Source organism: Cupressus sempervirens, chromosome 3 (genome assembly GCF_028749045.1).
Source record: "Cupressus sempervirens isolate cs-2001-9-10 chromosome 3, ASM2874904v1, whole genome shotgun sequence".
NCBI classification, from domain to species: Eukaryota; Viridiplantae; Streptophyta; class Pinopsida; order Cupressales; family Cupressaceae; genus Cupressus; species Cupressus sempervirens.
In genome coordinates this window covers 596,573,698-596,645,786 of record NC_143120.1, presented here as the reverse complement: position 1 = coordinate 596,645,786, position 72,089 = coordinate 596,573,698, and the positions used below count along the sequence as shown (strand labels likewise).

Below are 72,089 nucleotides of genomic sequence, written 5' to 3'. Positions count from 1 at the left end.
GTGCACACCTTCAAGTTGGACGTGCTAACCTTCATTTTCGTGTGTGTAGGGGAGGCTTGTTGGAGATCGGAAGCAGAGGAGCGCCCAAGGGGGAACTGTGGTACTGCACACTTAGAGCTGGGTAATGAGAAAAGAATGAAGAGGGGACAAGGCCTAGGGTCATATATAGACCCCAAGGAAAGCTCACCTAGGAGGGTGCGCACATGCGTGCCTCTAGAGTGTGTGCACTTGCGCACCCATTGAAGGTGTGCAAGTGCACACCTCCAAGAATGCGTAGATGCACACTTCCAGAGTTGCACATTTGCACACTTCAAAAAGGGTGTACATATGCACACCTACTTGGGAGTGCTAAAGTGTCCTCAAGAAACATTCTTTTGACCTAAACACTAGGTTAGGAGCCTGGTAGGCAAAAATTTACTAGGGGGTCCTCATTTCTAATGGAAATGGGGTGTGTGTTGTGAGACCACAACACTGTCTATGATCAAGAACCTCCTACTTCTAGTGATTTAAAAGAAGAAATGGAACTTGTTGCTACTACTACTCTAGAATATGAAGGCTTTGTCCCTTCTACCTTCATTCTTTGGCATGAAACGAAACAACATAATAGCCATAGTGTTGAGGCCTCTACATCTAGATAGTTGGACTTTGATGAAGCTAGGTAATGAGAAAATAATGAAGAGGGGACAAGGCCCAAGGCCTTATATAGACCCAAGGGAAAGCTCACCCAGGAGGGTGTGCACATGTGCACCTCTGGGGTGTGTGCACTTGCGCACCCATGGAAGGTGTACAAGTGTGCACCTCCAAGAATACGCAAATATACACTTCCAAAGTTGCGCATTTGCACACTTCCAAAAGGGTGTGCATATGCACACCTACTTGGGAGTGCTAAAATGTCCTCCAAAAACATTCTTTTGACTCAGACTCTGGACTAGGAGCCTAGTAGGCAAAAATTTACTAGGGGATACCCATTTCTAATGGAAATGGGGCATGCGTTGTGAGACCACAACACTATCTATGATCAAGAACCTCCTACTTCTAGTGATTCAAAACAAGAAATAGAACTTGTTGCTACTACTACTTTAGACTATGAAGGATTTGTCCCTTCTACCTTCATTCTTTGGTGTGAAAACAAACAACATAATGACCATAGTGTTGAGGCCTCCACATCTAGACAGTTGGACTTTGATGAATCAAATGTATAAGATCCTAATAAAGACACAATCATGAGGAATATTGCTCGTCTTATGGAATGTGATCAAAGTACTAATTCTGATGAGTATGAGTAGGATTCTCTCTCAATTGCATCTCATGAATTGCAAGCAGATTTCATACATACATATGCTAACCATAATGATGTAGTTAATGGGTCACTCATAGGGTTTGACGAATTGAACTCAAAACTTGCCTTAGTGGACCACATTCCCTTACTATGGATCAACTTGCTTTGAGTGTCTTTGAAGATTTTCTTATAGATTCTAACTTTCTCTTCACTAGAGATGACTCCCTTTGCATCAACAACTTGGAATCTTCCACCTCATTACCACTTATGTGCCAAAATCTCATTGATTGATATTTACAGAATTAGTGACCTAAGCTACCTTCCTCTCAAAATGATTATGAGATTGCTTGCTACCTTAATGCCATTGAGCCTATAGTCTCTTCCACTAGTGAATTGGCTACCAACATGATGGAAATAGATATGAAGTACCTTAGTCACAAAATGAAAAGAAAATTGAAAAATAACAAGTGTTCTAATGGAGAAAATTATTTTGTGGCGGTGTTAAAGCCAAAATAGTAAAAATAAAGCTGTATCCAAGGGTGAAAACCTCTTTGAGGCACCTAACAATTAGGTACTTGGTAGTCTAACCAATTTTTTTTAGGAAAGATCATCAACACTAATTGGTCCTATGTAACCTATAAATCTTGGAATGGAAGAGGATCCCAAAATCACACACTTAGCTTAGTCCCTCAATTCTGTAGAGAAAAAAAGATCGACTTACACATATGTGTTTGGCCCTGACACTGACCTCATCATGAATCACTTATCTATAGCTCTTCTGGTCAATCCCGCCAAAAAAAACTAAGGAAGATGCATATGCATGTTACCCTCTTGGTGAAGGTTGAACTAGCAAAGCTATGAAGTGTCGAATCATAAGAGCTATAGACTCAAGAATGGATTTCTAATATTATACCTATTGCAAAGCATGATAAATCTATTTATGTCCATGAACTTTTGAGACATAAACAAAGCTTTCCCTAAGGATGAACTTCCACTCCCTAACATTGATATGATAGTGGACATTAGTGTAGGCTATGAGATGTATTCTTTAATGGATAGGTTCTCGGGTTATAACCAAATCAAGATAGCTCCAGAAGATCAAGGCTAGAAAATCGCTTTTACATGTGCATGAGGTACTTTCTACTGCAATGACATGTCATTTGGGCTTTAAAATGTTGGTTCTACATATCAAAGGCCATGTCAACTATTTTCCATGACATGATACATAAGAATATAGAGGACTATGCAGATGACACTTTGGCTAAATCTAAGAAAAGGAATACTTGCTTAGATGACTTGAGTTTGATTTTGGACCGTATGGGGAAAAAATAGCTTAGGTTAAATCCTAAGAAATTTGCCTTTGGTTTCACTTCTGAAAAAGTATTGGACTACATCATATCTACTAAGGGAATTGAGGTTGATCCTAAAAATGTTTAATCCATCATGTAAATGCCACCTCCTTGCAATATTATCCAACTAAGGAGTCTTCAAGAACACCTTAAGTCAATAAGGAGGTTTATTTCTCAGCTAGTTAATAGATCACAATCATTTAACAAGAACTTGCATAAGGCGTCTATATGTGTATGGAATGAGGAGTATGAGAAGAATCTTAAATAGATCAAAAAATACTTGGCTAAGCCTTCTTTTCTTGTGCCTCATATCCTGGGAAAACCTTTAATTTTGGACATCTCAACTACAGCTACTTCTCTAGGGGCATTATTAGCACAACATATGAAAATGGAAAGAAGCAAGCTATTTACTATATCAGCAAAACTTTAGTTACTTATTGTTGGAATTCTCATATCGTTGTAAATGTAGTTGCATTGCCTTCTTGCTATATGCTTTTCAAATGCATCAATCTCCTCTTATATGTATTGCAAATGACACATGGAGAGACATGTCTTCTCATAAGACATGTCTATCCATTATAGTTATACAATAACAAATATATATAATATCTCATATATTAACTATATAATTAATATACATATGTATGTATGTGTGGGTGTGCACGTGTAGGTTTAACCGATTGAAGCTACCAAATATTAACACTCCTTAGCTAGGGAGGATAAACATATGACCATATATTATCTCAATGTAATATATAGATATTGGAAGTAATGGCCTCCTAAATGTCAACTCATTTGACTTTCACCATGTACTCTTTGAGCAATGCCCTCCTGAATGTCAAGTAGCAGGATATTCACCACGTACCATGAGTAATGGTCTCAAGAATGTCAACTCATTTGATATTCACCAAATACTCTGTGTCATGGCCTCCTAAACATCAATGTGCATAACATTCACCATGTACTCAAAATATTCATAAGCTATGTGTACAAGCATTCTCATAATGCTTACTATATGAACATCCACATGCAAAATATAATCTATCATGATCTGCATAGACATCATAAGATATCCATCATAACAGATTAAATTATTGAAAGATTGTCACCTTTCAATAACTTCTGCAAATACAAGTGATGATCATTTGGAAGTCGTCACTTCGTCATGATGTAGACAGGGGCCAGGCCATTAAAACCACATAGTCACAAGGTATATTCATACATTGTAGTCCTCTTGACTATTAGAATTTATTGATTATTGGGGAATCCATCTTCGACATGGTCTACTCCCTCTTAATCAGTACATCTAAGATCACTTGAAATTTGATGAAACCATCTCCTCTATTTGTTCCCTCTCTTTCAAAGTTGCATTGAAAAGTCAAACTCCTTTTGAATCTCAATCTCCCTCTAAATTTGAAATCAATCTTCATTTTCCTACAATAACATTCTCAGAGGAAAAGATCAAGGCACATAATTCTTATAATTATAAAAAATATAGCTTTAATAATTATTCTCAATAAAAATAATATTATATTTTAACTATAAAAACATTTAAAATTTTCATTTTAAATAACCATCTATAAATGATCTAAATAATTAAATCATGTTAACTTCTAATCCTCTCTTATTAGAGCCTTATCTTTATTAATTATCCAATTGATCCCTATATATATATATATATATATATATATATATATATATATATATATATATATATATATATATATATCCTAATCATGTCCATAAATAATTTAAAAAGATTTATACAAGAATTTACCATTTATACTCATTGATTTGGCTCCTAAAATTTCAGCTTTTCCTATCATTAGGGTTCCTCCTTTGATGTTATAATTTTGAAGGCCATGGTTATTTAGTCCAAACCCCTTTCTTATGCAAGTCTTCACTTTTAGGTCTTCCTTATACTCCACGTATGCATTGCTCAGATTGCTTATTGAGCCATTTATTCTTCTACCTGTTGTTATCAACAAACGCACCTGATACATATCTGTGTTTTATTTATCATTGATTATCTATATTTCTTAATCCTTGTCTGCTGAATCTACCAATGCTTATGCTTCATCGGGCTTTGTCTACAATATAACAGGGTCCTTAAAGGGGAGGATATGGTTTTGTTAAGGGCTCTCATTCTACTGACATTTCTCTCCACTTCAGGTTTCCATCAACTGCATTATTATCGTTGTATAGTGTATCATTGTTAAAGTCCAATTGTCTTGTCAAACATATGCAGTGTATCCTATATCAGGCTTCATCTATTAACAATTATAATCGTGGTGATGATAAACTTGCCATTGTCATTGTCTCTTTGCTAAATACGACAAGCCACACTGTTCAGGTGTGACGTTGTCTTTGACTTCTTTAATTATCGAGCCTTTGCCACTGCTTGATTCATCATACATGTCGTTGCATAAAGGTATTTGCTATCACAAATGGCATGTATATATTTTATTCTCCAAAACCATAGTTTTTTCGAGGACTCCTCTATTCCATCTCTATCACTTTTCAAAGACCATTTTTGGAGTCACATATATATAATTCAACAAAAAAGTCTTCATCCTAAGTGTAGAATGTATCAATTGAAAACTTCATATATAAATTTTGTATTGCATATTCTAGACATCCCTGACGCTGCCATTTGTATTTTCTATCATTTTATAAGATTGATTATTTCTTAGACTGCATTGATTGTCAATGCCCTCATTTGTGGGGACTCTCGAAGGCATTCTTGAACACAACCCTTGCTTCTTTTGTTTCTTGTGAATGACATGGAACTCCTGTATGCTGACAAGAAAATCATATCTTCTACATATTTGACTATTCGCTGATGTCATATGTGATCATTATTGTATTTAATAACTTGTTTATTTATCTTGCTCTAATACCATGTTGGAATTCTCGGATCGCTGCAAATGTAGTTGCATTACCTTCTTGGTATATGCTTTTCAAATGCATCAATCTCCTTTTATATATATTGCAAATGACAAATGGAGAGACATGTCTATCCATTATAATTATACAATAAGATGTGTGTGTGTGTGTGTGTGTGTGTGTGTGTGTGTGTATTTACAGGTTTAACCAATTGAAGCTACCAAACATTAACACTTATGAGGTGAACTACAACAATATCGAGAAGGCTTGCCTCACTATAGTACATGCATCTCAAAAACTATTACATTACATGTTGGCTCATACTACATGGTTGGCAAGATTGATCCTCTTAAATACCTCTTAAGTAAAGCAGCTCTCATTAGTCGACTTGCTAAATGGATGATGATTCTTTTAGAATTTGGCATTGAGCATATTCAACATAAAGCTATAAAAGGGCAAGCTATTGCTGATCAACTTGTTGATTTCCCTCTTCAAGAAAATGCTCCTATGCAAATTAAGGAATATCTTCTTTGATAGATCTCACACTCTGAACAATGTTGGTGTTGGCATCTTGTTTGTTACACCTCATGGTTATACTATTCCTAAATCCTACAAATTGTTGTTTCCTTGTACAGACAACATAGTTGAATATGAGGCTCTTACAAATAGGATTAAGTTATCCATTGAATGAAGGATTACAAAGCTACACATCTTTGGAGACTCTCAACTTGTTATTAATCAAATCAACAATGACTACTAGACTAAGGATGACAAGTTGATCCCTTACAAGAAATTGATTGATGCTTTAAGGAACTATTTCACTTTTGTTACTTTCCAACAAATTCCTCGAGTTGAGACTAAAGGTTTTTGATGTTATAGCTAGCTTGGCATCCATGTTCCAACTCCAAGAACATGATTCTCGGTTTGAATTCTTGGTGGAAGAGCTATGTCAACATGCTTATGTTTCCCCTGATAACTGAGTAATTTTTACTATTGTTGATCGTGACTCTTCTCATTACACCACTATCTACTCCTACTTGTGTGACCAAATCATACCTGATAACCCTAACCCATAATGAAAAGTGTCAACTCATTTGCAATGCCTCCCACTATACTCTCGCCTCGGGTGGATTGTTTAGAAAGAATCTAGTTGGAACATTTCTTAGGTTCTATGAGAAGAATGAGTCTGAACAAGCATAGCTAAAGTTCATGACAAAATTTGTAGCTCTCACTCTAATGGTCTTGCGCCATCTCAAAAATTGCTTAGGATTTGTTGTTATTGGCCTACTACGCGAGTTGATGTCATGTGTCATGTTATGTCCTGCAAGAGATGCCAACTCCATGGAAATCTGAGTCATGCTCCTGAACGTAAGTTGTTACCATTTATCACACATTGTCCTTTTCAGCACTGGGCCTTTGATTTAGTTGGCAAGATCCATCCTAGCTTTTCTAGCAAGCACAAATTCATCATCACAACTACTAAGTACTTTACTAAATGGCTTGAAGTTGTCCCTCTTTCTGTTGATATTGGAAAGCATGTGTGCCTCTTCATACTAAATCATATAATATGTCCCTATGGTGTTCCTACCTCTATAGTTTTAGATTAAGGTAAAAACAGGTTTTGAAGGGGCCCCAAAACCCTTTACATAAAAAAAAAAAGATAAACCATGAAGCACTAGCAGGTTTTACTAGGACCTGAAACTAGTTAAAAAACCAAAACCAAGTTTTACAAGGACCTAAAACCAAAAGATAAGAGCAAAAAAAGCAACCAAATTTTACAAGGACCTAGAACCTAGAGACTAAACCAACTGGCAAGCAAAAGCCAGCAACCAACACACCAGTACCACAACCAGCACACCTACTCAATAGCCAGCACCTCACCAAAAAAGCTAGTGAGAACAAAGGAACTTATGATTTTCCTTTTAATTTAGTGCCTTCCTTGTGCGACCAAAGGTTCATATCTAAAGGGGGAGCAGAAGGCTTAGTTTTCTTTCTTTTTACCGCAATCCAACCGTCCTCCACCTTCGCAGCCTCAGCAACCCAAACACCAGAAGAAATGGAACGATGGAACCTAGGGGAAGTAGAAGCCACAACAATCTCCCTAGGAGACCCAAAAGACGACTGGCCCCCACAAAGAGCATCTGATACATGGGTAAGAGCCAGAGTAGGAATAGGGACCAAACCTAAAGTCCTAACAACTTCCTCTACTACGGGCACTGAATGATCGCCAGAAGCATCATCAGGGGGAGAATCACCCACAAGTTCTAAGGGCGCAACCGAAGATTTATGCACTGTATAATGCTCAAAAGAGGCCCTTGACCACCAAGAAAGTGGTCGCCTTGATTTGGACTTCTTAGCACCACAATGATCAGCAATATGACATGTCATGTGACTTTTTTGCAACGAAAAGGGATACCTTCAGAATCCAACATTTGAGTCCAGGAACCCCTCGCAGAATCCAAGCAAATCTCCTCAAGAAGGCCCTTAGAAACATCCAACTCCACAAGAATTTGTGCACAAGTCGAATGGAAAATATCTGAAGTGTCAAAATCCACATATAAAAAATCACCAATAGCATTCCCAATAGTTTCAAAAATAGAATCTTGACATAGATGCATCAAGGGATTCGAAAGCCAAACCCAAATAGGGAACCTATTACTGATAATGAAGGGCAATTCAAAAACACGGATCTAAGACAACTATGCAAGAAATTCAATATCAAGAAACATTAGTCCTCAATATATTATCCCCAAAGATATGGTCAAGTTGAAGCTTCTAATAAGAACTAGCGTACACACACCTACTAGAGCTACACCTTTTTCTCTAGTCCACGGGTCTAAGGATGTTATACCACCAAAAGTCAAGATTCCATCCTTGTGAGGCTCCTTGAAAGGATTGATTACTAATGAAGACTATAGAGACATGAGAATTCAAGAAATTGAAATCCTAGTTAAGCTTCACAAGGTTGATTTTGATCACATGAGAGAATATAAGAAAAAGATGCCTACCAACTACAAGAAGAAGGTTCACCCTAGGAAGTTCGAGGTTGGTGATCTTGTCCTTAGAATCCGAAGAATCAATAGAATAAAGAATAGAAAGGCAAGTTTCAACCTAACTAGCTAGATTCTTACATTATTATTGTTACTTTTGGATCTGGTGTTTATCAGCCCTCTGCACCTGAGGGAGAACAATTCCTAGAGCCTATTAACATTTTGCATGTAAAGAAGTTCTATGCCTAGTTTTCTCATTGCTCAGAGCTTGTGCATACTTTATGATCTTGAAGAATTCCAAAAATAATGATATATGGTCCTGGGTAAATCCTAAAAAAATTGTAATATATCCTAAAAAAAATGTTCATCTCACGGAAAACCTAGCAATATGTGCTTTGATGTATCACCAAAAAAAATATATATATCAAAAAATACAAATAAAAATTATAAAAATTCCTAGGGAAAAAAAAACTCTTGCCAAGTGGTGAAAACTTGGAATCTAATGCTACTTGAGACCCTTACACTTATGTCTACCAATGTGTCGCTTTGCACTCTAAACTTTATCCATTTTACACCTCTTTTCCTTGCCTATTTTGGAACTAATCTTGTCTAGTTCTAGGGGGCACAAACTGTATAGCTTATTGGGTCTCTAGGTCGCATTGGTGTTTCTTTGACAACTCTCTAAATAATGTTTTTCAAAATTTAACAATGAGTGTTTCACAACACTTATAAGATAATTCATCTTCAGACTAGGATATTGCAATATTTCTCACACGCAAACTTAAGTCATAAGAAGATGATCATATAACATTCACACATGCACTTAATTTGACAACTAACTAAGACTTGTTGACTTATTTTCTTTGTGTTGTCTATGCTAATTTCTTTGTTGAGTGTTCCTCTCCTAATAGTCTCTAGAGGATGTCATCGAACTAGAGAATTGGGGGCATGGGGCTTGCTTTCCTTTGATTTATATTTGTAGGTGTACTTTTTTAGAGTTTAGGTCATTTGAGCATCTCGCTTAGACCCATTGACAATTTGGATCTTCAGTTACATCCTTATTTGTTTTTCGCAAGATTGTTCTTATGCCCATCTCGATATTTTGTGTCTCAATATGAGCATAATCTTGCTACACTAAACTTAGGGTATATAATTGCACTATCATCTTGACCTTATGTCTTTGATGCATAGGTTGGGTTCTCACACTCCTATCTGATATAGATCATATTTATATCCTCATAGTGATACTAGTGATGGTGATATTAGTGATGATTATATGATCTTCTGATGTCCCTAATAAGGCTTGATGGCAAAAACTAGGACCTACTTATATAACTACTACAATTGCACCTTTGCATACTATCTTGCATTCTAGAGTTCATTCTAGATTAGTTTTGCATTTGACTATTGAAAGAGTCTTCTTTATCTTTCATGGACGTATCAATTAGTTGTGTTCATCTTCTTGATTCTTCTCCATCATGTCTTTATCTTCCTTTTGATCTTGTCATCTCATCACTTCTATTATTTTCCTGTCATCTCAAGGGTTTAATCTTCAAATTGTCCAAGTGCTAAATTTTTAAATCATCAATCTATATCACATATCATAGAGCTAGACATACATGAGAGAGATATCAATACATCCAAAAGCATAAAACATATCAATATGAGCATTAAAAGTAAATGATCATGTGTGAACATGAGTATGTCATATCAACATCACATGGATACATAAACAACAAGGGTTGAAACATAAACCTACATCTATCCATCACATGATCATGAAAAGAGACAAGCACATAGTGCTAAAACTTGAATCTGATATCTCATATAAATGGCGAAATACCAAGTGTCTATACAACATGAGCACAATATCTTGATTAATGTCTCAAATGATACATCAATATGTCAAAACTATAGAGCCCTAGTTTCACCCTATGTCCCTCAGGTGTGGGTGGGGGAGGTTTAGGTTCGATGGAGGTGTCAAGGTCCTCACCAATGGTTGTGTCGCTCCCTCTAATATGTCTTCTATCTTTGAGTACTGAGGAACATATCGCTCTAGGGGCATTGCTGCTATGTATGCACCAAAGTAGTAAGTCGCTATGGCCCCATGGCTCTCTACATCTTGTCACTCTCTCACTAGGTCATGTCGCACCACTCTCCCTTGCCTGATCCTCGGCTTTCGCATCCACTAGTTGTTGGTCCCTAACTGCAATTGTAGTCCTCGCTTACTAGACCTCTACCTCTAGTTCTCAAATCCTTTGATTCCGCTCATCCTACCATCCTGTTGGCATAGGCTCCTCCTCCCTTTGACCTCTTTCCGCTCAGGGCTGCTTGATTAGTCTCGCCTCCTCTAACCTTGTCCTACTTTGAGCTCGCATGGAAGCTTAGTTGCTTGATGGAGACTACCTCCTAGACCCACTAGGCCTATCTTGTCCCATGCCTCCTCTCCCTCCATCTCCTCTATCACCCTCATCATCTCCCTCATCTTTCCATCTACCTATATTGCGCCTAGGTAGTAAACTCAGGAAGGGATGTGCTCTCATCTGCCTCATATAATGTGTTGAGGCCCCGCATCAGTCACCCATGGAATTAGATCCTAGTCTATCAGTTGTAAATGCCATCTCTCGTGTAAACATGTTACATATCTCAGCATAGGAAACCAACCCTTACCCTCCTCGTTCATGTACCTAGCATAGGTGGTCGTCTTCATAGTCACCTGCTATCCCCTCCCAAAATATCACCATACTCTACTAATGACAAATCTCTCCATCTCTGGATGCCTCCCTAATAGAGATATGTTGCAAAACACATAATCCAACTCACCCCTCACCTCCCCCCAATCCTTGCAATTGACTTAGGGCCACCACTCATATGTTGCCAAGTTATTCAATAGTTGTTGGTAGTAGGGTGTGTTTCCACTACATCGTTGTGCTATGAATCCTGAATATCTATAAATATTGGTCTCTCCTCGCTCTCGGCTACACCCTAGGTCACACCATAGCGATGTGATCCAAGGCCCATACCTATGCTAGAATGGTGTCACAAATCCAACTCTTCACCTTCCTATAGACAATATTGTGTAGCTCATGATACATGTATGTCAGTAGGTCGAGACCCCAAGTCATTCGTTGTGGTCTACCCATCAAGTCCATCACTAATCTCCCCCATCAACACGAGAAACCCCTCTGACTTCGATTAGTTATCAAGCCTTGTCCTATCAGAGAGCACGCTATACAAGCCATCAGATAGTCCTTCCCATATTGTTCTATCATCTACTCCCATAATATGTATATGTACAAGATCGTATCATCATGTACACTACTCATAACATGGGTTTTCCCTCCTTTGGGGACTAACCAAAGTACACCTACAACACAATGTTTTCATGTCAAAGCTGATATCACTGAGACTAAGTATACATGACAACTAAAACAGATCAATGAAACTCATTGGCTCTCTAACGCATGGGCTCCAAAGAATCCTATTCACATCCTCAAGTGTGAAAGTAGCCTCGCCCATTGGTAGATGGAAAGTTTTATGGTCGTTGTGTCATCACTTAGCTAAAGTTGTCAAGAGGCCATGGTTTTCCCGAATATGGGTCGATTGCAGTAACTCACCATATCTCATGTCTTTGAGCATATCCCTCTATGCAGGATCTAGCTAGGGCACGATTCTCAACCCCACAACCTCCATAACTCGGATGGATAAGTTTGGAAATATCTCTTGCATCACAAACACAAGCAAATGTATTAGTACCTGTCAGGTGAGAATCAACTTAAGACTAAGAACATCACTACTCCGATACAAGAGCAATTGACTAAGTCCTGATGACACAAAATGACGAAAGTTGAACAAGTATACTAATTCCTTCCAAGTCCTATTAAATGAGTGCTTCAATATTGGTACCATACTTCATTTTGATACGATTTGTCCAAGCTCGTACAACAAATGGGCATGCTTGATATGATAAACCCTATAACTCTAAGACAATGCTTTTTAAATACCACAACTATCATACGACCCTTTGCAAAACATTGATAAGATACTTTACCAATATCATACAAAATTTTGACCTAATCAATCAAAACATGCAAAAAACATTAAAAAAATGCTTGAGATCCCTCAAAAATGAAATTTGGATGTCAACTACTTATCAAGGCAATATATCGTTGAGTACAATTGTGCAATCAGTTGAGCTCGAATCGATGTCTCTCAACAAAATCCCTCATCTTTGCCATGGTTCTCTCTCCCTCTCTATACTATATAATCTAAAAAACAAATAAGACAAATGATTTGAAAATGAGTCGTTGAGCCCCTTATATAGCCTTTTGACCTATTTTTGACTTAATTTTTAAATTTGTTGGATTTTTGCATAAGTTATACCCTTACCTAATTTCAACTTCCTAAATCCATTTTTAGGATTGAAATCAAAATTCGAGTTCATTTTGATGGTTAAAATCACATTTTAAAATTTTCTCTTCTTTTTTGCAATTCACCAACCTTTTGAAGGTTACTCTTTGAATCTTTTTGAGGCAATCATCATTTCTTCATTTCAACTCTATTCCACTCCTATTCACTCCATTTCATTTCATTTCACATTTCTCCTCATTTTTTACCTAATTCTTATGTTTTATCTTTCTAGTCAACCTCGTCAAACTAAAGTGTATTATTAACACTTGGTGGTCAACCTTTGGTCTTAATCTACTATTTGTTATCATGGACTTTATCTATCTCAATTTAATCAAATCTATATCACTTATGCATCTCCTCTATCTCATTTCGATTTTGATCCCGAGGGGGTAGGATTAATATATCTACAATTTTGCAAAACTAATTCTATTGCTTTGGACTTGTCAATACTAATCTCGAGTTCTGATTTATCTACTTGATTTTGGCTAACCCTCCTTCGACATATTAGTGCTCATCTCGAGTGTTGATATTGTATTTTCTACCTCTCCTAATGTTTAGTTGCTTATTGACTGTACATTCAAGATCATTTCCCTCTCTATGCTTTGTTCTTTGAAGTCAAATCTCTTTATCAGGTGCTATCTTAACATCTTCATTATGTAAACGATTAGTCATTAGTTGTTCGACAATGCCTGTTTATGTAAGTAAACCGCTTGTGCTTCATCTAGATTTAGATATTGTCGATGAGATTTCTACATATGTGGAAGATTACTCTTCCATTACTGTTGTTATTTTTAGGTCCGAGGGTTTTTGGCCCTCTCTTTCAGTTGTGCATGCTTGGATCTCCAAATTCTGGGAACCAATCATTTTTTATTTAAACTCAAATTTACCCTGTGGCAAGGGGTTTTTTAATTGTGAAATTTTCTAATTTTGATGACAAAAATCCCATCTTGGGTTGTGCCTTCTCTTGGGAGGAAAGGTTCCCCTTAATGGCTAAGCCTTGGTATCTGACTTTTAGTCTGAATACTGAAACCTTTAATAAGACTCCTCTTTGGGTTCGATTGCCCAACCTTCCCCTTCACTTTCGACCAGATTCAGTCTTTGGAGGCTGTGGGGGAGGCCCTTGGAGATAGATGTCTCCAAGGGGCTTTTGGAAAAGATAAAGTTGGCTTCTCCAAATGATTCTTGGATCCAACTTCTTGATTATGAGGGAATCTCCTTTAGATGCAAAAATGCCATATGACCAGACTCTCATTGTGTGATGCTCCTCTAACAAGGTTCGTTCGAAGAAATTACCTTCTTGGTGGTTGAGGGTTTTGGATGATCACTATACGGTTCAAAAAGCATCCACGAAGGTGGATGGGTCAAATAGATCTTCTCATGTTGATTTGGATGAGGATTATGTTAATGTCTCAGGCGCGATTTGAATGTTGTCCCTTCGACGATTTTGACGACTGACACTTCTCTTGTTGTTTACTATGTTGATTCGATTGCTATCCCTTTGGCATATTTGAGTCAAAATGTTGATGTTGTCCCTTTTTCGTTGGCTAACTCTATCCAAAACTCTGTTGCTGGTGCTTCTCCTACAACGAAGGTTTTGGGGGTTAGTGGGGATTGGCAAAAGGTTGTTTAAAAGGTGGAGTATGGTTGGACATCAATTAAAGGGGAAAAAAAGGCAAATCCACCAAACCCTCATTTGATGTCTTTACGTTCTCAAAAGTTGGGACCAAAATGTAAATCTTGATTATCTATGGTTTCTTGGGCTATTTGCCCTCTTGTGGGGAACTTGGTTGTCCCTTTAGTTTGTCGAGTGTTTTTCCACAGTTGTTTTATGTTCCTCATTGTTATATCTTTCGTGTCCCTTTGTACAATATTTCGGGTCCTTTCAAAACCTATTTTTACTTAATCAAAACATCTTCATTATGTGACTTAATGTCTTCCCAAATTGATCGCACATTAATCAAAGAGGGGCAAATCTAATCACCCAAAAATAATCCTCTAAACTATCAGCACCTTTCCTATCAATTCTACATCACTAGTCTTTAATAAAATCATCACTTTGTTATTTATTCGATTATAACCTATGGTTTGACCACTTTATCCTAAATCTTTTATTTAATTGAAAGAACTCATCCCCTTTTAGTTAAATAAAATCCCCAAGGAGAAGTTAAAAATGGTTCACAGCACTTGAACAATGAAGGATTTGCAATGTTTGAAGGTAAGTTTTTAAACATGGTTGGTTATTGACCTGATCCAGAAATATAAAAAACTTCTAAATTGGTTCACTAAAGTGGGTTCAAGCTCGATCAACAACATTGATAAGCATTGGAGACTTTAGGGGGATGGTGTAGTTTTTAAACTTTCAAACTTTTTCACATTCGTCTATTGGGATCAAAAAGCCTAATATCCCATTAAGGCTTCTTCATTGTTGGCGGACCACATAAAATTGGGGCTATGCAACCCAGTAGGAAAGTCTTGTGGTTCTGGACTTGGGAGAAAGTCCAATATCCCGACCATACAATGGACTTCAAATTCCCTAGTATGTATCAATGTCATTGAGCGGCCCTAACCCCACTTTAGTGAACCAAATCAAAAGTTTTTATATTTCTAGATCAAATTAAAATCAACCATGTTTTAAAACTTACCTCCAAACATTGTAAAGCCTTCATCGTTCAAGTTTTGTAAACCATTTTCAACTTCTCCAAATTCTAACTACTTGAACCAGCTCTGTGGATAATCTTCCTTAAATCGCACTTGAAATTGTATACAAACATACATAGCACCTGTACTTGACCCATACAGGCACATGAATTGTCTGGCTTGATGGATTACAAATGAAAAGCACTAGAAGAAGTCGATATCTATATATGCATTGGTCAATCATCATCAATGAGGTAGCAATGGGATACAAAAGTTTTACAATCGGTCATTTTCAAAATCAAGGTAACACTCACAATGAATATGAAAAAGAGTTGCCTACAACCATGACTTGGTCATGATGCCTCCTAAACAAACCTATGTAGTCTTATGAAGATCTATGTCATTCACTGGTGCAACAACTACGAATTTGTGTAAAGAAAAATCTGCACATTTGTAATTCCACCTAAGCCTCATAGTCTTCCTTCTCGAATTAAACACACTTGTTTCCTTGAGTCAACCTTGCTGCACTTGATGTTCTATATCAGTGTCAAGCTTTACAACAGCCCCAACAACCACCTTTTCATAAACATTTTGCCCTTCATTCATTGGGGAATTGAAATGTTCAATAGCATTGATGAGCTTTGTACTACTTGTAATATCAATGCCAAGGAATGCCAAAAATAACATTGCATTCTTCTAATGGAACAATATCCAACAGCCCATCATCTTTCTACATTTAATGTACACCGAATGCATTCTTGTACTACTTGATTTCATGTCCATTCCATGTTGCAACAACCCTAATGAACATGGATGTGGATGATTAACAACCTCCAATCCCAATTTACTAACCAAACTATTTGGGACATGATTTAATTAAAACTTAAGACTAAGCCAAAAAAAAGCATTAAAATGTTTACCATTAACTTTTTCTCTCCAATGAACAATCTCAAAATGCACTTCTTTACCAGAGTATAACATCCAGGCACAAACCAGGCCAGCAACTAATCAAGAATGTGGCAGAATAATCAGCCTGAGAAAAAGAACAAACAAATACCCCCAACGAGCCAGAACACGGAGAGGAAGTGCTACCCAAATTGATGATGCACACCATGAAAAACATTTACAACATGGTCATGATGCCAACAAACAGAAGACAAAGATATCTTTCACACACCTACAGCATTCACTTGTGCAGAACCTAAATCTCCTCCACAACCAACAAGATGTTGCATAGAAACTATGATCTTCTTGAAAAGTGACTAAGATTTTGCATAGTGACTGATATCGGTAGCATTTAACTCGACACCTGTAGCAGCTCTATGAACATGTAGCAGCTTTACGAACACATATAGGCTACCAGTGTGATTGCAGCTCCCTATATAATTACCTGACTAGCTAATCCTTGAGATACAAACATCCCTCTAGCTTTCAGATCAGTAATATGACTATGGGAGGTGTTAAAACATACCAAGTGCCCTTAGTAAGAAAACACAATCTCGTCAATTGCACCCAGACTAGACAAAATCATACACCAATTAAGCATAGAAGCTAAAGCAGCACTTTACTTTTGTATAGCTAGTCACTAGTAATAACAATCTCCTGATTTTTTCAGCAAAAATGTGGTTAGTCTCAAAATCATGGCAATTTTTATCAGCTGAGACAGACATTTACCGATTGGTCTTCAGCTGCTCTTCTAAAGAGTTTTCGACAACTCTCTCTGTTAAATTTTAACAATATAGATTAAACAGGCATATGTTTGCAGTGGGGGAGATTACTTTTGTTTAAGACATTATTTTACAAAACATTCTATTGTACGTTATCAAAAAAGTAATGAAATGATGGGTAAAAACGTTTGACATAAAAAAAAAAATCACACACAGGGAACTTCCTCAAGGCCAAAAGACCAATCTGGTAGCTTAATAATTACATAATTGCTCTTCAAGAATAGGCAAGTGACAAATAGCCGCAATGATTGGTAAGAAATGCTACAGTTGACTCATGTGACTATTGCATGAGACAACTGTCAAGCCAACTAGAACGTAAATAAAATATGATGGTTTCAGCAGAATAAGATAAACAGCAACAAATTATTCAGTGTGAAACTTTATTCTTTCATTGATCAAACTCTGCACCAATGCTTTCGCAGTGACACAAAGCAAACAACATAAATTAAGAGAGAATGCATGCAAGATGTTTTGTGGTTTGAGGACCTTTTAAGACATAAGAGTGCTAGCCATCGAAAATTCTTGGTTGTCAGATAGTTGACAGCATTATCTTCAATACTTGACTGATCCTAACAGGAGAAAGCAAGACAAAATTAATGACTAGGTGAGATTATGATACGTGGAAAGAATTGGATATGTATTTAAAGTCCAAGTTGCATGGATACAGAACAGTATTTGGAAATGCACATGGCCAGTTTTCAAAATCACTAATCTGGATATGGCAACGTAGTGTAACATACAAATATATACATACACACACATGTTTATAATTGAAGCATATTTACCCATTTAGAGCAGCAGTTGAAACACCTAAGTTGAGGCTGTCACCAAGGTTCAAACCCTCGCTGGGCGATTGTGATTGTAGGCCTTGTACCTATGTTGGGCAATTGTGCTTGTGTATTAAATTTTTGGAGTGCTGGCAGCCTTAATGTCTGCCTTTTACCAATCGAAGAAAAAACATAAAACAACAGAATTTGAATTGTAATTATTCAAATGAAGTCTAAATTTATTTTAAAGTTCTTAACCGGGGTTACCCAGGGACACATTCCTGGCCTTCTTTCCCCATCTCTACACTGGACATGTTTTGGGGACGACCAAGGGATGTCACCCAGAGAAAATGGGGACACCAGGAAGTCCCAAGGACACTGTAGCCATCCCCTGCCCATCCATCCCCAACTTCGGGCAGTGAAAAATCTATTAAAATTTTGAAAATTAAAATGTTTTAGCTTTAGCAAGCCAAAAACATGGCTTATATGTGCCCCTTTTGCATTCTTTTTACATGCATAAAGTTTTCAAGTTATTTACTTCTAGTATTCCTTTGACAACAGCGGCAAGGGTTTGAAGTTTGGAGTTAAAGCAGCAGCAATGACAGTCTTTTCAAGTGATTTTGTAATTCTTTGGAAGCAAAAGCTAGAAACGGGTGAGTGATTTGGTCATCAATCCATTCTTGCATTTTTGTTTTTATTCAAAATTAAGCTAAAAGTAGTCTGTATTTTTTTTGCATTGTTTCAGTTCAACTTCTTTCTTCAATATCTAAAAAATATAAAAATGAGCAGCAGTGAGAGTAGTGGTAGTGAGGAAGTATACAAGGATAATCAAACTCATACTGTAAGACTATATGGGTGGAGAAGCTAGCAGTGCATTGTGCTCTTAGACTTCAGGATCGTCACACAGCATAGGTAAACTCCAACATTATGGTGGGATGTTTATCCTGAAGATGCAGTCCAGGTTAATGAAGTGGAAAAACCACCAGGATTGGCTGGGGTTCCATTAGATATGGATGCCCTTCTTCCCACAGGCTATGATGGAGATGGCACTAATTCTGAGTCAGAATTGGTTGTACTGGAATAGCAGCAATTGTGTGCTTTGTTTACTTTTTATGTATTTTTATATTTATATTGAACATGAAACTATACGGCAGCAATAAGCCTTTGGGCATTTCGGTTTTGTATGTTCATCTAATTTACATATTTTTTGTTATCAGATGCATATATGATATTGACAATGAACTATAATTTCGAAATTTTGAATGCACATTGTATTTTGAAACAATGAGATGTTGTAAACTTGTATGTTAAGGTTCTATGATCTTTGAACGGAATACTCTATCCATATTTTCATATATTTGTCATGTATATTTACAAATTTCCCTATATTTTCATATGAATGTCCTGTTCTTATTCTACACAGTCGAGGAAGTAAGTTTCCTTTCTGTCCACTGTCTGATTTGCAAAGTTTTTGGAATCTCGCTAGCGGATGACCCTCAACGATAAATTAAGGATAAATGGAGAGACTGTTGATGCCCTGAAATAATATCCATAGTAAAGGTATCTTACTCCTAAAAAGAAAGAAATATTTTCCTATTTCAACCCTGATTTAGAATTACTTTCTAGGGTACCAATGTGAGTCAGATTTAAAAAGTATCAACATTCTGTGGACACTTAAAATGACCATGGGGAAGATTTGACAAAATGAGGACTTGCTGAACTGCGCAATGATAAAGGAAGGAGCAGATCTACCATTCGGAAAAGATATAGATTTAAAAGAGATTCAGAGAGAATAAGTTAAAAAAATTATAAATTAATTTATCAGCTATGACTGGCAATAAAGACAAGGAATGGAACGTTTAAACCAGAATGACACGAGTTACTAATAAAATAGCCAAAAACCTTGCTTCGAATGACCTACCAAAAATGCAGCAGGATATTAACTGGGGCAGAAAACCTAGTTTGGTAATAGTTAGGTGAGGTTTACTTAATTTTGGAATGGAGGAAAACTATGTTAAAAAGAGGAACAGATTTCTCCCATCTCGGAAGCAGAAACATGTAATGACACAAACAAGATAGTGTAGTTAAATTATTTGAAAAATATTTTACTGGAGAACAGACAGGAAAAATCTACAAGTTCATCAGAGCAAAATGAAAGCTGGTCTAAACTGAGATACAATTAAGGAGAATGAACTGATGAATTGATTCAACCAGCTGGTACGAATGAAAAAAATCTCATGCAAGCAAAAATGCAGAATTTAATAGCCAATGTAAGTAGACCAAAACTCTAAGTTCCTAATTATATCTACAGTAAAGAAGCAAACCCAGAGTCAATAAAATCCTTACCTAAAAGAGTAGAACCCTTTGCTTAAAATACGGACATAATGTCTCAAATTGTTTGTTTTTTTGCTTTGGGATACTTTTAATTGAGACTGACATTCACAGAGATAACAGCAAATAGTAAGGTAACAAATGCCCCGCTCTTGATAATAGAATATAATAATGAGAACCTAACAAAACAGATCGCCATTTCAAAAAGTCAAGAAAGAAGAGCATTCACCAGGGGCTGAAAATGCCCCTGGACCACAAGATTTTCAAGCAAGCTTCTTCAAAAAATTAGAAACATTGTGGGAAGAGATGTATATGAACTTTGAAGAATCTAAGAAGAAGAGAAACACTCTAGAACAACAGCTTCCTAACCTTAATGTGATGTAGTACTGCTCTGATACCACTGACGAAGGGCCACACCACCCTACCAACTCACAACTAAGAATGCAACAATATGAAGACAGAGAGAGATAAATGATTCCCAAGAAATTTTATTAAACTTGAAAATCCTTAGCAATTACAATAACATTTCTACAAGATCTCTCAAGATCCAATCCAAACCCAAGCTAGTCCAGATCCACACTCTGGTAGAAACCTCCAAGATCTCAACTTGTGCTCGCAAGCCACCAAGCAACCTCCTTGTTTCTAAACCGCAGTCACTAGCTCTTCTCACAAACTTAATCCAAGATCCAGGTGTAAACTGCCTCACATTTGACGCTCTGTCTATACACTCACAATTCCACCACAATCCTGCTGTAAACTGCCTCACATTCGGCGCTCTGTCTACAAACTCAGGAAAAATCACTCTTCACTTTCTCCTTCTCTTTCACACCTTGAAGCCTTCACCTTCCCAAGCTTCCACTTCTTAAGCTTCTCCTTCTCAAGGTACTCCTTGAGCTTCTACTCCTCAAGCTTCCACTTCTCAAGCTTCTCTTTGAGCTTCCACTCCTCAAGCTTCTCCTTGAGCTTCCACCTTCTTCTTGAGCTTGCTTTAGAAATGCTCATATGCCTTGCTTAAATAGGCACTTACCACCCCATGCATGACTTATCCACAACCTTCTAGAATTCCTCCACAACCTTCTACAACTTCCACAACTTTCTACAATATTCATAACTTTCTAGAATTCTACCCACACACCTCGATAAATGAAATGACAACCATTTATTTTTTTTTTTTTTTCTATTATGCCACCCTGTGTCACAAGGTTCGCCGAATTTTCGGCTTGAAATTCGAAATTCGGCGAACCTTAAAAAATAAATTTAAAAATCAAAAAATTCGCCTCAAGTTCGTACGGCTATTATTTTGTTGTCGTTTTGCATAAATATTATTTTATTCTGGGCCGTTTTAGGGTTTTCGACTTAAAAAAGTTGTTAAAAAAGGCTTTCCGTCATTGCAAATTATTGGGTTTGGTGTTCGCTGTCTAAGGCTTCTAAAGCTATCATTTGAGCGCTAAAGCTGAAACGCCTGCTGGTCATCTGCGATAGAGGCTGAAACGCCTGTTTGTAACGGCTGCTGGGGCTGAAAAATCCGTCTCCAGGCTGGATGCTGGAGTGCAGGCTGGACGCTGCAGTGAGTCGTGACTGGTTCAACCTCACGCGAACGGCAGAGGGAAGAGGGAGGCTCACGTGGACGGCAGAGGTCTCAGGTAGGCAAAACCGTTCGCCATTGTTCAAACTTCATTCCTTTCCTTCCTGCGTCCTGCGTCCTGCGCCCTGCGTCTGCATTTGTTTTGTAAAGTTTTATAAATGTTATAACATTATAATGTTTTAAAAATTTTGTTTTTTATTATTATTGTTATTAAATTATTGTTATAACTTTTAAAATTTGTTTATTTTAAAAAGTTTTAAAAATATTATAATACATAAAGAGTTATAACTTATAAGCTATAAATATTAAGATTAAAAAAAAATAGAATATTTTAATAAAACAATATTAGGTTATTTTAATATAAAATATTAAGATTTTAATCATCAAATAATATTAGATTTGTATTTTAATATAAATATAACAATATTTATCATAAAACAATAATAAACAATAGAATTTTATATATATTAAATTATTATATAAATTTTTAAATTAAAACATTATATTAATATTCATAAGCTTTTAATATTTCCTTTGCGTAATTATTTAACTGTGTATGTATTATTTATTTTTAAAGCAAAGTGCAAAATAGTTTGATTTAATATCATTATTTGTTATTAATAATAAATATTATTAATTTATTTATACTATATACTTTTTATTTATTATTTATTATTTGTATATAAAATAAAAAGCTAATGTATATTAAAACATTAAAAAAGTATTATGTATTTACTTTATATTTTAAAACAATTAGATTTTACTTAGTTTTTAAGTTTAATATTTTTTAATTTTAGAATATTTTAATTTTTTTATAAGAGTTTAAAAGGGTTATTTTAGTATCTAGTTAATTAAAATAAAGTTTGGTATTTATTCATATTTCATTACAGAGTTTGAAATAATTATTTCTTATATTTCCTTTTCACGTTTTCAAGAAAATATTGATTGTTTTTTAATATTAATTTTCTTTTGCATCATGCAGGCTGTAATTGAATGGCTCCGAAAGAATCAAAGTCTAAAGTATGGAAATATGTGACAAAAGATGGTGCTAAACTCTATTGTACTAATTGTACGAAAGATTTTACAGGAAGTCTAACAAGGGCAAGAGACCACTTACTTGGTATCAGTGGGGGTGCAGGAGGAGGTGTTAGAGCATGTCCAAAGGTCACTGATGCAATGGTAGCTGATATAGAGAGAGAACTAACCCTTTTGAGTGAAGCTGATCGAAAAAAGATACAGAAAAAACAAAGAATTCAAGATGATGTGTCTAGGTTCACATCTGTGTCATCCTCTAGTTTTCTCAAGTCTACATCCATAGGTTCAATGAAACAGAGTGGAACATTAAACAGCTTTTGGAAACCAATAGAGAGACAAGAGGTTGATGATGCATGGGCTGATTATTTCTTTACTGGTGCTGTCCCGTTCAATGCGGCAAGGAATCCCCATTTCCGTAATGCAGTTGTGAAAACAGCAGAGTTCGGTAAAGGCTACACACCTCCATCTTCAGAAGCTTTGAGAACAACTCTTTTGGAGAGGTCCAAAGGCAGAGTGACAGGAAAGTTAGATGTGATCAAAGCCTCTTGGAAGGCAACAAGTTGTACTGTATTGAGTGATGGGTGGTCAGATATATGTCAGAGGCCTTTGATTAATGTATTGGTGGCTTCCCCTGAAGGAGTTGTGTTCTTGAAAGTGATTGACACCAGCGATCAAAAGAAAACTTCAGCATATATTTTCCAGATATTAGAAGAAGCTATTATTGAAGTGGGGGTAGAAAATGTGGTTCAGGTGGTTACTGATAGTGCAGCGAATTGTGTGGGAGCTGGAAAGCTGATTGTAGAGAAATACCCACAGATTTATTGGAGCCCATGTGCAGCCCATTGTTTGGATTTGTTGCTTCATGACTTGGCCAAGTTCCCATGGATACATGAAGCAATTTATAGAGGGAGATCAGTTGCAAATTTCATTAGAAACCATCGTCTCACCTTGAGTCTTTACAGGAAACATGCATCGAGAGAGTTGTTGAGGCCTTGTGACACAAGGTTTGCTTCATTCTATATCACATTGAGGAGAGTAATTGAAGAAAAGGCAGCTTTGAAATCTGTGATTTGTTCTAATGAGTGGGAAGGTTCAACACTTTCTAAAAGTGCTAAGGGGAAGAACATAGAGCAAATCATTTTAAACAGCAATTTTTGGGAAAGTGGATCAAAGGTTTTGAGCATATGTGGTCCAATTGTTGAGGTTCTTCGTATGGTGGATGGTGATGCTCCTTGCCTTGGCATGCTTTATGAAAGCATGGACCGTTGTAAAGAATCCATTCAGAGAGCATTGAAGAATGTGGAAGCAGACTACATGGAGATATGGGAGGCAGTTGATTTTAGGTGGAAAATGATGCACACACCTCTACATGCAGCAGCTTGCTATTTGGAGCCCAAGTTATTTCGTATTGACAGACAAAGTGATAGTGAAATTATGGTAGGGCTTTATGATGCCATTAGCAAGTATGAGCCGGATCAAAACATTGCAGCTTTGATCAAGGACCAATGTTGGAGATACAAGAAAGCAGAAGGGATGTTTGGAATGCAAGCAGCACAATATGACATGACACGAGCTGAGGTAACTGGGTCTAGATGGTGGATGAGCTATGGGGCACAAACTCCTGAACTACAGCGCTTTGCTATTAGAGTATTGAGTCAGGGAGCAAGTTCATCAGCATGTGAGAGGAATTGGAGTTGTTTTGACCACATTCATTCTAAAAAGAGGAACAAGCTGCTGTCCGGAAAGTTGGGAGATCTTGTCTATGTTCGTAGCAATTTGAAATTGCTCATGAACCAATCAGCAAAGGACTCCACATCTTCCTCACAAAAAGGAATTTCAGAAGACATGGCAACTGGACCTCTAGAGGAACCAGACTTCTTGGATGATGAGCTAAGTAGTGACACTGATGATGATTCTAGAGTAAATCAGCCAAGTGCTCTCGATAACCTGGAGCTTTTTTGAAGTTTAATAGTATTGACTTTTGACTATAATATTTTGACAAGAACTATCTTCGTACTTTTGCTAATTTTGAGCTATTTGAAGTTCTAAACTTTGAAGTATAAAACGCTGATCTATCTTTTGGATAGTAAAAGAACTTTGTAATCATGATTTCACATGTTTCTTATGGGTTATATCTTATAAATGTGATATCTTTTGTTGTAATGATTTCAAATCTATTTTGTAATCTCAAACTATTCTGATTATATATTGGATATATTGTTAGACATGAAAAGATGTTTTCTATTGTAGTTATGAATTGAAAAGTTCCTTGCATTAAACTCAAACATACAATAATAATGATAAATAACATATTTTTTGAAGAATTACATGAGGCAAATTTAATGTCGAATTTTTTTCGAGTTTTTTGACTTGTCGAACTTCATCCGAACTTCATGCTTGTCGAACTCGAACTCGAACTCGAACCTTGTGACTTAGATGCCACCTATGCACCTCGAAAATAGAAATCCTCTTTTCTTTTCTTTTCTCCTTTTTCCCCTTTTTTATTTTTTAATTATTTCTCCTCTAATTTTCGTCACTTTCTCTCTCCTCCACAATTTTTTTTTTTTTTTTTCCAATAATTTTCCCATGCAAGATGCTCCTGCATCAAACTCCCTCGGTAGATAGAAAAGTGTGTCCCACACTTTGACGCCAAAAAGAAAGATCTACAACCATCTTCATCTTCACCAAAGGTTTCCACCTCAACAGGGACAACAAAACCACCATACAAATCTTCCACATCTGCATCACTCTATCAAACACCAGAATCTCAACCATCCAATCAGCGTGCTCACTCCCAAAAACAAACTGAACATAATTCTTCATCAACAAACCCTCATTCACATCAGCAACTAGTGAATTCACACCCGTAGCAACAAACCCCGCATCAACAACAACAAACTCCATATCAGCACCAACATGTAGATCACCATCAATACATGCCAAACTCTTAACACCAGCAACCTCATTGCTCACAACAAGATGCTCCACAATACATAACTCACCTCCAACAACCGGATCATCCATGACCAAGTGCTCTGCAACATTCAAGTCACCACCAACATCAACTAGATCATCCATGACCAAATGCTCTACAGTCTCCATGTCAAACTCAATCAACTGATCATGAAAACCAACCTCTGTCCCAACATCAACAACATTAGGAATATCTTTAGCAACAACCTCTAGTTGCTCTGCAGGTTCTACATCAGGCTCCACAAACTAATCAGCAAAACCATCCTCTTCCACCTTGACCTTCTTAGCTTAATCAGCCAATCTAGCATCCAACCGAGAAATCATCTTAGAAAAATTCCTCTCCACTATATTATGGATTTTCGCAATCATCCTAGGGTCCAATCCTCTTGGAGCCATCTCCCAAGATCTTCGTAAACCCTCTGCAACAAATCCTTCCCACACTCCTTGTGACAACCAAATTGTTTGCAAGTCAGATCGCAACCTGCCACCTCGCACGAACAATTAGGAACCACATCACAAGTCTAGGACAATGGATTTGCAATCCACCAGCTCTCCACAATCATGCCTCAACAAGTTCGATCTTCCATCTTTGCATCCATCAATCTACATGCCCTCCCAAGGTCCTAGTGCAAACTGCCTCAACTTCGGCAATTTGTTTACACGCTCAGCAACACCCACTCTAATAAACTTCACCCAACCAAGGTCTTGGTACAAACTGCCTCACACTTCGGCGATCTGCTTGTACACTCAGGAACTCCTGCTCTGATACCACTGATGTAGTACTGCTCTGATACCACCAACGAAGGGCCACACCACCCTACCAACTCACAACTAAGAATGCAACAATATGAAGACAGAGAGAGATAAATGCTTCCCAAGAAATTTTATTAAACTTGAAAATCCTTAGCAATTACAATAACATTTCTACAAGATCTCTCAAGATCTAATCCAAACCCAAGCTAGTCCAGATCCACACTCTGGTAGAAACTTCCAAGATCTCAACTTGTGCTCGCAAGCCACCAAGCAACCTCCTTGTTTCTAAACCGCAGTCACTAGCTCTTCTCACAAACTTAATCCAAGATCCAAATGTAAACTGCCTCACATTCGGCACTTTGTCTACACACTCACAATTCCACCACAATCCTGCTGTAAACTGCCTCACATTCGGCGCTCTGTCTACAGACTTAGGAAAAATCACTCTTCACTTTCTCCTTCTCTTTCACACCTTGAAGCCTTCACCTTCCCAAGCTTCCACTACTTGAGCTTCTCCTTCTCAAGGTACTCCTTGAGCTTCTACTCCTCAAGCTTCCACTTCTCAAGCTTCTCCTTGAGCTTCCACCTTCTTCTTGAGCTTGCTTCAGAAATGCTCATATGCATTGCTTAAATAGGCACTTACCACCCCATGCATGACTTATCCACAACCTTCTAGAATTCCTCAACCTTCTACAACTTCCACAACTTTCTACAATATTCATAACTTTCTAGAATTCTACCCACAAACCTCGATAAATGGAATGACAACCATTTATTTTATTTTATTTTTCTATTATGCCACCTATGCACCTCGAAAATAGAAATCATCATTTCCTTTCTTTTCTCCTTTTTCCCCTTTTTTATTTTTTAATTATTTCTCCTCTAATTTTCGTCACTTTCTCTCTCCTCCACAATTTTTTTTTTTTTTCAATAATTTTCCCATGCAAGATGCTCCTGCATCATAATGCCGAACAAAGAAGATGCTTATTTTGTTACAGCTATTGAGCTGTTACTTTATGCAATATAAAATATAAGATTACTTCCTAGCTTATGCCAAACAACATAAAGAGACCTCTACTGAGTCGGTTTGCAATTCATCAATTATGTTCCTGTCCACTTTCATTTATGCTGCTTAATGGCAATGGATTTGGAGCAGTTTTGGCACACCCATTTCTTGGTTTTAGTGAAAGAAATTCCTGCTGATTTACTTAAAGCACCAGAGGGTCAAGGTAGATGGGCACCACATCCTTGTACCTGTTTGCAATGCTAGATGATATAGATATAACCAGGGAACCCAATGTTTATGACTGAGGTTTTAAACTTCAAAAACATTGTCAAAACTCTGAGAATTATGCAGATCAGCAAAACTGCGTCCAGAATCCTTTTAGTTTTTAAGAACATCCAGAATTGCATTCAAAATCAAATATGAGATTTCTGGAGTTTGATTTTGGTCATGTATTTTGAATGCTACTTGGCAAAAGATCATCTATGCTGCACAACAAATCAATAAAGATAAACAGAAAAATTGATAAAAATTAAGACAAATTAACCTGGCAAAAAGGAAAACTACAGACAATGACAGATAAACTACAACCAGTCAAAGCTTCTCTTCAGGCCATGCCAATCCATATGATCTCTCTTTTCAAAAGAATAGGCTTAGATTTGGACAAGAATCACAATATTCAGATATAATTCCTCTGCAAGCATTACAGAGGATAAAAACAAGATGGCGACTGCTATATAAAGTATATAGACCAAATTTTGGGTGGACTTGGTTTTGAAGTATCAAAAAAAGCTGATAAAAGAAAATTCTTGGATGCCACCTGCTTTCATAACAAGCCCTTTGCCCATTGGACAGCAACCTAAACATTCAAAATCTATGTCGGAATAACTTCGAGACTACAAAATGGGAATGAACAAGAGAATGGTCAAAGAATTTCAACATGCATCTCATTAATACTCTCCGGTGAAAACTTCTGAGGCATCCTTCCCCTGTAATAACTGTACTGAGGAAAAGAAGATAAAGGAAATAAAATTAATTGCAGAAATGGTATGTCATGATATACAGCAGTAGCAGGCATCACGTAATAGAGGAAGTAAAAAGATAATGCCTCAAAATACATTCAGATGCACAGTATCCTTGCCAAGAAATACCAAGAACCAGATCAGTAGGGAAGTCATTTAGAGTTCTTGTCTCAGTTTCTGATAAAAACATGTGATTTATTTCACAATATGCACGCTTTGCAGATAAATAGATGGCTGAATTAAAGGAATGGTATGGCATGATATACAGCAGTAGCAGGCATCACAAAATAGAGGAAGTAAAAAGAAAATGCCCCAAAATACATTCAGATGCACAGTATTCTTACCAAGAATACCAAGAACCAGATCAGTATGGAAGTCGATTAAAGTTCTTGTCTCAGTTTATGATAAAAACGTGTGATTTATTTCACAATATGCACGCTTTGCAGATAAATAGATGGCTGAATTAAAGACAGATCATTGACTTACCAACTGTGATAATACTTCTCAATAACAATTTGCTTAACAGTTTAGGCAATTCCATGTCGAAGCAAACAGAGGAACAATCCAAACCTTACACAAAGTCCTAATCAGCTTGTTCAAATTGCAGCTATCATGAAGCCAACGTCGCTCAACTGACGCCCAAAATCATATGTAACTAATACACATTATTCTCCATTTACTCTTTAACTATCACAACATTCAATGGTTTAGCTGATCTACAATTTACTCTTTCTGAATATTTAATGTTCTTCAAAATATGGGTATCACTACTAATGCCTTTCACATGCTAATGTTTTCCAAATGTGTTTTAAACTTTAGTAATTTTTTTAGTCACTTATATGGTCCTTATTCTGCAGTTGGATATTCTCCTGAAGCTGGCAGCTTAAGTGCAAATCATTAATACATTAAATAAATGGGGAACTTGTGTAAGACTGATAAAAGCTACCAGGTAACCTATTCAAGGATTGATAATTGCAAGGGTTTATAATTCAGTAAATGAATATTTTCCACACAAAAATAGCAGTCTTACAAGAATTAGGGAAAATTTGAAGTTATACATAACATTAGTGATTGGGTTCATCAACATGTTCAAGGATTATTAAACTTCAGGACACAAATTTTAGGATTGAATATAGATAACAACCTCTTAGCTAGCTAATGATTTCAAATTTTCAGATCATACTTGTGAGGATTGAGATAAATTGCACATTGCCAGGAAACCAATTTTATCAGGCTGCAGCTTTCTCATTGACTAGTAGTCAATGAATTTCAACAAAAAAAATTGTGATGAAATTATGATTGTGTCTGGAAAACTCACATTTACAATTATTGACACAATTTGTTTCCATTTTTTCCTCCTAGTAATTAGACTCTGTGGTTTGCTTCTGATTCCATGGAAAATTGTTCTTTTAACTAATTACAACCCAGTTTCAACAAATTTGAAATTATAAAAAAAACTCTGTATCTTTCAATTTGCTGATTTCTTACCATGAAAGATAAAACCTGCTATGTACTTCCAATCTTGTAAAATTCACCCCTACATAAGTTTATAGCATCTAGAAATGAACTTTTATTGCTGCTAATGATTTCAGCTATGTTTCGAAGATAACTACATACAAAATATTACGCCTACTAGAAATGTGAGTGACATTTCAAAAAGAATCAATCAACATTTTTATCACAAATTGAAATAAAGAATACGCAATTTGTATTTAGGTACAATAATCACTCATAGACTGGTCAAACAGCCAAAATATTGAAATGATTGCAAAATGATACTCAAGCATTTAATCTTCTTATCAAATTTAGTTCACAACTGCAAAAACTGGCAACATGATTGCTCATGGTTTTAGCATAACAAGAGATTAAATTAAGAGCTTTGAGAATAGCACTAAATAATACAACCACAAATCACCTCTTATCATAACTGACTAATTAAATTACAAAAACGCTTACCTTAAAGGTAACTACTACCAGGAAGAGCTGTTTAGCACAAAGGAATATCAAGAATCCATCTTTCCAGCTGTGATGTACTTCATTGTGTACCCCAACAGCAGACATTTAACATGAAGAAACTTCAAGAATCCACCCTTCCAACTTTAATGTATGCCTACACCGAACCCAAAAGTAGTTTCTTTTAGTAAATGTAACTACTATTACTTCTTCATCTAAGAGAGGATGATCCATGTTCCATCAACTTTAAAAGAAAGCTTATTTCATTTCAAGAATCATCTCTGATCTACCTAAAAAAATGCTTCCCAGTTGCCATCTCCTAATAGACTTTTGTATGTGATTCACACAAGCAAAGATTCAAAACATTAAATAAATATGCGGTCAGATAATACAGGGGAAAAACTTACTAATCAACTGATAAGAACTGTTAAAAAAAATGACTAATTTAATTTTTACTTTAACAAAAATAACCTGATGTGTGACAAGAAGATTATTGTAACTTACATATTAACTTGATAGTGTTAAGCCACTGAAGATATCCCCACCAAACAAATGAATCAAATGTCATATTAACTTTCTTGCCGACATACCTATGTTGCTTAAATATTAATTAGTATTTGATGTGTGCTCCCTACGTATTATTTACACAGAAAAAACCCTGCCACTCAACTGAACAAGTGATAGAACTGCATTATCGTTTATATGTATACTATAAAAATACTATACATTCACGATTACAGTAGTTGAAAATTCAGAGCAATGACCTAAGAAAACAGCTGCAACTATACATAAGCTGGATTGCCATTTTTTTATAATAAAAAAATCAGTAAGCTGAATTGTCAGAAGATTAAGCAGGTATGCTATCATACTGCCATTTGAACACTGTAAGCAAAGAATGGTATTCAAATGAAAGTCAACAAAATAACCAGCCAAGTAAAGAAGGCTACAGGCACTGGAGCATTCTTTGAAAAAACATGTATTGATTCCTGTAACCAATATCGCAAATTGCAGCACCATATAACAAGAAGTTATCTGAATAGATCACTAATTCATAATGAAATAATATCAGCCATAAAACCTGAAGGCTATTGCATAGAATAGGTTATCATTTGGCCACTTCACAGTGCATTTTATCAGCATCATGTACCATAAACCACATCATCTGCCAATGCTATATGATCTGTCCAATCAGTGTGGTGCCTTACTGATCATGGATAGCAGACACAAGAGGACACAAGTTCATGATACTGACATATGAGGAGACAAGTTCATGATACTGTGCGCCCATAACATACTGAAGCAATATAAAGATTCTTGGCCCATTTCTCCTGGAAAAAAAAAACACCAAAATTATTATTTTTTTAACAATACTCATGTAATTAATTTGCTCTTGGTACACCATTCAGTGCCATATAACTCACCTTAACATGTGTACTGGGAAAAGCTGAAGTACGAAGGGTTTCTTGAGTTTCATCTGTCAGTTTCCTCTTTGGAACACTCAGGATGAAAGCAGCTTGGTCAGAAGTTGCAGCAGTAGCAGTTATTCTATAACCATTCTCCCATCGCCTGTGAATACCTTCACTTGGATAGAGAAAATCAAGCTCGACAACCTACAAATGACCAACATTTCACATAAAGTTTCCTACTTAAACGATGTTCAAGTGCAATATAGATGCATAATCTTTGGTTTAAATGTGCCTTTTTTAGAGAGGATCATATAATTAAAAAACCTGATCTGAAAACCCTGCATTCCGAGACATAACTACACCCCAGCGAGTAGCAGCAGTTGTCATTGATGTTACGTAAAAGCCCTCTCTCCACTTCTTATTGATCCACTTGAATGGAAATGAGTCACTGACCTTGTATGACTGCTGTGTATAGGGTGTGCCTAGAAGAAATAAAGGCCAGTTATACACGTGAATGAAAATGCAAGAAATTCCCTCGAAGAACTAAATGAACCATGGCAATAACAAACAAAACTCAAAATCTTTTTTAACTTGATCGCAGAGTAGACATGTGGCCAATGTTTGAAAACTCTCAAAATAATTGCAAAAGACAATGATTGTTACATACAATAGAAAATTCTTAGCATACCTTTGGACATTACAACCAATGAACTGCCGTTTGTTGCACCAGCAATGGCACTAATATAATAATTTTTTTCCCACTGTTCCATAATCCATTCCTGTTAAAAAAGCAAGATTGCAATATTAATTGAACTCCTGCAGTAAATTCTTCCTGACAGCAAAGCAATTCACTCAATTGACCAAATTTATTCATAATAGGATCACATTAATTCAATATAAGAGGTGACAGAGATAGTAAACCTTGTGCAAGAAAACAGCAGAAAGATCATAAACTTGAGAATTGAACCCTGTCCCTGCATCCATAATCAGAGCCCAGAGGTTTGTACAAGAAGCCACACAACTAATGTACAATCCATCTTCATTTCCTTTCTCAACATGCTGGTGAAGTCGGGTGTCAGCAACATTGTAGTGATATCTAGCCAAATTAATTTTCAAGAGGAGGTGATTAAGTGCATCACTTGTCATATAAAAGTCATAATAAATTTAATTTTCCAAGAAATGCTTCTCAATCAAAATTTTACTCAAAAAATCAGTAGAGAAAACTATAGCTAATCAAAGATCAATTTACAAGTTATATGTTGCATTTGTGTACAATGCACATGCATGCATGTTGATATTTATCAATGCACAAATAATAGTTTGTGGTATAGGAGATATAAGACTATTGTGTCTAACATAATGGTGTATCACGTATATGGCCCAGTATTCATTAACAGGTGATACTCAATTCAGAATAACTTCCTCACAGAGAAAACTAATGTGAAGGATGCAATGTTGAAAAAGCGCTTTTAGAATCAGAAAAAATTAGACGTGTCATATAAAGAAAAAAACAAATAAAAAATTTGCTTAAGCATAAACAAATTAAATGATATAAAAATGAGCCTAAACTTGCCTTTGCATCCATCACTTATCCCTAATATAGTGATAAAAACTTCAAGGATCCTTTGTATTAGAATATAAAGTTATAAACACATTGAAGATCGACCATATCGTTTAAATTTCAGAAGCAAACCTTTACATCCTATAAAAATACATTACGCCTGAATATGACTGAATGCTTGCAATGTCATGTAATTCAAAACTCTATCAAAAACGTGCACCATGTTGAAAAATGCAGAACTTGCATGGTTCTGGTACGCTTAGTTATGGATCTAAAAGAGGACATTTTTTTTCTTTTTATCAAGACAACTGACATATTGCATCTGCGAAAAACCATAAGATAGACATACATATATTCAAAACAACAAAATTAAATATAGACAATTTCTTGCATCATATAAAATCTATTTATATGGAAATATAATCAAATGTATTCTATAAACAAATATTTAAAATGGGAAAAAGCAGCCTGCATATACTGATTAATGAAGCAAGGGATACTCCATTGCCACAAATCAGTAAGACAATGAGCACAAGAATGAAACAACGGGCAAATAATAGAATATAAACCAAATGTGGCAGGTCAATCAAGTGCTTACATCAGCATTATAGGATAATGCATGTCATAATGTGATCATAATGTTTCATTTTACATCCAATTTTGCATAGATGAGACTCTTGATTGATCTCATAGACCAATAATTGTCTACTTACACATTCCCATGACAGATTAATCACAATTAGTTTAAAATTTGAAGGTGTTTAAATTTTTTCCAGTATTAGTCTTTGAGTAGTGTATATTCATGCTTAAAGATTAACATACTTTGTCATGTCACCTACTGCTTATTTTATCCAATGCTTTAAGGCTTCATACTATGCTTCAACCACAACCAAAAAGAGTATGTATGTGCTGAGAATGGGCATTCTCTCTTGTTGTAGGCATCAGTATGGCTGTATGGCATTATGGAATGAAAACTAGAATGACATAGAACTTCTGTTCTATTCCTTGATATAACTTAGTAAAAATCCAATGACAAGATCTAAAATAGGCAGACAAAATTTCATGCAGATTAGACATGAAAAAAAGAAAAAGGCAACCCATGTATGCTTATGTCTGAAACAAGGAACACTACAAAGCCAATAATCAAATAATGATAAAGACAAGCAAACAAAAGTGAGACTTAATCATTATAATGTCGACAGGCAAAGGATAAGAGTCAGGACACAAAATAAATGTGGTGGAATGATTCAGTACCTTGCTTGCCGCCCTGATTGGAAAAAAAATTACAGTCCGGTTATATTGTTTCTTTACATGTCAATTCTGTGCAGTGAGAATTCAGTCACCCTCACCAATCAATGGTTGTCCATGTTATATCCTCTTAACAAATTAATTACAATGATTAATATTTTAATTATTTGAACATGTTTTAATTATTTCCAGTCTTGATCCTTGATCAATAGATGATAATGCTAAAGACCCAAAGAGTCAATGTCCCTAGTCCCACTTACTTCCTCATTACTTTATTTATCCAGCCCCTAAATCATTAGCCCTATGCTCCAACCACAACCAAGAAATTGTATACTCATGCACCAACCACATCCCATACTTCACTATCACTCAGAGATACGTATCACAGGAAGGATATCTTCTCTGATGTAGATATCAATATTACATTTAGCATTCCTCCTCCTGTTGTAGATATCAATATTACATTTAGCATGAGGGGATAAGTAGGATTTTATTTTTCACTCTATCAGTATCCCATAGAACTTGTGCTCTGTCTTCCTTGATATTTTACTACAAATTCACTAACAAAACCTTTAGTGTGAAATACATTTCACTCTATAACGGCAAGCAAGACTTCACCAAATTCAGGAGATTATTTGATATTTATCACACTAATGAGTTATACTTTAAACTACATTAATAAAACTGGGATATGGATTCTACAATATTGCAAATGAAAATGTTGAGAAGACAAATTCTATGCATCTGCTAATTCCTTTTGCCTAGATGTGTATTAAACTATGAACAAAAAATTAAAATAAACTTCCCTACTTTTGCCTAAATCTGTGCTCCAAACATATATCCACATAAACTTCTTAGAAATTCAGAACACAAAATAAGTGTAACAAATAGAAATGAACTGAATAAAGTTTGAAACTCCACACCAGCCATGGGAATGAAAAACATGTTGTCCTTTATACTACAAAATGGATGTCATCGCCTTCACATGGCTTTAGTCTGGAACTTAAAGCATTACCTTTGTTTCATAGGTCGTCGGGCATTATAAACGGATATCCACTGTGTGGCTGGAGCTCCAAACCGAACCCTCTTCTTGGGTTGTTCATCATCGTCAATATCAATCATCATCCTTGCACGCTTCTGACCAGCCTGTTTATTTGCACAAAATCAATATAAGACATTAGATGATTATTTGTCATCATCTAGGTAAGAAGGTGTCAAATAGAACTCTAAGAAATCTAGGTGATATTCTAATGCTCTCAAATACTTTGAATTTAGTCATACTCAAGACAGTTTCTTTACTTAACAACTCTGCAAACAGTATTCCAAGGACTTCATAAATATACTGCAAGATTTCAAAAATTCTTTCTATTCTAATATTCATAGAGATCCCAAGCCAAAACTTTATTCTTATCAACTTCAGAACATTAGAGCTAATCCACATTGCAAACAATTTCAGAACTTCAAAACTTGGGCCATTAAAAGATTGTTGACCTTTTGAGCTCCATCTGTATTGATTGGTCTTGTAGATACATTTGGACCAAGAATGCCATCAAAAAGAGAAATTAGCTTAAGATAATTTGGCTCTTCATCAAACTTCATATTTGTCACAGCCTCAAGAAATTGTCGGAAAGGAATTGGACAGAAGCAGCAAAGCATTTCAGGAGAAGTTGCCATCTTCTTTTTACAAACAAGAAATCCTTTGTTATCACCCTGCAAGAAAATTATAAGGGATGCATTGGAATCATGAAAAAGAGAAAATTCTTAAAGAAAGCCCCAGAAAACAACATACAAGTACAGGATTATTATACATACCTGGTAGCCTTGCCAAGGCAATCTGCCACGGAGAAGGAATATCAAAGTATATGCCAATGACTCAAGGTCATCTCTTCTACTTCCTGTTCTCCCCAAATGTGCATGTACACTTGCATATCTTACAGTACCTCTGAAGAGAGAGATAACAAACATTAATTGAGAAAATCATCCTCTGATATGTTTCGATGTCATACTAAGACACATCGACTTAGTCCATTTTACAAGCATCCCATTCAAGAAATATGTTAAGTACCTAAAACAATAGAACCTAACCTGATAGGAGACTTCATCAATATAAACAATACAATAAAGACAAAAAAATTGTAATGAAATGACACTAACCTGAAGACATCTGGACGCTGATCATAATCAACATGTAGACCAGATGATGAATCCTTCCACTTTGAGGCTACACAAAAGAAAAAATAAATTAATGTTCATAACACAACGGTTGACTTTTATGGGTTTTATAAATGAAATCTGGAAAAAGAGCAGTAAAGGATAAACACAAAAAACTTGGTTGAGGAAACAGTTCACAAAGGTAGATCTTAAGAACAAATTGATCAAGTACCTTCAATTGGATCATATTGAGGATGATGGCATTTAATTTTAAAAAAATATTAGACAACTCGGTAAGAAAATAGAATAGAAATATCTTACCCAATCCAAGATCTACAAGATAGAGCTTTTTCTCATCAGAAGTTCCAGGTTGTCCAAGTAAGAAATTTTCAGGCTTCACATCCCCGTGAACAAAACTGAAACCAATGCATTGGAACTCAATTCAATAATGCGCAGCAAAAAAAATCAATGTAACAAACTACTTCAAAAGTAGGTATACCCTCTAGAATGAAGTTTCTCAAGTATTGATATTGCCTCCACAGCAATGCATGCAACCATCTCAGTGGACATCCTGTTCAAAAGTATTTCCCTCAAGACGTCAAGTGCTTATTCCATTGATAAACAAACTCTCAGTCAAATGCATAGATTGATAGGTTATTCAAAACAAGCAATAGCTTACGCTTGCCCAGATGAATTCCATACATCCCAAAGGCTCGGTCCTAACATGTCCATAACCTATGTAAAATATTGAATAGTTGGACCATGAGAACCTCTAATAAGAAATCAGAATATTAATTAACCAGGTCATATATGATTTAACTGTATTATGGCCTGAAAACTCAAACAATACCACCAGATTTCTTAGGATAAATACACTACAGAGAAGAACAAATCACTGCTATACTACCAGAATATAATAGTCACCCTGACGCCCTTTGTAATGTACCCAAGGCAATCCATAACTTCCATTTAGAGTACTGAAACAACACAATAACAAGTGTAGCAGAATGTTAGATATTACAAATTTCAAAAATTGCAGCCACACAGTTAATTATTACTGATTATGGATGAAGATACATACTTGTAAACTTGCCACTCATAAGGGGGGCCATAATTACATCCCTTACTTGTGCGATGCTCAAACTTTAAAGCTACCTGAATGTGAAAACATAAGCAAAACTCATTTTTATAAATATAAGCATTATCCTTCATAATAACTAGTCAGGATATAGTGTCACAACTAGCAACTATATTGTAGGAAACATGCTAATCATGTAACATTCTCCAAGCAAACAATATAAGTACCTCAAGAGCATCTGGTCCTGTGCGTTCTGCACCACCACTTACCCTTCGCCCAACATATACCTGACCAAACCCACCTTTTCCCAACTTTCTTTCAATCTTGTAGATTGGGGAATTTCCTACCTGAACCTGCATTTCCAAATGAGAGTAGAATAGAATTCTTGGATTAATATTAAATTAAAAAAATTCATGGCCTAAAAGTAAATTTGCACATACTATATTGCACATTTCCTGATCATTAATTGATAATAATCTTTTAGTATAGATTAGAAGATACTTTGCTTATCATATACTTATATCATGATAAAAACTAAACTGCACAAGTAGGATGAATGCATACCCTCTCTGGAAGTGGCGTGGTGCTTCCTTCCTCCTCTCCTCCTAGTAATTTGTCGCCACTCTTCTCATCCATAATTTGGTTCTTGGCAGCAATCGCGTCTCTTCCGTTCAAATCAGGTTCAGCTCTTGCTTGACCAACCAAAGGTAAAACTTCAACTGGTGCCTCTAGTTTAGTAGATCTAACACCTCTGCCCCTACCAGCAATCCTCTGTCTTCCACCACCACCAGCAGGCTTCGCTTCGGCAACTTTTACAGCAGGCACATTCGAACCCCTTCCTCTTCCTACAGCTCGCCTGGTTGCTCTGTTAGGAAGCTGCTCTGCCAAGGCCTGATCAATATTGGTTTCCGGCAAGTTTACCAAATTCTGAACCTGTTTCGATTTCAGTCGAGGTTGGCGAACTCCACTACGCAACTCTGGCATCCTTTCCCCATGCAATTCACAGTGACATCAAATTTATCCACCTTTCCCAACCAAAGACCCTTTCCTCCCTTGGTTTTCTTCCCTTAAAATAATTGCATAAGTTACACGCCTGCAAACCCCTGAACGCCTTGAATCTTCAGTAAATCAAAACCTAATCTAACCTAACTGCTAGCCTTTGCAGAACTGCGACTCCTAATCGCCAAACAGTCAAGAAATCCGACCATTCAAATAACCGAAAAAGAATGCAATCTCACAATAAGATTAGGTTTTGAGGTTATTTTCGAGCAGTTCGATTATTTATAATCATCCGTACGGAAGCATCTACCACGTATCCTCTTTCGTTTCATATAGCCACATAATAAGTGTTTTAACAAACAGAAAACACCATATTTTATCTAAATCGAAGCGGCAACACAGCAATGGGAAAATGCCTCTTGTGTATTAAACAAAATGAAACACGAGAAAGCCCTCGTAATCGCTACCATTTCGAGAACCTTTCAGTTTCGCAAAAAGCCTTAAGCAGATAAATTACGCCTTATCGAGACAAAATCTATCAAATTTGATTTCTTGATAATGAAAGATAAATCTGTTTCTAAGAAGCAAAGCATACGAGTAAAAAACAAAATACCTTTGATAGCAGAAAGATTGGCTTGAGAAGTCCGGATGAATCAAAAGCTCAGATTGTTCGAAAGTAAGAACGGCAAAGATTAAAAATTTGCAGGATCTGTATGCTAAAAAAGAGGATCCTTCCAAACGAGGATCTTGATTCTTCGTCTTCGTGTTATATTTACTACCTCCCTCCAGAAAAAGGAGAGGCGGAGGCAAAGGCAGATAGGCTGCAACACCGACTCTTTTCACGTCATTTCTCTTCCTTGTAATTATTTCCTTAATCGAATTTGCTTTCTCCAAATGGTTTACTTTCCACGTGATTTGCTTACTTGTAATCTTCCTCTGTTGAGAGGGAAAATGAAAATGAAAATGAAAATGCGGCATAAATATTTATTATATCCTATATAGTTGCCCCTTCGTAGATATTTTGGAATTTAAAAACATTCGTCTTTCCTCACCGTAGAATTTACCGGCTTTGCCAACAAGAAGCCAAACATGCTCACCTTCTCTCGCTCCATCAATCGGGAGACCTAGACAAAAACGAGGGTTTTTCGTGTTTTAGTGTCATTCACGAATTGTTTTTTTTAAAACATTCCTAAATACCTAATGGCAAATTAACTAGGTACGTATTTATATTTCGAAAAGTTTATAAAATTATTTTAAAAATTTGATATTAGTTAAAAACAAAATTGTCTTTAGGAACTTATTTTTGTCTAGGATAATTAAGCCGATAGGCTTATTGTGGGAGCTTTGCTTCCAGATTTTATTTTTTTGACGGAAATTTTGTAAGACTATTTTCGAAGGATAAAAACTCTTTCCTTCTTCATGATTTAAAAAAACCAGTTAATAATTAGAAAGTTTTCATTTATTTGTTCAGTTTAAATTTATATATTTTCCAATATTTCTATAAAATATTTTGACTCTTAAAACTCCCAGATTTTTTTTTTTGCCGAAAATTTTGTAAGACTATTTTCCGATAAAGGATAAAAACTCTTTCCTTCTTCATGATTTAAAAAAACTAGTTAATAATTAGAAAGTTTCCATTTATTTGTTCAGTTTAAATTTCTATATTTTCCACTATTTCTATAAAATATTTTGACTCTTAATGTTAAATTCTCAACTATAATTTCTCTTCATTTATGCAATGGATTATAATAAGTACTAAAAGAGGTGGATGCAGGGGTTTATCCTTTTGCTTCTACCATGGAACAATGCCAAGATGCCATATCTTTTGTCTATTATTTGATTCAATAGTTTCCACACAAATTTGTTCCACAATTTATCAATGACGATTTTCTTGGGAGGGCATGTTGGTTTTAGGGGTTAGCTTTTGTGTTGCGGAAATAATTTTGAGCCACAACTTACACTTTTTTTCCAATGCAAATTTTTAGCAATAGAACATTAAATTTGCCGAAAACTTGTGATCAAGAGTATTTGGAGGTTGTGGTAATGAAATTGTTACAATAGAAACTTGGCTTCTGAGATGGAGTTTTTTACTAACTTTGGGAGACTATGTGACATTTAATTTGTTGAAATGTGGGTTTTTAGATTGGATAGGAATTAGAGAATTTTTTTTTCATCTTGTTAATGTGTATTCATAGATATGTTAATAGATTAAATACTCTTATTTTAAGGTTCAAAATTAATATTCTTATTAATATTCAATATTATGGTTGTACGATTGAATAATTTAACGATTTGAATAGGTCATAAAATATTGTAAAGCTATGATTATTTTGAGTAATTATATGTTGCACTTCTTAGAATCGATGGAATAGAGAATATTTTAATTATTTTTTTGAAGAGGGGTAAACGCTTTGACCTGGAGCTATGAACCAGTGAGAATATTTTAATTAGTACGCTATTTCTCTAGACGAATTGTGTATTGTGTTTCTACTACATGAGATTTTTAAAAAATACAAACATCAAGTTTTTATTTATTTCAGATTTCCTTGAGTATAGTTTATTAGAATTTTTTCATGAATGTTCCAGATTACATTCTATTTAGATTTGAATTTTTTCATTAATATTCTAGATTATACTCTATTTAGATTTAAAACACAATCTATCTTAATAGAAATATAAATTTTCAAAAAAAAATCAATTATACCATTGTATGTGTCATTTTAATGGTTATTTTTCTATCTTGAGAATATTTAAGGATATTTATATGTTTTCCTTTAAAAAAATTCATAGCCTCTTGACTCAGAATTTATTCATAATCAATCAACACAATATAAATTTCCAATTTTATGATTTCTCTAATCCAAACATTAGGGAACATTTACCATCACAAAAATGGTTTAATTTTTTTTTAAAAATTATTTTGTTTTATGCTTTAAGTAAGTTTTCTTAGCCATCACTCGGCTATGATTCTTTTAACAACTTGAAAAAATCTACTTAAGTTAATAGTCAAATTGTATTGAGCCTCCTCTACTTTTTAATTATCATTGGCAAGTTTCTAATTCTCTAACCACTTTCTAATTTTAGTGCTATAAGATTTCCACAATCCATTAGATTTTATTTGAATTTTGGAGTATGATTGTGTCAAGATTTGATCCATCATGAGGATGTAAGAGACCCAGTTTCTAATTTTGTTTAAGAATTTGTTTATAAATTTAAAAACTTATGAAATGTTGGTGAGTGAAAATGTATTTCCAAAGAACAACTTCATCAATGAAAATGTCTATTTTAGCATTTTATCATTCAAATACATTTATTGAAGCAATGAATTGTGTCTTTTTTTTATGAATTTAATAAGAATTTTATGAATTTCTATGCAAAAACATATAAGAAAGAGACTAGATAGAAGATAAGGAAAATATATTAGCTTTTATAAATATATTGGTTTGGCAAGTTATAAAAAATAGAGATGATTACAAGTACCATTTATAAAATGTAAATAATATTAAAAATGTATTTTTTAAAAAATCATTAGTATAGATATTAAAAATATTATTATACAATTTTCTCTATAATCTATCATGCATTTATCGGTATAAATTTAGTTAAAATAATATGTTGGTTAGAAATTGGCAATTGATTTCTTTAATTTCAAAAAAAAATTATCAATAATTTATTAAAATGTAAAATTAATTGTGGCTAAGTTCTATTTATAGAATGTAAATAATATTAATAAAATATTTTAAAACTTTTATTACCAAATAAATTCAAAGAGAGATATTTAATTTTTTTACCAATTAAAAACAATAATTATCATAAGTTAAAAATATTTCTAAAAAAAAATTCTTATGAAATGTCGGTGAGTGAAGGTGTTTTTCCTAAAGACACAACTTCAACAATGAAAATGTCTATTTTGCATTTTATCATTCAAATACATTTATTGAGGTTATGAATTGTCTTTTGTTTTTTGAATTTAATAAGAATTTTATAGATTGCTATGCAAAAACATGTAAGAAAGAGATGAGATATAAGATAAGGAAAATATATTAGCTTTTAGAAATATATTGTTTTGGCAAGTTATAAAAAATAGAGATGATTAAAGTACCATTTATAAAATGTAAATAATATTAATAATGCATTTTTTTTAAAAATTATTAGTAAAAATATTACAAATATTATTATACAATTTTCTCTATAATATATCACGTATTTATCGGTATAAATTTAGTTAAAATAATATATTGGTTAGAAATTAGCAATTGATTTCTTTGATTTCAAAAAAAATACATCAATAATTTATTAAAATGTAAAAATGACTATGGCTAAGTTCTATTTATGGAATGCAAATAATATTAATAAAAAAATTTACAACTTTTATTACCAAATAAATTCAAAGAGAGATATTTAATTTTTCACCAATTAAAACAATAGTTATCATAAGTTAGAATTATTTCAAAAAAATATTGGATGGTAGCACTATTAGATTCTTTCATTTCAAAAAAAAAAATTCTATCACTATAAAGTCTTCTTTATAGTCTATAATGTATTTATTTGGTATAAATTAATCAAGTCATTTAAAAAAAAGACATTTATGTTTGCTCATAGTTTTGGTGGTCTATAATGTTGACTAGGTAATGTTGAGTAGGGTTTCAAAGGCGTATTAGTTTGTGAGTTGAGTTGACATCTTTTTTGGTAAATTTTTTATCTTCATAGTGAAAACACTCCTATCGGCTCATCGTTGCGCATACAAAAACGTGCAACTGCTAGTTATCTATATGTTATCCAATATATGTTCATAATGTCTTAGAATACTTGATATGAGGAAATCTTACTTATTTTCATTTCTTTAATTGAATGTGTAAATAAACATTTTTTTTTTTAATATTATTGTTTGGGTATGTAATTTGGAAATTATAAATCCATGCCATTAGGGTAACATACTAATATTTTCAATAGTCTTGTAAATATTAGTTTCCTTCTTGAAAATTGCACGATATATAGAAGTCTTGTCAAAAACTAGAGTCCTCCAAAAAAAAATGAAATTAATCTGACATCACAAATATAAATTATTTTTGTCCTATTGGTTGTTGGTATTTTTCCCGGTAGTCTTTTACTTTTTTAATAACAATACTAGGTAAAAAAAATTGGTTGTTACAAGTGAAATTTTTACAAAGTTGCTACACAGGCCGAATGGTTTTTCCTCCTTGCATGGTATGGGGATTGTCATTCTACTTTTCAAAACAAGCCTCCACCAATCTATTTATGGTCTTGTTAAATAAATAGGTTGATTTACATGGGTTGAGGCAGAGATCAATTGAATGGTTTGGTGCATAAATATGTGTGATGGTAGTGATTGAAAATGTAGAAACATTTTAGAGTGTTCCTTATAAAGTGCTTCATAACTACAAATGGTCTTAACCTACTCTCGATAAACATCTCATAGTATTGTAAGTTTTTCCCTCTCAAATTATTGTTCCGGATCATTTGTTTTTTAATTAAATAGACTTTGGCTTTCTTTATAGTTAACCTTTTATCTTCTCATTGTGTTTGTGTTTTTGTTTGTTTTGAAATCTATCACATTTGCTTTTACCATTGCACATTCCTTCCATTTGTGTGGATTCTTTCTTTTTCGTTCCCTTTCACCTCTTTCTCTTATCTAATCTCCATTAAAATGTTGTTTAGCATTTCTACCAATGTGGGCTTCATTCATGTATGCCTCACACTATAGCTACACTCTTCTACACAACCCCATACCCCCTCCCCTAGCTTTTATGCAACACTCTTTTTTTCCAATTTGGCTTGGAATTGATCTATGTTACCTTGCTCTTGCATCATTCCACTCGTTCCCTCCCTCTTCACATTTTTCTTTTTCTTTTTCATCGATGTCATTTCAAGTCTCTCTTTTTCCACTTTTTTTAATGATAATGTATAAAGTATTTTGTCTTCTAATTGAGGGTATAATTTAAATATTCCCATAATCAAATTTCTTTGCACATTTTTCTTCATAGATAATATTGAATAGATTAAGTGTGTTCTTGACTTATGATATTTTCTAAAATATGACAAGAAACCCCTTCAATTAATAAGTTTTGGTCATATTATAAACACCTTGTGGCTCGCCCTTTCTTCTTATACCTTAAATTCAATCAATTCCATGAAAATCATGGCAGGCCTAATTAGGGCTTTGTTAGAACTTTTGTTTTTTTCCAGAATTGGTGACAGCCTAATTGCTAAGTGATTTTGCCTCTATAATACCCTAGTGTGTCATTATTATGTGGCCTTGGTTAATTTTGAGTTCATTTCTATGCTAAAAAATCAAAGTACATGAGCATCTATAAGTACAAGAGTAAAAAAGAAAGTACAAGTTGTTAAAAGAAAAATAAACATTGTGTGTACAACTTTAAACATCATGGATATATTTAATAGAATGTCAAGTGTATAGAAGAGAAGGTGTGTGTAATGTTAATCAACAAAATGCATGGGCTCACACAAGTCGTGAGCATAGCCAATATACAAAGTTCTCTAAAGATTAATACATGTGTACATAAAGATGAGAGAGATACAATGTACCAAACATTGTCCAAATTGAACATGTAGATATATTTGACTCCACCATCCTTCCAGCACCATTTTGCCTTAAAACCTGCAAGGGTCACTAGAAGAGAAGGGGAAGTTAGATCCAGAGTATCTAAACAATGCTTGATAGCCTACAAATAATCTTAAGATCATGCACACATATACTCAGCCTTAAATCATCAAGGATGATACCCAGATGGCTATGCTGAAAGCATGTGCAAGAACTCAAGGGATGATGTGAAAAGAGAAGTACCATGTTTTATCTTTGTGTTCCATGTACAAATGCAAAAGATGTTGTTATTATGTGTTGGTTTCCAATGCAATAAATGCCTTGACTAGAAAAGAAAGAAAAAACTCCAAGGGGTGGCCACTTAAAGCCCCCCTTGAGGTTGATGATCTTATGGTCAAGAACACTTATGGATAGTGGCAAGGTCCTTCTTGGTGCTATACATTAGTTATGTGAGGGAGACTAGTAGCTCCATCCTTTAGAAGTTACCAAAATCACTCTAGGACCAATGGGCAATATTGTTGTACTCACAAGTGAAGATCATGTTGGAAGCTATATGGTTAAGAAAAGGCAAAGGATGACAAGCTAGAGGATCACGGTAAAGAGTAAAAATGCAAGGATGTGAGACATTCAAAAGTACGAGGACCCTATGACAAGAGTTGCATCATAAATTAGATGCATCGTGAACCAAGTGCCAAGGATGGGATCAGAAGCTCACAGGCAAAAAGGAATATAGTTGCAAAGTGATGAGGACACTACTACATTTGGATCCATTTTGCGACAACAGGTCATCACATTTGCAACAACTGCTTGTTGCCCTAGTGACAGAACCATGAATTGGCTCACATTGGACTGCCATTAGACTTTTGTTGTTGCAAATTGCAACAATGAGGGCATTTGTCGTAATGGTGACAATAGACACAGTCGTAACTTAACAGAAGGGAGGGATAAGACTTCATGTTCATGACGTCACAATTGTGACAGTATGTCATTGTAATTACAATGATTTAAACTTCTAGTCAATCATTGTAATTGCGACGTATATGTGACAGCTACACTGTACAAGTGACAGTTATCTGCCATAGCTTTTCGTTGTAGTTACAATGTTGTTGTGATAGTTGTGTTGTGTAAGGGATGGATAGTTGTTGGAATTGGTTGTTGCTTTCAAGGTGGGTCCATCGTAATTGCAATGACTAGTTGAATTATTAAAAAATAAATTGCACTTTCGATGCTACGAGTCAAGGTTTGGCATAAGTCTACTATAAAAGGTGTTTGATGCTACGACTAAGGGTTAGGTATAACATCATAAGGTCAATTCTAAAGATCCCTAGAGTTACGATTGAAGGTAAGCGTAAGAGTGGAGGTCTATTTCCTAAAGGCTATGTTGTTACAACAAGGTAGCTAACAGTTAAGCATAAGTTTATGGTTTAAAAGAGACATGGTAGTTAAAGGCTCTGATTATACTATAAGTTGTTGAGCATAAGAGTGGAGGTCTCCAACAAGTAAGCCCATGAACTTAGGATTAAAGGGAAATCTATTAGAGGGTAACTCTAAAAGTGTAAATTTTATCGCCAAATCTAGGGTCCCTGATGATTGAGATTTGCCACTAAAGTTACCCCTGATTATTTATTTTGGTAACTTTCTCTAAAACTTGGTGTCCTTCAAGAAATTTTTGTGAAATGGGATTCGGGTCATTGATTAAGGATCATACAACGATTATAAAAATAGGGTTTTTATATGTTATATGATATATTATTAACTTAGGATCATTTAACCTTCAAGTTTGATAATTATTTAGGCTACATATAATAATAATAGAATAATACTTTCTAGTTATATGTACTTATGCACCTATGGCTTATTAACTTTGATTTTCTTCAATAATGAAAAGCTTTGCACTTTCAATGCTACAATTGAGGGTTTGGCGTAAGTCTATTTTAAAAGGTGTTCGATGCTATGATTGAGGGTTTGGCGTAAGTCTATTTTAAAAGGTGTATGATGCCATGATTAAGGGTTAGGTGTAGCATCATAAGGTCAATTCCGAAGATCCTCGAAGTTACTATTGAAGGTAAGCATAAGAGCTGAGGTTTATTTCCTAAAGGCTACGATGTTATGACAAAGGTAGTTGATAATTAAGCATAAGTTTGTGATTTAAAAGAGACATGATAGTTAAAGGTTTCAATTATCTGATAAGTTGATGAGCATAAGAGTGGAGGTCTCCAAAAAGTAAGCTCACATACTTACGATTAAAGGGAAATCTAATAGAGCGTAACCCTAAAAGTGCAAATTTTATCGTCAAATCTGGGGTACTCAATGATTAAGATTCGCCAGTTGATGAATATTCACCACTAGACTTATCCCTGACTATTGTTGACACATGTCTTTATTTCAGGAACTTTCTCTAAAATTTGGTGTCCAAAAAAATTGCCAGAAATGGGATTTGGGCCATTGATTAAGGATCATCCAGTGATTATAAAAATAGGGTTTTTATATCTTGTACGATATAATATTAACTTAGGCTCATTTAACCTTCGAATCTGATAATTAATTAGGTTACCTATAATAATAATAGAATAATAGTTTCTAGGTATGTATACTTATGCACCTATGGCTTATTAGCTTTGATTTTCTTCAATAATGAAAAATTCACCAACATTTTATAGAAATTTAATAGGATTGGAAAAAATCAGCAATAAGATTAATTTTTTTTCCTACTTTGGAAAATAAAAATCGCCAATAGAAAATACAATTTTCCCCCTAAAATAATGTTGGATTTTCCAAAGTTTTATAGATTTTTACAAGGGGGGTCTCTTAAAGTAATCCTTGGCTACTACAAAAAAAATGTCGCATTTAATGGTTCCACTATCTGGATAGAGTGTTGGCAAAAATAGTCAAAGAATCATTGGACAAACAAAGAGAATACATAAACAAGTTAGATAAAAAATAGTAGATGAGGAGTGAAATCACTGATTATCCACTATAATAAATAGAGTGACTGAAATAGTGGGAGAAATGACCTAGTAACTAAAGATAAATTTCTACATAAGGTACAACATGCCAAGCTCACTAGCTTGGTAAAGTAGAGGAAGAAGAGAAAAGACAATTTGAGAAGATGAGGAACAAAAAACAAACCCAAGCTTACTTTCTAGCAGTCATATGGATATATATTTTCCACAGGGTTAAGACCTAAAACAAAGCATAGTTCTGCAATAGAAGAAAAACATCAAATGAGAGTAGTAAAAACCTCTAAAGAGACTATGACAAATGAATTCACTACGGAGAACAAAGCGGCAAACTAAGGTATTGAAGAAGATGAATTAATTCAATATTTTTCAATAGAGGAACACAATGAAACTATAGAATATCAGCTACTTGATGATGTTGTTGAATACCATGTTAGAGCTGTCATTTTGGTTTTCTTGAAGGGAAATATCAATAGAACTGAAGTTTTATAAATAGGAAAAAATAAATTGAAAAAATAGGGTCTTGGAAATTGAAACAATAAGGGGGTAAGAAAAAAATATGGAAGGCAACACAAGCTACCAAAAGAGAGCCACCGTCACAAGATTACATGAAGTCCAAATTGAAAACATTATAGAAAGCATAATACTATTCAGAAACTTGAAGCATAATAGTCGATAAATTAGCAACTAAATGGGTTCAATAAGAGCTTACGATTCTTAAGCATAATCCAAATTAACATTTTTTGAAACTGTTTTGAACATAAAGTATCATAACTATGAAGTTGAAAAAGTTGGTATTTGATTCTATCCAAGTGTTCACTGATTTTTAATTCATCTTTGACATTTTCTGCAAATGAGAATGTAAAAAAATATTATGAAATAATTTCAAAGTATAACCAAAGTATATATCATGTTTGCGTCACAAGGAATACAATTTTATAATGTGCCAACTTTGACCTAGAAGTAGATCAATAAAGGTCAAAAACTTCCAATGCATTTAAAATCTCTTTCTCTGAGTTTTGCATAAACATAACATGCCATCATCCACACAATGGAAGGAGTTGCAAATTTGGATAACGGTCTTGCATCATTATGAGACCATAAATTTGATGATACATTGACATTTTTCTTATTATCTTAAATACAATTAGAGAGATTGAAGATGGGTTCGTTAGGTTTGATGTTTGATGAGTTTACTACTCTGTCAGTAGCCACTTTCTTATTTTTGTTCCAATATTTGAATATTTTGATGTTTGATGAATCTACTTCTTTACTTAATTATTTTAAAATTATGAAAATAAATGATGTGTATCTAGAGATTGTTTGTCTTTCGTATATCACATCAAATGATGAAATTATACATGAACAAAAAAAACCAAAAAATACAACATTGGTAAGTTGGTTCTTCTACAACATACATCTCCAAGACTTCATACATCATCCATGAAAAAAATATACTCTAGAACATGTACCTCATAACACATGTCCTTTGGTGAAGTGGGCTATCTCAGCTATCTAAGGACTACGAGATTATCAATGGAAAAAAATACACCTATTTTAACTTGAAGTATGAAGAAAACAATGTTCTTAAATGATATGTGTGACAAAATATTCATATTCGTGTGGATATGTGTGACAAAATATAACAAAAAAGGTTCCAAACTTGCAAAAGTGATATCATTTTCCCATCTTCTGGTGCATGTCATTTTTCCCTCGCATCCAAAATATGATTATGTCACTTTGAATTGAGAATGCACATGCAACTGCATTCTATATGCATGGACAATGGGTAGAGCTGAAAAGACTCACCACATTTACATTTATTTAATAGTTCTATTAATTTTTTAAAATTATAGAACATCATGAACGTTACAACTCTAGTTGCTATGGTCGAGAGAATATCCTCAGCAAGCCAACACATAGAAAGTCTTGATTTGCTTGCATGTTGAGGACATTACCCTTGCCTATAAGAGTCAAAGTTACAATGTTCATGATGGCCTATAACTTAAAATACCTAATTAAAGACCTCTAGGAAAAATGCAAACCTGTTGTCTTTTTCAACTCCACCTGATGTCCTATGGATATGAATTACGATTGCATATTGAACTATGGCCTCCTTCTACATTGCCTGAAACCAAGAGATTGGCATAGTTAGTTGTCATGCAATCATAGCTTAATGTTGAGCTTCACTTGGTTTCAAGAATAGTTTAATATTCTCTACTAATTAGGGCCAACCACGTGAAGGTGGACTCTCATCCCTCCCCCATCTAAAATTCATTTATTTTATTAATAAAATGTAACATTCATAAATTATCACATGATATCATTCATTAACACATAAATTTCATTAGAACATTCACATGAACATTAAAACATAAGATTCATTAGACTATTCAATAAACATAACTAAAACATCTAGACATAAACATCAATCATTATCAAATAAGTTACGTAAACGAGAATCATTTATTTTTTGTCTTTTTCTTTTTTTCCCTTCCCTATATTGTTGCAGAGGCACATCCATGTTATCATCGACATTTCTTCTCACCCATGGACGTGATCTCGTTGTCCTTTGCAAAGGTGGGTCCTCAGCAATAACAAATAAAAAGGTTAAATTTTTTAAAATTGAGACTTCAAAGAATTCAAAGAACATAAGCGTAGTGCTCCTTACCTTGTCCAACCACATCATCTTGCACGACAGCTTGAACCTCAACACACTCATTAGGAACAGCCTCTACATCCCCTGCAACTACAATTCAAGATGTTTTCTTAATCCCAACACATATTATAGTTAAATTTGTATTACTATACCAAATTCAATTTTAAAGGTTTACTTGTATCAATAATTCAGAAATCAAATTTTGATAGAAAATATATACCTTGGCTATTACAGTGCACACTCGAATCGACGCCTCCACAATGCTTGGATGGTGTATCACAATTGATAGGTTGCAATCCAATGTAAATAATTAGTGCATTTATCAATAATATACACATATAAATACAAGACAAATATTGGGAAACATTAATCATTCATTTAATACATATAAATATATTCACTTTAAAGTTTAAAATCATATATATATATATATATATATATATATATATATATATATATAATCATTGTTTCCTTACTTAAAACAAATATGATGATTTGTATATTTGGAACTTAATATCAAATATAATAATTTCTGAAGTATTCAATTTGAAATAAAAATTAATTGACTTATTTACCTCATTGATAGATCTAGCAAAAGAACCTTGCGCACTCATTGCTTGGAGTCGTTTAGTCACGGTTGTATAGCCTTGTTTGTAGGCTATTTTCTTGTCCTCTTCAGAAGTTGTTTTTTAAAACTCCAAGGCCTACATTTTTGCTTGGTATCATGATATTTTTTTTGTAATCAATTTCATAAAAACAAATTTTTTTTACAATTTATAAATATTTGCATATACATTTTCATTTACTTATACTTATGATTGTAGACACTTAAAATTATCCTAAACACTATATTAATTGATTCAATATCTCCCTTGACACTATAATTATTTATTTATTAATTAATTATATTTTTTCATATGTTCCTAATTTTTTAATTAAATGTATTTAATTAAATAGGTTCACTTCCCTAATGTATTTAAATTTAGTTTAAATGCATCTCCCTCTAATGTGATAAATTTGTTTAATGCATAGTGCTCCATAAATCCTCTTTTAAATAAATTTTAATTTATTTAATTCCCTCCAATTTATTAGATTCTATAATCATGTGATTAAGTTAAATCCTATTTAATTTAATCCTAATCCCACCTAAAACCTAATCTACCACCCATCACTCTCATCCTTCTAAGTCTATCCATTAGTTAATCCACTTAATTAATCCTAAACACTTTTATAAACATCTTTTAGTCCCTAAGTGTTTGCTCACACATGTGTGAGCAACTCAAGATCCAAGAAAGCCTCCCTTTTATAAATTTATTCAAAAGCCTCTCACACTCTTACACACTTGTCCCCCTTTCCTTTCTCCAAGGTCGCTCACACATGTGTGAACAAACCTTGAGCCATCTCTTTTACCATAAAGGCTTATGTTGACCTTTGTGTGGTTTGTCCCCTTAGCCCACGTATCTCCCTTGTGGCACCTATGTGTATGCCACATAGATGTCACCTCCTCAAGGCCTCTCTCAAGCCTATAAATAGATCCCTTATGTTAAGCATTCTCCATCTCCTCCATTGCATTGTTATCATGTTATTTTAGTTTTAGAGCTTTTAGAGGTTTTTATGCTTAGAGATAACATTTGGTAGTTGTTTGCATTTTAGTCTTAGATATTGCATTCTCATTCTAGATTTGCATTGTTAGTTTGATTACTTGCATCCATCTTCACATTCTTTGAATGCTTTCAAACATGGTTGCTTCCATAGCCATTGCTTGAAGTGTTCTCCATTAATCTTAGCATAGTTTCATATCATTGATCATTCGTCAAATCATGGGATTCATCCATAGTTGTGTTCAATGAAAGCACATCCACATCCCTCATCTTGAGCACACCAACAAGGCCTTTTGTGGGCGCTCTTGTTGAGCTGCTTTAAGGTTACATGAGGACTTTTATTTTTGGTTGCACCAAGTTTTAAAACTCAAGTAGAATCAGTTGTATTTCAATCTTATTTGAATCTTTGATATACATTTGCAACTAACGTTTGCTTGTTTATGTGTGCTCTCGACAAGTTAGGTTTTCTTGTATACATTTTGGCATGCCTGATAGGACCCACATCCCTTTTTCCATTCTCCAATTCAGTCAAAAATCGGAGCTTATTGTAAAAATTGCACATTGTCATCTCTGTTAGGACACAATGTTGTCTACGCAGACACTTCATCGTCTTCGTAGATTGTCGTCTCCACAATTTAGCATCTCCGCCTGCTATAGATTTCAAAACCACTTTAAACTACAAATTATTTATATTTTTCATCTTTATTTCTCTTTGACATCTCCACATTTTAAGTTGTCATCTAAACTATTTTCCCTTATGTCATCTGTGTTGTGGGCAGTCAAAAAAACTTGTTATATTTGCAAATTATCGTCTCTGAAGTTTTCCCATTCTATCGTCTACATTGTGGGCTGCTGAAATCCAACAATGTTTTCTAAACTGTCATCTTTGAAGTTTTTGATTATGTCATTTGCATTGTGGCAGCCGAATACCTATAGTATTTTAGATAGTCATCTTCGCAGTTTACTTGTTAACTATTGTTTGTGTTGTGGGCGAACTAAAACCTTGTCATATTTTCAAATTGTCATCTCTACTATAAGAGTTTTGTCATATGTATTATGGGTAGTCAAAAAGTTGACATTTTCAATCGATTGTCATTTGTGATTATTCTAGCGTCTTTAGCTTTTGGCATCTGCAATCCTATTCTATCATCTGTGACTGCAAAGTGTAAGTAAAAGGTATATCCTACTGGTTTATGTTATGTCTTCTCTGTCTATTATCTGTCATCTTTGATTATTTGTAGATTGACTTATGTCTTGATGCCTAACTCACTAATTGCTTGACATACAGGGATTACTAATATGATTTTATTGCAAGAGACAAACCTTGGAAGATTTTTTAGTGATTTTAGTCACTTGGGGGATTTGTGGTGATTTTAATCACTTGTAAGATTTAGATGATAAATGAACTTGTATGACTTAAGCACTTGTTCTTGGAATGCATGTTGCAACTAATACCAAAATCCAAACAAACTCTTGAATCCATTTAAGGTAACATTACACATACACTCTTGAATGCCTTAAGGAATGAACAAGCTTTTCATAGGAATGGATGTGTTGAGTAGAAAAATGCAATCTTGAGTGCCTTAAGGAATTGACATGCTTTTCATTGGAATGAATGGTTAGATAGCAAATACACTCTTGAATCCTTAAGGTTCAAAGAAGAATGTAATGAAATATTTTGATTTGGGTTTAAAACATGCTCATACAATCTTGAATGCTTAAGGGACAAAGAAGCTTGCTATGAAACACTTGGAATTGGTGCTTAAAAAGAATACACTCAATCCTGAATTAAATAAAGGAATTTTCTCTATCCCTATCAAAAATTTTATGTTGGCACTGATCAATTTATTTTTATTGACGAACTCTCAATTTCTTATATTGATGACATTTTCAAGTTGGAAAGAACATTGTAACCTATAAACATGAGTATCTTCAAAAATAGATTACAAAACCTCAAGCATCAATTGGAAAAGAACAAGTGTATTTTAGACCCAAGACCACTTACGTATTCACTCCTCTCGTGCCTTCGGGTGATCTTGAGTGCATAAGAAATAAGTGGCCTTGTTTTACACTTTTTTAGGAGACCTACTCGGGGAATTCATCACCCCTTGAGATGACCTCAACTCTAGCATTCTGGCGGAGTATAAATATCGGGAGGTGAATCGGAAGACACCTCTCTTGGAAGTAAAATCTTATCACTCTTGGCTAAGCCCCAAGGAGCTTTATGCTTTTGGTAAGTGAAGGTGGAGATTTGGGTTACCGTCTCCTCCCGACTATGTGGCATTATTTTCTTTCATCTATAAATTTGGGCCTCACGTATCTTGCATATATCAAGGACACCCCTAGTTGAGCTTGTGTATCCTAGTCAAAAACCTTATAGGATTGTTGGTGTGTTTGACATTCTTGAGTGTTTGAAACCCTCCCCAATGAGGAGGACACACTGTATAATTTTTTCTTGTATATATTTCATTGTATGCTTTGCGTGTTATGTTTCAAAAAAAAATCCAAAAATATCATAACAATTCAAAATCCAAAATAACAAAAAAAAGTTCTTGTTTTCCACATAATTTCTAAATAATTTCTTTTATCCATCATATTCATCACCATCATGCATCTCTTTTCTTAATCATTCAAATCATTCCTCAAAATCTTAATCATCTCTAATCATCTTAGTCATTTCTTCGTCTTCCAAATCATTTAATCAAATTCCTAATCTTCATCCTAGTCATGATTCACAATCCACATCAAGATTAAATTCCCTCATTCAATGATTCATCCTCGTGATTCTTAATCCAATCCTTTGTCAAATTCATTCCTTTCTAATAAATCATTAATTCAATCCATTTACATCTTCATCCAAAATCAATCTTTCTAATTTCATTTATTCAAATATTCTTCTAATTCATTTTTTCCTAAAAATCTTCCACTTTGGACATAAGAGCACCATCATAAATCTTGGACTTTAATCCTAGCTATATTGATCAACTCAAATCAATATCATCAATCATCTTTCTCCTTCATCAGGGTTCAATCAAATCTATAGGTAGAAAGATCTTTCCAAAGTGTGATATTTGACCTTCATCCTTAAGCAAAACTTATCATAGTTATATACTCTCTCACTTGGGATCACTTGTCCATCACCAAGTATTGAGTCATCTATTCTATATCATATTCCAACTTGAGATCATTTTTCCATCTCCAAGTGGAATAAGATAACATCATTCAAATCCAACATCCAATTGTTTGCAATATCATAAGGTCTTTATCTACACCAAGGTTATCTCAAACCTTCATCCAAATCAAATCAAAACAAAGTCCAAAAGTGCTCCTAGTCCTAAGGTCATATTTCATGCATCATCAAATCTTTCATCACTCCTCATCTAAATTCATGGATGAGAATTGGCTTAACCAAATGGTTGAAGATCTTCAAAGGCAATCTAGAGTTATACCTCCCATTCAACCTACATACCAAATCAATCCTCAAAATTGCACGTCCAATCCTAATTCATCTCACATTCCTTATTCTTCTTCTACCTTTGAAAAGGGAGATCCACCTCATTATCCTTCATCCACATATGATTCACCTCACACCCCACATAATTCCTCAAACATAAATTCCATTGCCCAAGAATTTGAGGAACTCAAGAATTATGTCTTTAGCCTATCAAATGAGGGTCAAAAGAAAAAATCTACCTTCCAAAACATATGTCTGCTTCTCCCATGCTTTCAAGTCCACAATCCTCATGTTCCATCCAACCCAAATCCTCCATGTAATTCCCCATTCTTTGAGCTTAATGTCTAAAACCATCATCCTAATCGCTTACCTAACTCTCAATCGCCAAACAATCCTAATCCTCCAAAATCAACATCATCTCCACCTTCTAATAATTATGTCTTTGTCCCACAACCATAAGTAGAAATCTTGTCTAAGTACCAAACAAAAAATAAAGTGATCCAATCACCCAAAGTCATACACCCAACGCCATCTCAAGAAATTGTTCCAAAGAATGCCATTATGGATTCCTCTTCTCCTTTAGATCCAAACAATTCCCCATCCCATAATTCCCTTATCCCTCAAAATCCATTTATCTCTCTTAATCCATCTCATGATCCCCTTCCTAATCAAGATCAAGACGTTCCATGTACTACACACATTATTGATTTCCCTCCATCCCATGAGTTAGCATCCCTTGATCCTCCACTTCATAAATATTTTCCTTCCACTTCACCCACTATTCCTCCTCCATTTCAAGATCAAATTACTCCATCTCATGGTTCCATTCCCTCCACTCTGTTATATGATTATATTCCATCTCATGATCCAATCATTCCACCACATAATCCTCTTATAAGTCAAGATCAAAGTACCCCTTCATTTGCATTTCATGGTCCCAATCCATCTCAAGATGCTATTATCCCTCATAATCCCCCTCGTGATCCTAATACTCCACATGATCCTATCACACCTATCCAATCCACTCATGAACCCCCTATATATGGACTCGCATCTTGTATTGCAAATGATGAGTATCCCATTGAAGAAATAATAGCTCAAGATGTTGGTACACCTTCCACTCCTTCCAAATATAAAATTCCTCCATCCAAACCTAAATGTTCCCATCATCCATATTCAAAGTCCATTTTGGGAAACCTTATATCTATAATCCCTTGCCTTCCCCATTTCCATCCATTTTGGGTCCTTACATACATCCATCCACCATATCCAATTCGGTCCACTTCATCCCTCATGATCCTAATAAATATCAACAAAGGCACACATCCTTGAATTCCTTCCAATGTTCACCATTCATAATTTCATCCATGTGCTCTCCATACCATTTATACTCATACACCCATACCATGGCCAATGGAAGCAAATTGGATGCCAAAGATAAAGTGAATAAAGCCAAAAACTTGCAAAAATCCAAGGATCAACATGTCCCCTCCAAATGACATGTTCAAGAAAACAAACATATGATCCAAAAGAAAGAACAAATTAGAAGGCCACAAAGGCTCAAAATGAAACATTAAAAAATTATGTGGATTTGAAAGCTACTTAATGAAGCTATGAATCTCAAAGAAAACTTCAAAATGGCATCCAATCTTACTAATTCAAAGGCTTCCTTCATCCATAAATCCTCAAAACTTCCATTTACTAACTCTATTTTGGGTCCTTGTGTCCCAAAATCCACCATCCTAAATCCATCATCTCCTTCATCCATTTTGGGTCCTTATATCCTAAAATTCAAACTTTCTCCTACTTATCCTCCAAGATTTCCTCCTTTCCATCACCCTTCAAGGTGTGTATCAATGACGATCTTTCCACCTCCTTCATCCACTCATTCACAAGTCTTCCAACCTAGCATCCATCAACTATGTCCTCCCCCCAACCAGTCCACCCCCTTAATCCAACCTATTTCATAAGTCATTGTCCTCCATTTCCCAACCCATTTCATCCTTTTTTTCCCTATCCTACCAACATCTATGAGAAAATAGTAAAAATTCCTTAAAAATAAAAAAGAAATAGAGATAAATATTAAGGGATACCATCCATGTATCTAGATGCTTGAGTCCTCCCTTTGTATCTAGTGTCTTCCAATTCCACTTATCCATCTATTCACTTTTCCTCTTCCACTTGCACTCTACACTAGGGAGCAAGCTTGATCCATACCGCACTGCCTTATATATCTTCCATATTCCTATCTACCATTCATCATCCTTGTCCATCTTTGATCTTGACTATCATTTTTCTTTCATCCATCCATATGCACCTGCCATATCCCTTTCTCATTATTCATCAATTATCCTACATACTCCCACCATCCTTTCACATATTTGATCTTGACATCCTATACATATCTTGCATCCCATAGTCCTTGTCATGTTCATTTCATCCATCCTCCATCCATAATCCTACATACTTCCATCCTTCTTTCATATGTCATTGATCTTGATTATCTCATGCATTTCCTCCATTTCATGTTCCATATTTCATCCATATCCTTCATTTCATTAGTTCTATTATATTCACTTCCTCTACATCATATCCTTTGCCCATCCATCTTCCAGTTTCAAACCTATGCTTGTAAGAAAAACTAGAGGCATGAAATAATAATAATAATAATATCCATGTATGCTTTGGAAACAATACACATGCCTTCCCTTCCTCCATGCAATATCATTCGCACCATCTTTCTATTTCCATGCATCCTTTCCCACCATATTTCCTTCCATTTTCCTATCCTTGGTATGGGGCATTCTAACTCCTTTGAAACATGGTCCTTGGCTCCCCATTGTCTGATACCATATCCTTTGGTCCCCCATATTCCCCACCCTTCCCATTCATTTACCATTCCTTGGTTCTCCATTGTCATTGGTTATATAATCTATTCCACCTTCCATCATTTTTTTAAACTTCTTCCAATTCATGCAATCAACTTACTTATCCTCTAATCTAATCAAATTCCCTTCTAATCATTTCCTACAAATCAATTTCTACCCTATTTAACTATCTTTTTCTTCTAACCCAAGCTTATCACAAGCATTCTACTAATTCAATCAAGTTCTTCCTCCATCCATCATCTTGTCCAAATTCTTCTATTCATCATCTAATCTCATCATGCTAAGCTTCAACCCGTAAAACTTAGCTTATTAAAATAGTGATTGCAAACAAACTTACACAAATTCACTCTAAGACTAAATGATTTGAGAATGTTGTTACTTTCACACATTTGCCAACAAACAATCACAAACATTTCAATACAGTTCAATCGAACAATCAAATTTTGTCTTACAAGATGCATCCTTCCTACACAGGCTTAATAGATTCACCATTCGAATAAAGTTCATAGCAAGAACTGTGGATTGAATGACTACTTGGTCATAAGGTCTTTTGTTGATTTTATCTATGTATCCACGATAGTCTCCCCAAGTGTGCTTCAATCTGCAATATCTTGGTATCATTTGAATGGCTTAACATGATTACACAGGTCATTTTGTGATATGATCTATTTTCATGATTCTTTAGTACATTTATATCAGCTTCTAAGTTATGGTCATGCATTTCTCACTGGGGGCAACAGGTTAGCACACTTTCCACTACAATCCTTGAAAAGAATTTAGGTGTGCCCAAACCTCTCTAGTGCATATATGTCATTTGTTCCATCGTGATTGTGAAACCTACATTTATGTCACTAAAGTCTCTATTGTGTTTGAATCTAGTCCACACAAAGGAATCTCATCATCTATTCTTCTATAGCATAATTTGGTGTATGTTGCCTCACTTTTCATCCTTTAACAGATTAGTAAAAGTAAATACTTATGTTATAGTGAGTTCCTAGTTGTGTTTGAGTCTAGGTCTAAGCCCTCTTAGGTGAAATGAATCTCCATCGGATTTCTCCTTTTCCCCTTCTCCATATTTCATAGGCGGGTAGTTCTCCATTTTTTCAAAATGATCTTACGGGTAAGTTAGTGCCTAGTCTGATGGAAATTCATGTTGCTCATACAATGATCATTTAAAAGTTATATCCACTTTTGATCTATCACTTTCTCAATAGAAATAGAAGCTTGTGAAAATCTAGAATTCATCTTGTCCTTGGCAGGTTCCTAACCCATGAAGATGATTTCCCACAAAGGGCACCAAATGATATATATGGATCAAAATCAAGAAGATAGCAAGGTACTTGTTGTCACAAAGGTTTGCACCCTTGTCCAAAGTTTTTACCTAAGGACAACCTTGTGAAACATGGAAACAACCTCCAAGCTGTGGGACTTGAACTGTGAGGTTGAGTCTCCAGAGAAGGCTGACTTCCTTTACTATTAGGGTGCACCTAACTACTCTTGGAGAGGAAAAGGGAGAAGGAATGGATAGAAGAAAATCCACCTATTCTAACCTAAGAGGGTGATGCACCAAAATAGAGTGTTCAAACCAATCTCTTCCCATACATGCACTATTGAACCATCATGACACCAAGAGATATACACATCCAAACTTGCTTTAATCTAACAATCACATGCAGATTAGAAAACCCAAATGAATGACACAAGGAAAGAGAGGATTCACTTATATACCATTCATAGGCCAAAAGAGATACAGTCATGCAAGATTGTAGATATCTACAATACACTAATGAGAGGCAAATAGTTCATCAATGGCTGAAGGAGATAAGAATGCCATATAGTTCAGAGGCAAAGGGGATTTACAGTGAAATTGCAGAGCAAATATCAGAGAAAATAGAGAAGAGTTGACCAGTACAAAATCTGCAAAAATTGCCTTTATAGCTCAAGCATAACTGAGATATTTTCTAACTGAAGTTACTCCACAACCACCGTCATCAAGTCTTACAGAGAATAATCATGTAGATCTAGGGCAAATCCAACCCTGGCACAGACCTAAATATAATGAAATCTGATATTTTTTCGAAGCAAGACCTCGAGAAGATAGAAAACAATGCCATTAAACCACTTTGACCAAGTAGATGGGTAGGAGCAGAGGTGGTGGAGTGTTCTCCTTCATTTACCAAGCACAACATTCACTCAAGAGTGGTTGGAATTAATCATGAGGATCAAATCACGCAACAAAACTTGATCCCCTCCGTTTCTAGCTTGTGAATTAGCAAAGTCAGCAAGTCAACCGAACTCTGCCACCAGGATGAGCCACATGGGCTAATAGTCTTTCAATTTTTTGCCACCCCGCAAAGTCTCCACACGGTTGACCACATCTAACTGACTAACTGAGCCACCTTTTCAAAACCCTGACCATGATGTCTCCTAACTGCCAGCCTTAACTACCAATGCTAACTGTAGCATTATCTCCCCGGGCCCGTAAGGGCACGTGTCCTTTAGGCACTTTCCTGCAATGTTTAACTTCCTCACATCTCTAGAATGTGGGAAAGCGTCGATCATTGATCTCCATGAGATCAATGATCATGAAAGATCTTATCATACTATGCTTTCCCATCAAAATTCTTGGGCCCACGAACCACTCAACATCTGACTCAACCTGACCCGGCCCCATCTGGCATCACCCTGCGGCATACGAAACCAACTTGATCCCACAAAGACATGCAAAAATGAGGTGCTTGCCTGCATTACTTAACATCCTTGCACTTTCATGATGTGGGGAAGCACCAACCCTCGATCTCATTTGAATCCACGGTGATCAAAATCTTATACGACTGCATACCTAGTTAGTTAGATAGACCAATGAGATTCCTTCTTTGTACTTTGACTCACCTGAAAACTGCCATGAAAGACGAGCTATTATTACCTTCTGAGAAAAGCAGGCCCATGATGTCACACTATGCCATGCATTACAAAGGGGCTTGCTCACATTCCTTAAAACTCGTGCACTTTCATATTATGGGCAAGCGTCAGCCCTTGATCTATTTGAATCTAATGGTGGAAGGTACAACTGAGAAGATGCAACATCACTGCAACTTTAGCTTTTATTCCTTTGGGCTCACGAGGACACGTGGTGACCTAGCGCTTGCCTTCATTGTCAAGAAGTCTGACAAAACATAGAATGCAAGAAAGCGGGTGCCAATCAAAATGCCAGCTAGACTGACCTTCTTCCTTTTTGTGGCCCACAAAAGAAGATGGACCCACCTGCCACGCGTCACAAAGTGGCTTCCCCGCATCGTTTAGAGGTAGTGCATTTTGAGAATGTGAGAAAGCGCCCACCGTAGATCAAGAAAGATCTGATGGCACAAAAAGTTGCAGGCTAGTGGAAAAAAATTAGGAAAAAGAAATACCATAAGGTTTTAAAATATATTTTTTTGTATTTCCAAGGCATTAAAATAATATAAAAGATGGTAAGTGGTCGTTGGGTGGGCTTAGGTATTCAAATTCAAATTTTGGCAGGAGGCAAAAATAGGTAACAATACTCTATGGCGAATCCATGTTCCCTTTATGATTATTACCTCATAAAATGCTTGGGATTCATCATAGCTCTCATAGTCATTCCTGATGGAAAACTCAGAACAAACTTCTCCTCGGCAGGCCTTCAACCCATGAAGTTGGTTTTTCACAAAAGGTAGTTTAAAGTGAAAAGAAATGATAAGTGGGGCCAAATAGAATTTTCACAACTCACTTAGACATTGCTGAACCCAAAAAGGATAATGCTCTAAAGGTCAATAAAAAAGGAAGCATTGGTAGAAAAACATAAATTGTCTTCTCCTCGACAAGTTTTCACCCCATGAAGACAACTTCCTAAATTTTAAAGAAAATCAAGCCAGTAATCAGATTGGACTCACAATTTGAGCATAAAACATCTCAAAATGATAATGGAAAGAATCTAACCATTACGAGAAAGAGTTAATGAGCATAATTCAACTCGGTGGATATTTTACCACTGAGTACCCTATTGGTAACTTCCTAAAACTTAAAGGAATATGGGAAAGTATGGAGAGATAGAAAGTTACCATTGGGCCAACAAAATAGTGAAAAGACCCCAAGATATTGTTAAAACTAAACATTTACTATTTCAATGGATCTCTCCTTCAATTCATTCACGTGGCACAAATTTTGAAGATCAACAGAAGAATCAAGGCTCCTATATATATGGAAACATGAAAAGTTGGAAAAACTACCACTCTTTCTCTTGAACTGCTATCTATTGATATAAATAACTTTTTCAAAAAGCCAGTATCTGTTGCATTAGCTTTTCTTCTCACTTTCTTAATTCAAAACTTGTTCTCAAAACAATGGCAACCAGATTTGTGGGTTTCAATGGGTTGAATGGATTCAAGTTTCAATTGCAGAATTTCACAAATACCTCTCTCCATTCATACAACATGCATGATTTTCAAAAGAGAGTGATGTTTGAGAAGATTCATTCCATCACCGAGAAGCTTCAAGGATGTGGGTTGGTCAAGGTAGCTGGTTTTTTGGTTGCAATTTAGGCCCCAAAGTTGATCTATGAATGTATAAATCATTACAACCTAGACACAAGGCAAATTGTACTACCAGATGACACGATGTTGATTTCAATTGACATGCAAACTGTGGTGAATTGCCTGTGAGTACCAAAATGAGAGGAATTCTTAGATTTGACCTTCAAAGGAGCCATTTCTAAGTTCTCTGCAAAGAAGATGATCTGGAGAAAGGAAATCATGCAGACATGGTTCTAAAAACCATGGAGTGCCAAGAGTAAGGTTCCTAAGACCTTATTTGGGACTAATCTCAAACCAGAGATCATTAATATCTTGGTCCTTCTACATAGAATAAAAGGTGAGATAAAAACTTTGAATTTCATTGAGCAATGTTTCTTTTTAGTGCAAGTCATCTGCTTTGACACCCAATATATTGATTGGGCTCACAAGGTAAGTGAAATTCTATCCAATGCTCTCTGTACCACAAAGTTTTACAATACATTCTATATGTACTCTTTCCTCATCTATATGTTGGCCTCATTATAGCTATGGCTAGGCCTCCCAAGAGTGGAAAATTTTCTTGATGATGTGAAATCTTATGAGTTTTATCCATGCTCACAGTTGGAAAATAGCTATGCAGAGTATACGAAAGTTAATGATGCATTCACTATGAGAATTTTGCAGGGAGCTATAGGGATATCCAGAGAGGAGATTTAGTTCTAAAGCCATGGCAACCATCAGCTAATTTGGGAGTTATTTCATCCAATTCTCATCCTTTTCTTGTTTGCATCTTGTAGCTTTCGATGGTTTCCCCTTGAAGCTACCGAGATATCCTAGTGATATGATTGTGCTAATCAAGATTGTGTGATAAGCTAGACAAGTGAATGTGCTGAGTGGGAATCTGAAGAGGAAAGGTTACAAGTTTCCCATGAAAGTGGGAGCCTTTAGCTATGACACCCATTCAGATGCTAAGAACATGTCGAAGGTGTTTGAAATGAAGTATAAATTGGAAATGTATGAAGTCTTGAGGCCCATGTTCAATCCAAATGGGTATGCAAGGGATGTTCTACAAAGTGGAAGTGTTATCAAGCACATCATCACCATTGAAGACTACCAAGGTGATTGCAAGGATGAGTTTAAGAGTCATGATTGTGCTTTCACCAGATTGATAGTTGATTAAGTGAAAATGTATAAAGTCGATATTGATGTAGAAGGAGTAGAAGATGATGATCAGAACATGTATAGTTACACTTACCTGACCAAGCTAAGAGGCACTCTGATAAGCTCAGAACCTTATGAGGATTCAGGGAAAGAGCTAGATATAATGATGGCTTAGATTATCAAAAGGACCAGAAAATGGGTTGAATGGACCATAGCCAGAAAGAGTCAAAGCAAAAGTATAACTGCTCAAGCTCCCCCAATAGTTGCAGTGGCTTCCTCCTCATAGGGTGGCACATCAAGTGCAACTTTGGCCACTACTAAAGGGCCAACACAACCATTAGATGGAGGTGATCAAACTTTCAAGAAAAGTATTCCCTTAGCTAAGACTTGTTAGGACGGCTCCCTACCAGTAATCAAAACTCCATCAGAATTTGAGAAGAAGAAGGTAGAAGAATCAAAAGATGGTGTAGTCACTCTTGACCTCTCACCTCATAGTAGCCTAGTCTCATTTGTAAGCGCTGCACTTCTCTTGCTAAGTAGTCCCCAAGTGCAAGTAGTGGATATGAGAGATGGTGGAAGTAGTGAGAGTGATTTGACTGAATCTGATGAGGTAACAAAGAAGAATTCAGAAGCAAATAAGGGCCCATTTTCTTCAAATCTCATTTCACAAGCCCCAAAGAATCCTTTTGCTTTGGCTCTGAAGACACACACTCCTACCAAGAGAAAGATGTTTAGTATAGATGCTCTTGGGACTGCCTTCGAGTTGATAGGCATAGATTCATAGATGGAGGACACCCTAGAAAGAAAAAGAAAGAGGAGAGATGAAGGAGCTCCCAACAAAGAAATTGTATCTCTTGCTATCTACTCTAGATCAACACTAAGCAAGGTCAAAAAGTAGAAGACCTTGTCCATCCTCGGACAAGATCCTAAAACAAGCATCTGACAATGGAGATTGCAAAGCCTACCAAAGAAGGAAGAATCAAAGATATGGCTGTAGATCATTTTTCCTTACACTTGGTGGATCTCAGGGAGGTCAGACATGACACCAAGGTTGGCTTATGGAAGTCAAAAAATGAGGTAATAGAGGGACAACTTGAAAGTATTGAATTATCAAGGTCAAAATGAAGGCTGAAATCCATGAACTAAATGGCTTCATTAGGAAATTGTTTACCCCATTGGCAAGTATATCCAGAATGCCTATCACTAGTGATCCTACTGCCGTCGATGTCCAAGCACTCATCTCTCAGCTCCAAGAAGACAAACACTTTGGACAAATTAGTAGAGAGTAGAGTAGGAAACTCAAGTTGGAGGGACTCGCCATTATAGAATAGATTGGCAATGCCATACTAAGGCTTGAAATAGACAAGGATAACATTTCAACTAATAGAGCTACCTTGGCAGCATAAAAGGTTAAAATTGAAGATTGCTTCTCTTTACTAAAGATGATTATCCATATGAAGGCTAAGGAGGTTGTCGAAGCAAAGATATTGCCTAAAGGAGATGAGCCTTTATTTGAGTGGCTTCAGAGCATACAATTCAAGTTTGAGATGATCATGGCGGCAGAGGAAGGGCTTAAGGAAACAAAAGCTAAATTGAAGAAGGATTAGGAGAGGGACTATGATCTCCTAAGAGGTTTATGTATAGACTCCCAAACTTGTGGACAAGGGAAGGGAATCATTGGAATAACTGTCATGCAAATGAACTTCTCCAATTACATAGATAGTTTGACGGGGATATCTTCTGGTCACCAAAACAGAGTTTCCAAACTCCAGAAACTTGGTAGGTGTATACATGTGGCCGTGGAGGAAATACAAGACCAATTAAGTGTTGTCAAAGATTTGGCTAGAGAACATTCTAAATGGATCTTAAGATACACTAATGTGCACGTACATAGGCATGAGGGATTGATTCCAATCATTGTCATTGATAAGGCCTATAGGACAAAATCATAAAAGGGAAAGAAGGTGAAGTGATTCATATTCTGCCCCTTTCATATTTTGATGTAATGATTGTAATGGACAAACTAGCTCCTTGCCACTTGTCATTTTTGAAGAGATGAATTGATTTGAATTCCTTTGTAATGGTCATCTTAGAATCCTATATGTACTAGAATGAAAGATTAATAAAAAGTCAGCTAATTTTTGGTGTGAAATACCTGATGTTGCAAAGACAATTGAATGGTATTTTATGTCAATTATTGTCTGTTCCATTTGGTTTTGTGTTAATTTTATGCTTTCTCTTTCATCTAAATTAAATGAAGGAATGAACAAATCTTCACTCCCTTATTTCTGAAGTATCAAACTAAAGATGATAGTATTGTTATCATAGGTTCAAGAGAAATCCTTTTTGTGTTTCGCCTCAAGTTAGTCTTTCTTTCTCTGTAGTTAGTTTCCCGTTAATATCAGTTTAGTATTAGTTAGTATGCATTAATGAATCATTAAGCTTGGTGAGTTCATAAGATGTGTGAATTGATAGACTTAATCAATCTTAAAATACCAACTCTTGCCTGAGTTAGTTCTTGTTTAGGCTTATCTTGGTTTGCATCTTTTGTTCTCAGGTTAAGAACATACCCCTTTTCAATTTTAGAAACAAACTTAATTCATTGAAAATGATATTGCAATAGGGAGCTATACATGGAAATTTAGAGGGAAGTTAGTCATTTCAAAACAACTTTCCAACTATTGTAATCGAATATTGTTCACAAATTTGGGTATTTAAAGAGTTAAATCGAAAGAACAATCTATTTACCAACAGTGTATAACTCCTTTTGCAAAATCAATCTAGGGTGTGCTCTCCCATATGAACACAACTGAATCCCATGTATTCATGTAGTTAGGATGAATTTAGATTAATCATTATCCACTTTAGCTTGCTTCATTTTGATCTTATCAACAAGTCATGCAAGGCCTTCTTTTAAGCCTTTTTCTTTCCCTTTTCCTTCTAGTGTCTATTTTCGAGAAAATGAGGCAAAATATATCCCTTTTTCACCCCATTTCCTCGAGGGGGCACCCTCCTCCCCTTTCATCACTACGACACAACTCCTAGGACTCCTCTTCTCTCTAGGGCAACCTACATTTTTACTTTCTTTAATATAATGTTGTCTCGACATCACATCAAAGAGGGGCAAAATGTAGATGCTTAAAATTGTCCTAAACACTATATTATTTGATTTAATATCTCCCTTTACACTATAGTTAATTATTTATTAATTTATTAGATTTTGTTTAAATGCTTCTAATTTTTTAATTAAATTTATTAAATTAAATAGGTTCACTTCCCTAATGAATTTTAATTTAGTTTAAATGCACCCCCCTCTAATGTGTTAAATTTATTTAATGCATAATGCTCCATAAATCTTCTTTTAAATAAATTTTAATTTATTTAATTCCTTCCACTTTATTAAATTCTATAATCTTGAGATTAAGTTAAATCCTATTTAATTCACCTAAAACCTAGTCTACCACCCATCACTTTCATCCTTCTAAGCCTACCCATTAGTTAATCCCACTTAATTTATCCTAAACACTTTTTAGTCTTTAAGTGTTTGCTCACACATGTGTGAGCAACTCAAGATCCAAAAAAGCCCCCCTTTTATTAATTTATTCAAAAGCCTCTTACACTCTTACACACTTGTCCCCCTTTCCTTTCATTAGTGTAAATAATTATTATTTACGCTTTACTTAAGTTTACTTAGGATAAATGCATTATTTTATTATTTATTAGGTTAGATACCTAGGAGTTTGCATACTCATATGAGTTGTCATTTTGACAACACAGGAGTAAGCAACTCTATTTTAGCACATGGTGTCTACAACATTGGAGTTTGCATAAACAACTAAGTCGTCATGTAGACAACACAGTTGTTACACTCTTAATTAAGCACATGGTGTCTACAACACTGGAGTTTGCATAAACAACTAAGTCGTCATGTAGACAACACAGTTGTTCACACTCTTAATTAAGCACATGGTCTCTACAACATAATTTTACATGACACACCTTTGTAGGCTTATCCTCTCACCATCACACTAACTCCTATGCTTAATGGAGGATAATCCACTCATGGTGGACATGTGCTTAGTTGTGAGGCTTATCATATTGCTAACTCATAGACATTCTAGATGCATCTTAGAGGCTTTTATATATGGGCACCTCTAGTGTACTATACAATCAATTTGAATATCATATTGTTATTCTGATCATACTCTGTTGGTATATTTTGTGATAGTTATTGTGCTTTTTGGTCTTGGGTGATTTTGCCCTAAGGCAAATTCTTACATGTTATCAGAGCCATAGAGGCATCATTTCATAGCCATTGGAGACCATTCTTGCTTTACCTCTCTGAGGACACCTCGATTCAGATCTAGAGTATCTGCAGCTATTGACAGCATCTAGAGCCAAAGCAGAACTCACTCTTGCATCCGGAGCGTCGATTCGGTGAAATTTGACTATAAATTTGCCTATATTGGGCCATAGTCAAATTTGAGGCAATTTTTTTTTGCAAACTGGCACCCGAAGGCCCAAATTGCAAATCCGATATGATCATTTTTAGATTTGTTTAATTTATGTTTTAGATCTTCATTTTATTTTCTCTATATTTTTCAGAGCATTTTGTTCAAATTTTTTTAAGGCCCGTAGTCTTGCAGAGATTTGTTTTTTTTTTTGTAGGAATTGGGTGGTCAAATCTTGGCCCTGTGTAGAATATTCCATTCTCAATTTCAACATACTCCATATTGCAATTCACCATACAATCTAGCCAAGCCAATAATCTGACATATTATTCCAACTGGCGAATCCAAATTCGGCCTTACCAACAAACAATGACACATAATTCTGACAAGTTCCTCCATACATGACAACTTTGCTTTGAATCTATAGCTTATTACTTTTATATGCCTTTGTGTTCCATCCCACAATGCATGTGGGATTAACACACTGTCTCCATCAGCAACCAGAACTCCATCGCTGACATCATGCTTAGACATCTGATGGACTTTTTCGACAAACGCCACCATGTGGCAGATGGATCCTACCTCAGTGTCTCCACACAGACTGATCCCTCCATGTCTGCCCTGCACCCTCATTCAAAAGGACATGGTGGTAGACATGTAATCACAACGTAATCCAACAACACAATGACACGTGTCGTCCAATCACCCTACCATGCAGTCAACTGCACTTGCCACATCAGATTCGTACCCTACCATGCAAAGTCAAGTTAGACTGACACATTAGCCAGTCTATATAGTCTACACGCTACTAATGTTAGCATTCGTACAACTGATGTCATCATTTGTATACTGACGTCACCTACCACGTCACCTAGGGGTTGGTTTTTCACTGATGTTAGCCAACCTTGTCATTAAATTTGACGATTGTTTGACCATCATCCATAGGTCAAATTATATTGCTGCGACAGTCATTTGGACATCAAATTTAACCTCACAGTTTGCTGCCCTGACCCCTCTGTGGATTCAATTTTGCTTTGATAGTCCGACTTTGGGAGGCCATATCTTAGTCATCTAGGCTCCAAATCAGGTGCAAATTATTATTTTTTGGCTAAAATTTCTTGAATTTTTTAGTGGTGCTATTATTTTCTAGTTTTAGTGCATAGACTTGTCAGAAATTGCAATTTTTGATGACTATACCTATCCAATTCTGTATTTTGCAACTTCAATTGCTCCGTACGAGCTCATCTAGACTCCAAATCAAGTTCCATTTTTTTTGAAAGTGAATAATTTTTTGTCTACTTTCTAGATCTATAATCATATTGTAGGCTTGCGTGGACAAAAATATCACTTTTAGAATTAGGTCCTTCTTTGCATTGTTTTGCTTCAAAATAGTTGTATATTGCTTAGTTCCAGATTTGGACTCAAAGAGGAGATTGTAAACAGTAAATTAGGAGTCCACTAAAGCCAAAATTGGCAAGTGGCTATTGTAATCACACTAAGTATAAAGTGCCAAAAATTTTCATTTGGGGGGGGGTTTGATTGAGTAAACAGTCGGGGTGTCTCTTGGTGTTGTGTTCCTTTTGTCTTGTTGTTATCTTTCATTTCTTGCATCATGGGAAATCTTAACATTCCAAAATTAACACCGCATAACTATGCCACATGGTCTATTAGAATATGGTGTAAATTGATGCATGATGAAGTTTCTCAATATGTAGATGGTTCCCTTCCTAAACCAACAAGTGATCAAGTATCCAAAAGTGATATCGATGCTTGGGTATAGGCAAATAGGAAAGCCCTAAGTGATATTAGGATGGGGGTTGAAGACAAGATCCTCTATCAGACCATGAAGTATGATACATCCAAGGAAGTTTGGGATGCCCTCAAAAACCTATATTGTAAAGTAATTGAGGAGGATGTTCACAAAATTGAAGATCAGCTTGTCTCCCTAGATCCTAAGACCTTTGATTCAATACATGATTTTATTATCAAGGTGAATGAATTAAGAACAAAGCTTGATGATTTTGGTAGTCCTATTAAAGATGATAGGTTGATCTATCTCATTCATACTAAGTACTCCACATTTTCTTCTTCTTTCAACACCACAAAGACTACATTAGGGGTTGCCTATAAGAAAATCATTATTGATGATTATGCTCAGTTGTTAGAGGATGAACAAACTAAGTTGCAAACAATGGGGATTCTCAAGTCTTCAAGGTCTAAGGTATTGGTGGCTAATAATGAGGGTTCTCAAAATTTAGCTAGTCAAAGGTCAAACAAAGGAAAGGGCAAAAAGAAGAAGTGGAAGAATAACAAACAAGAGGATACAAAAAAGACAACACCAACATCAAATCAATGAGGCAAGTCTTCCCCAAAACCAACAAAAAGGGGGACACTACTTAGGAGAAGAAAAAGTGTGCCTATTGTAAGAAAATGGGTCATGATGAACATTAGTGTTATCATAAATAGATTGATGAGTTGAAGAACATCATGAAGAAACACAATGTTCCATTGCCTAATGCTTATAAAGAGAAAGGATATTAATCTTCAGATTCTAAGGGCAAAGGGCATGCTTTACTCACAAACACTGTTAGTTACAGAGAATGGATCATTGATTCAGGTGCCACACATCATATGGGTGCATCAAAGAGAGATTTTTCTTC

The 72,089-nt window shown here is 35.3% G+C and overlaps 1 protein-coding gene and 1 long non-coding RNA gene across 5 annotated transcripts; both read right to left on the bottom strand.

Annotated features, from left to right (window-relative positions):
- Positions 1-17,390: 17,390 nt before the first annotated feature.
- Positions 17,391-31,914, bottom strand: LOC149568082 (uncharacterized). Its single transcript, XR_016362487.1, has 4 exons — positions 31,779-31,914; positions 30,704-30,857; positions 18,064-18,152; positions 17,391-17,847 (listed from the first exon to the last, which is right to left on the bottom strand). It is a non-coding gene; the product is annotated as an uncharacterized LOC149568082 (long non-coding RNA).
- On the bottom strand, positions 31,484-39,974 carry LOC149568081 (casein kinase 1-like protein HD16). 4 transcript variants are annotated; one of them, XM_089821091.1, is made up of 17 exons: positions 39,757-39,974; positions 38,709-39,320; positions 38,372-38,497; positions 38,148-38,221; positions 37,974-38,043; positions 37,746-37,801; positions 37,566-37,637; positions 37,388-37,482; positions 37,070-37,136; positions 36,728-36,857; positions 36,407-36,625; positions 35,931-36,061; positions 33,028-33,202; positions 32,795-32,885; positions 32,431-32,588; positions 32,122-32,310; positions 31,484-32,028 (listed from the first exon to the last, which is right to left on the bottom strand). In XM_089821091.1, exons 2-17 carry the CDS (start codon positions 39,126-39,128, stop codon positions 31,969-31,971), a joined length of 2,133 nt encoding a protein of 710 aa, XP_089677217.1. In that variant the 5' UTR covers positions 39,129-39,320; positions 39,757-39,974; the 3' UTR covers positions 31,484-31,968. The 4 variants fall into 4 exon arrangements, with proteins under 4 accessions (XP_089677217.1, XP_089677216.1, XP_089677215.1 ...); XM_089821090.1 differs by having other exon boundaries at positions 38,709-39,247; XM_089821089.1 differs by having other exon boundaries at positions 38,709-39,237.
- Positions 39,975-72,089: the final 32,115 nt, after the last annotated feature.

Bases quoted from the DNA above. Each gene is read 5' to 3' on its own strand.
- LOC149568081 (XM_089821091.1), bottom strand. From the start codon at position 39,128: ATGCCAGAGTTGCGTAGTGGAGTTCGCCAACCTCGACTGAAATCGAAA. The intron at 37,638-37,745 runs GTAAGCTATTGC...ACTTTTGAACAG, and splicing joins TGGAATTCATCTGGGCAAGC to GATGTCCACTGAGATGGTTG. The intron at 32,029-32,121 runs GTGAGTTATATG...TTTTTTTTCCAG, and splicing joins TTCCCAGTACACATGTTAAG to GAGAAATGGGCCAAGAATCT.